The sequence below is a fragment of the Anolis sagrei genome, chromosome 4, assembly GCF_037176765.1.
Source record: "Anolis sagrei isolate rAnoSag1 chromosome 4, rAnoSag1.mat, whole genome shotgun sequence".
NCBI lineage: Eukaryota > Metazoa > Chordata > Lepidosauria > Squamata > Dactyloidae > Anolis > Anolis sagrei.
Window position 1 is genome coordinate 30,748,256 of NC_090024.1, and position 72,089 is coordinate 30,820,344.

The 72,089-nt window shown below is 41.9% G+C and overlaps 1 protein-coding gene across 1 annotated transcript; it reads left to right on the forward strand.

Annotated features, from left to right (window-relative positions):
• The first annotated feature begins 7,881 nt into the window (after positions 1-7,881).
• Positions 7,882-35,892, forward strand: YWHAZ (tyrosine 3-monooxygenase/tryptophan 5-monooxygenase activation protein zeta). The gene is made up of 6 exons (XM_060775679.2): positions 7,882-8,007; positions 13,796-14,099; positions 29,105-29,228; positions 34,196-34,359; positions 34,448-34,543; positions 34,852-35,892. Exons 2-6 carry the CDS (start codon positions 13,806-13,808, stop codon positions 34,909-34,911), a joined length of 738 nt encoding a protein of 245 aa, XP_060631662.2. The 5' UTR covers positions 7,882-8,007; positions 13,796-13,805; the 3' UTR covers positions 34,912-35,892.
• Positions 35,893-72,089: the final 36,197 nt, after the last annotated feature.

A 72,089-nucleotide genomic window follows, 5' to 3' on the forward strand; every position in this document is an offset into this window, starting at 1 on the left:
AACAACAACACAGTGGTGCAGCAGAGGGGTTTTTTTTCTTGTATGTGTCAGGAGCAACTTGAGAAACTGCAAGTCGCTTCTGGTGTGAGAGAGTTGACCATCTGCAAGGACGTTGCCCAGGGGGCACCTGGATGTTTTGATGTTTTACCATCCTTGTGGGAAGCTTCTCTCATGTCCCTGATGTGCAGCAGCTTAAACCACTAAGCTGCAGAACTTGCTGACCAAAAGGTCAGTTGTTCAAATCCATGGGATGGTGTGAGCTCCCGCTGTTAGCCCCAGCTTCTGCCAACTTAGCAGTTTGAAAACATGGAAATGTAAGTAGATCAATAAATACTGCTTTGGCGGGATGATAACGGTGCTCCATGCAGTCATGCTGGACACATGACCTAGGAGGCATCTATGGACAACACCGGATCTTCAGCTTAGAAATTGATATGAGCATCACCCTACAGAGTCGGAATTGACTAGACTTAATGTTGAGGGAAAACCTTTACTTTTACCAAACTGCATTAATTTTAGTGTGTAGACATACCCAAGTTACTTTTTGCATCATTAAACAGAACACATTGACTTGTTATTCTGAATCAAAACCTATGGTTTAATAACATATTGGGTACACTTTACAAATTAAATTCACGCTTTCTAGCATCAGTTTCAGGTAACCTTTTGCTTGCCTTGTTGAGAAAACGAAACAACCAAATAACAAGAACTTATCTGAACAAATATATTTGAATTCCCCATAACAAAGAACAACTAAGCATTTTGGAGGAAAACGAAACAAATAACAAGAATGAATCTGGAAGGCCTTAAGGTAAACAATCATTTTTATGCTCTCTAGTGCAGAATAATTGTTCAAGAAATGCAGCCTAAGGCTGTGGCTCCAAAGCTGCTTTCCTCACTCTTTGGCAGCAAATTCCTCTGAATCACTTGGTTTTCATTCTCAGCAAATATGTTAAGATTTAAATCTACTACATAAACACAAATGTGGTCAAAAAAGGCTTGCTCCTTAGAATTACAGATGGGTAATAAAAAAGTATTACAACAAATGACAATAGTCCTTCCCACAGGACAAATATATCTTACCAGCTTTTTGCAATACAATGACCTTGACATTTTTTGATGGTTGGGTTACATGTACTGGCAGTCCCTGAGTTACAAACATCTGACTTACAAACAGCTCATAGTTATGAACAGGGCTGAGACAATAGGAAGCGAGAAAAATCTAACCCTTTGGAAGGGAAATTCATTCCTCAAAGAGTTGAGGAAAAGGCGTCTCCACTGAAGCTTCATCTCCAATCCTTGTTTCCACAATAAGCCAAATTTTTCAAAATCTGATTTTCACAGGGACAGAAAATGAGGTGAAATCTTCTGATCAGGGGCACAGACAGCAAAACACATGCAATGGAGGTATTAACCCTTCCAAAGCTTATCTATCCAAACACATAATAAAAGTGAAAATGTGTGTGTGTGTGGTTGGGATGCCCACTTACACAGACAAGCTCCTGCCTCCACAAACATATAGCTCCCACTACTCAGGAGACACCAAAGGCCCTCCCTTCAGTGACATTGCAGGTTATTGTGAGCACCACGAACATGTACAAGAGTCCTCCACAAACACAATACTGCCCACCACGCAAGTGAAGGCTTCATACGGGGACAACTTCATCCTAATTTATGTGTTTCCTCCAGACATCCCAATGTTTCTTACTCTCTCCATTGATGTGGAATTTGCATGACACTGCCCACTACCTCTCCCTTAAACCTTTTCTATTATTTTCTATGTCACACAGAAAACAGAGGAATTGACCAACAACTTAACATACTAGAGAGGTTTTGGGAGAATTCACCATTATGTAAAGGAGTTGTAGGTACTGGGATATAGTTCAATTGCAATCTAAGAGCACTCTGAATTCTACCAACGATGGACCTGGAACTAACTTGGCACACAGAACCCGCATGCCAACAAAAAAATACTGGAGGTCTTTGGAGGGATTTATGAGTTATAGTTCACCTTCATCCAGAGTGCATTATGAACCTAAACAATAGTGTATCTGGGCCAAACTTGGCATGCATACCAAATCTGCCCAAATTTGAATACTGGTGGCTTTTGAGAATTGGCCTGGACACTTTGGAGTTGTAGGTATTGGGATTTATAGTTCACCTGCAATCAAAGAGCACTCTGAACTCCATCAAAGATGGAATTGGACCAAACTTGGTACACAGAGCCCCCATTACCAGCAAAAAATACTAGAGGTCTTTGGGGAAAATTCATTTTGAATTGGAGGAGTTGTAGTTCACCTACATTCAGAGAGCACTGTGAACCCAAACACCGATGGCTCTGGACCAAACTTGGCAACATACGTGATATGCCAAAACATGATTACTGGAGTGGTTTGGGAGGAACTGACCTTCCTTTTCAGGTGTTGTAATTCACTCACAGCAAGAGAAACTGTGACCTCCACCGCTGATGGACCTGGACCACAATTGGTCAAGCCTTATAAAGACTGTTTAATAAGGGAAATTTCTCTAAAGGCTCCTTTTCGGGGGCCCTGGCTTCCCGCTGGATCCAAGCCATACATCCCCTCTTAAAGGCACTTCATTTCAGGTCCAGCGGCGACAGAACACCCACTAACGATAAAATTGGGCCAAACTTCCCACACAGAACTTCCACGACCAACAGAAAATAGTGTGTTTTCTAATGGTCTTTAGCAACCCCACAGACACCGCCTCACAACCCACCCAGGGGTCCCGACCCCCAGGTTGAGAAACGCTGATGACGCTTAGCGGCTGAGGGGGGAAAGGAAGGGGCCTGAGGCTGTTAGGAATGGTGGGAGTTGGAGTCCAAAACACCTGGAGGGCCCAAGTTGGCCCAGGCCTGGTGTAGCTGCGCCCCTGAAGGCCACGTCTCTATCCCATCCTCCTCCTCCTCCTCCTCCTCCTCCCTCACAGTGGCCTTGAATGACTGAGCTTTGGCTCAAGGCCTCTGCAGGCCGGAGACCGGAAAGGAGGAGGAGGAGGAGGCGTCTCGAGTTGGAAGCAGGCCGTTTCTCTGACTTTGTGTGAAGGGAGGGAGAAGGGAAGGGAGGCTGGGGATGCTCTTGTCTCCTTTGGTGGGCCTGTATTATCCTTTTGCCCGCCTTCTGCACAAAAAGAGGGCGAGAAGGAGAAAGCAGAGGAGGTGTCCATCTCCTTCGCAGCCTGAACTGGGAAGGAAGGAGAGAGGGAGGGAAGAGAAAAGAAGAGAGAGAGAGAGAGAGAGGAGCGGCGGGTGCGTGCGGCGCATGCGCGAGCCAACGCGCTCTGCAGTGAGTGGGAGGGGTGAAGGGGAGTGGAGGAAGTTGGGGAGGGAGGGAGGAAAGGAGAGGCGGTGCGCGCGCTCCCGATGAGGGAGCGCGCGCACGAGAGCGCGAGAGTTGGGAAAGGGAAAGGAAAGGGGGGGGGGGGGGGAGAGAGGATTTATTTATTTATTTATTTATTTATCGTGTCATCAGCAACCATACCATTGTATTACATTTCTAACAGAACAAAACAAACACACCGATTAAAAAAAACCAAAAAAAACCCATAGATTTTGCAAACTTGGTAGTTGGTTAAATGTGCTTTGACCAGTATCTGGCCACTTGGAGTGCTTCTGCTGTTGCTGCAAGAAGGTCCTCCATTGTGCATGTAGCAGGGCTCAGGTTGCATTGCAGCAGGTGGTCAGTGGTTTGCTCCTCTCCGCACTCGCATGTCGAGGATTCCACTTTGTAGCCCCATTTCTTGAGGTTGGCTCTGCATCTCGTGGTGCCAGAGTGCAGTCTGTTCAGCGCCTTCCAAGTCGCCCAGTTTTCTGTGTGCCCAGGAGGGAGTCTCTCATCTGAGGTGCTGGGTTTGGGCCTGCCACTTTTGGACTCTCGCTTGCTGAGGTGTTCCAGCGAGTGTCTCTGTAGATCTTAGAAAACTATTTCTAGATTTAAGTCGTTGACGTGCTGGCTGATACCCAAACAGGGGATGAGCTGGAGATGTCTCTGCCTTGGTCCTTTCACTATTGGCTGCTACTTCCCGGCGGATGTCAGGTGGTGCAATACAGGCTAAGCAGTGTAATTTCTCCAGTGGTGTAGGGCGCAGACACCCCGTGATAATGCGGCATGTCTACTGCATGGACTATTGCAACGCCCTGTATTTATTTATTTACGACATTTATATGCCGCCCTTCTCACCCCGAAGGGGACTCAGAGCGCCTTACAAGGTATATATACATACAATATATTATTAACATAGTACAATATCAGTTTTAAATATTGCTATATTGCACTATATCAATTATACTGTAATATTATTAGTAATATTACATGTAATATAAATATATAATTATAATATCATATTATTAGTAGTAGTATTATATTGCATTACATTACATTACAATATTATAAATATTATATGTATATACAATGTATATAATACATATGTTGGCCTTCCAATGTCTACGACCCAAAAGTTTCGTATTGTTCAGAATGCGGCAGCCAGGCTACTCACAAGAACGCCCATGAAATGCCATATAACACCAGTGCTGCTACATTTACATTGGCTTCCAACTGAGTACCGTGGCCTGTATAAAATGCTAGTTCTGACCTTTAAAACTCTTTACGGCCAGGGTCCATCGTACCTTAGGGACCGCCTCTCCTTCTCTCATCATCAGAGGTCGCAACGACCAGCCCAACATGACTTACTCCATATACCGGATCCTAGAGAAGTGCACTTGGAAAGGACCAGGCGCAGGGCTTTTTCTATTTCTGCCCCTGCCTTGTGGAATTCCTTGCCGCCCTACATGAGAGCCATGCGTGACTTAGGGCCTTTTACTCTCGCACTTAAGACCTGGGTTTTTACTAGAGCATTCGATCTCTGTTGATTTTTAATTTTTGTATATATGTATTTTATCTTTTATAATTTAGCTGTAAATCGCCTAGAGCATTCTCGGATGGAGGGCAATTAATAAGTTATTCAAAGATGATGATGATGATGATTAAGAACCACATCCACTGTTTTAGTGTGGTCAGATGTGTTCCACACTGGGCATGCATACTCAGCAGCAGAGTAGCGCAGCGCAAGGGCAGATGTCTTCACTGTATCTGGTTGTGATCCCCAAGTTGTGCCAGTCAGCTTTCGTATGATATTGTTTCTGGCACCCACTTTTTGCTTGATGTTCAGGCAGTGCTTCTTGTAGGTCAGAGAATGGTCCAGAGTGACTCCCAGATATTTGGGTGTGCTGCAATGCTCCAGTGGGATTCCTTCCCAGGTGATCTTCAGAGCTCAGGATGCTTCTCTATTCTTGAGATGAAAGGCACATGTCTGTGTTTTAGATGGGTTAGGGATCAGCTGGTTTTCCCTGTAGTAGGCAGTAAGAGCACCTAGAGCTTCGGAGAGCTTCTTTTCAACCATCTCAAAGCTCTCTGCTTGAGCAGTAATAGCACGATCATCAGCATAGATGAAACTCTCCGTCCCTTCTGGCAGTGGCTGGTCATTTGTGTAGATGTTGAACATGGATGGAGCAAGCACACTCCCCTGAGGCAGGCCGTTCTTCTGTTTCCGCCATCTGCTTCTCTGGCCCTGAACTCAACAAAAAAGCTCCTGTTTTGTAGCAGGTTTCCTATGAGGCGGGTGAGGTGGTAGTCCTTTGTGATATTATACATTTTTCTCAGGAGGAGGCGGTGGTTCACACTATCATAAGCTGCTGACAGGTCTATGAAGACAGCTCCTGTGATCTGCTGCCTTTCAAAGCCATCTTCTATGTGCTGAGTCAGGTTCAACACTTGCAATGTGCAGCTTTTGCCTTTTCCGAAGCCAGCTTGCTGTGGGATCAGTCAGGGGTCTATATTTTCCCAGGTATTTGGGTGTGTTGCAATGCTCCAGTGGGATTCCTTCCCAGGTAATCCTCAGAACTCGGGATGCTTGTCTGTTCTTAAGGTGAAAGGCATGCGTACTCAGCAGCAGAGTAGCATAGCGCAAGGGCAGATGTCTTCACTGTGTCTGGTTGTGATCCCCAGGTTGTGCCAGTCAGCTTTCGTATGATATTGTTTCTGGCACCCACTTTTTGCTTGATGTTCAGGCAGTGCTTCTTGTAGGTCAGAGCATGGTCCAAAGTGACTCCCAGGTACTTGGGTGTGCTGCAATGCTCCAGTGGGATTCCTTCCCAGGTAATCCTCAGAGCTCAGGATGCTTGTCTGTTCTTAAGGTGAAAGGCATGCGTACTCAGCAGCAGTGTAGCATAGCGCAAGGGCAGATGTCTTCACTGTGTCTGGTTGTGATCCCCAGGTTGTGCCAGTCAGCTTTCGTATGATGTTGTTTCTAGCGCCCACTTTTTGCTTGATGTTCAGGCAGTGCTTCTTGTAGGTCAGAGCACGGTCCAAAGTGACTCCCAGGTACTTGGGTGTGTTGCAATGCTCCAGTGGGAATCCTTCCCAGGTAATCCTCAGAGCTCGGGATGCTTGTCTGTTCTTAAGATGAAAAGCACACGTCTGTGTTTCAGATGGGTTAGGGATCAGTTCGTTTTCCCTGTAATAGGCAGTAAGAGCACCTAGAGCAGTGGTTCTCAACCTTCCTGATGCAGTGACCCCTTAATACAGTTCCTCATGTTGTGGTGACCCTCAACCATAACAAAACTGTCATTTTGCTACCATTATGAATCATCATAAATATCTGATATGCAGGATGTATTTTCATTCACTGGTCAAAATTTGGCACAAATACCTGATATGCTCAAATTTGAATACGGGTGGGGTTGGAGGGGTTGATTTTGTCATTTGGGGGTTGTAGTTGCTGGTATTTATAGTTCACCTACAATCAAAGAGCATTCTGAACTCCATCGATAGTGGAACTGAACGGAACTTGTCACGCAGAACTCCCATGACCAACAGAAAATACTGGAAGGGTTTGGTGGGCATTGCCTTGAGTTTGGGAGTTGTAGTTCAAATACATCCAGAGAGCACTGTGGACTCAAACAGTGATGAATCTGAACCAAACTTGGCACAAATACTCAATATGCCCAAATGTGGAGTTTGGGGGGGGAAATAGACCTTGTCATTTGGGTGTTGTAGTTGCTGGGATTTATAGTTCATCTACAATCAGAGTATTCTTGACCCCACCAACGATAGAATTGGGCCAAAACTTCCCACACAGAACCCTTATGATCAACAGAAAATACTGTGTTTTCTGATGGTCTTTGGCGACCCCTCTAACACTCCCTCACGACCCCCCCCAGGGGTCCCGACCCCCAGGTTGAGAAATGCTGACCTAGAGCTTTGGAGAGCTTCTTTTCAACCATCTCAAAGCTCAGTTCTTGTGGGTTTTTTCGGGCTATAGAGCCATGTTCGAGAGGCATTTCTCCTGACGTTTCGCCTGCATCTATGGCAAGCATCCTCAGAGGTGAGGTCACCTCTGAGGATGCTTGCCATAGATGCAGGCGAAACGTCAGGAGAAATGCCTCTAGAACATGGCCATATAGCCCGAAAAAACCCACAAGAACTGAGTGATTCCCAGCCATGAAAGCCTTCGACAATACATCTCAAAGCTCTCTGCTTGAGTGGTAAATGGCACGATCATCAGCATAGGGGAAAAGGAGAGAGAGAGAGAGAAGTGTCCTAGTGAGGCGAGCGCGCGCGCTCGTTCTCGCGGCGGTTGGTGCAGTCCATCGCTTTGGAAAGCGGAAAAAGAGGTGAGGCGCGCGCGAGAGGCAGAGAAAGAGAGTGTGTGTATGTGCGCGCGCGCGAATGGAGGGAGGGGAAGTGTAGGCGCCTTCCAGGGCGCGCGCGCTCTCGCTCCCTCTACCGCCCGCTCGCCGTTGCCATGGCGCCGCTTGACGTCACGGGCTCTGTGTTGCCCGTGCGTTGCGACGCGGTGATTGGCGGAGACCCCGTGCGTGTGTGTGAGAGAGAGCGAGAGAGAGCGAGAGAGGCTGCTGCGAACGAGGGAGGCACAGTCCGCGCCGGTCACCCGCCTAAAGGGACTCTCTCGTAGTGTCGACCCCGCAAGGTAACGAACGGCCTCTCGAGGAGGGTGGGCTCTTCCCATCTCGGTCCCTCCCTCCCTCCGCTTCCTTTGTCTATCGTTTCCTTTCTTTCTTTCCGGGGGGGAGGGAAGGCAGTGGCGGGAAGAGCCCGCAAAACAGGAGAAGTGGGGGGGGGGGGGGGGGAGCGTCGGAAGAGGGAAGAGCCGCGGCCTTGTCTTCTCAGGGCGTCGGCGGCGCCATTCATTCCCTCTCTTGCTGGGGCGCAGGTGCCTCCCTCGTCCTTTCCCTCCCTCAGATCGAGAGGAAGGGAGGAACATGGTTCTGTTTGGAGGGAGGGGGTTTTAAGTGGGCGAGGCGGGGGCGCCATTTTTTCCCTTTCCCTGAGGCAGGTGAAGCCCTCAGGGCGGTGTCCCTTATTTTCGCCAGGAAGAAAGATGGAGGGAAGGGAGGGAGGGGGACTCTCCTCCTTCCTTCCTTCCCTCCCTCCTTCCCTCTCTTTCTTTTCTTTCTTTCTCTCTCTCTTCAGGCATGATGGAAGAAGGGGAAGTGCCCACACCGACCTCCTCTCCTCTTCCCTTCAGTTTGGAGGGAGGGATTTGGAGGAGAGGCAGGCGAGGTGGGGCGCCATGTTGGGGAGCACACTGCCTCCTCCATTCTATTCTCCATTCTCCATCCCTTTCTTTGCTCCCCCTCCCTCCCTCCTTGCCTGCCTCCCTTCCTTCCGCCGCCTCCACTCCTTCATCTCGGGCGCTTTTTTGAAAGGGTGTGGCCGCCGCAGGAGGAGGAGGAAGGGATCGCCAAGAGGCCGCCTCCTTCCTCTCTCTCTCCCCCCCTCTCTCTCCCCCTCCCTTCTTTCCTTCCTTCCTTGGCGAAAACCGGGAGAAATAGGTGGGTCTGTGGATCCTTCCACACAGCCATGTAACCCAGAATATCAAGGTAGAATATACCACAATATCTGCTTTGAACTGGGTTATGTAGCAGTGTGGGCTCAGATAACCCACAGCCCTTCCACACAACCTTATAACCCAGAATAAAATAAAAAAGAGAGGAGGGTGGGTAGTGTTTGAGGCTGCTGGTGATGATTGGTAAAACCTGATGTCTCCTGGACACAGTGATGGCTTAAAAGTACAATTTTGTGACTGGAGATCTGGATTAAGCCATTTTAGATTCTGTTCCACACTGAGAAATTCAACCCACCTAGGGCCCTTCCACACAGCCATATAAACCTGAATATCAAGGGAGAAAATCCCACAATATCTGCTTATCTGAGCCCACACTGCCATATAACCCAGTTCAAAGCAGATATTGTGGGATTTTTCTCCCTTGAGATTCTGGGTTATACGGCAGTGTGGGCTCAGATAACCCAGGGTCCTTTCACGCAGCCATATAACCTCGAATCTCAAGGCAGAATATCCCACAATACCTGCTTTGAACTGGGTTATATGGCAGTGTTGGCTCAGATAACCCAGGGCCCCTCCACACAACCTTATAACCCAGAATAAAATAAAAAAGGGAGGAGGGTGGGTAGTGTTTCAGACTGCTGGTGATGGTTGGTAAAACCTGATGTCTCTTGGACACATTGATGGCCTAAAAGTACAATTTCGTGACTGGAGATCTGGATTAAGCCAGTTTAGGTTCTGTTCCCCACTGAGAAATTCAACCCACTCAGAGCCCTTCCACACAGCCATATAAACCAGAATATCAAGGCAGAATATCCAACAATATCTGCTTTGAACTGGGTTATGCAGCAGTGTGGGCTCAGATAACTCAGGACCCTTCAACACAGCCATATAACACAGAATATCAAGGAAGAATATCCCACAATATCTGCTTTGAACTGGGTTATGTAGCAGTGTGGGCTCAGATAGTCCAGAGCCCTTCCACACAGCCATATAAACCTGAATATCAAGGCAGAATATCCCACAATTTCTGCTTTGAACTGGGTTATGTAGCGGTGTGGGCTCAGATAATCCAGGGTCCTTCCACACAGCTATATAACACAGAATATCAAGGAAGAATCTCCCACAATATCTGCTTTGAACTGGGTTATGTAGCAGTGTGGGCTCAAATTACCCAGGGCCCTTCCACACAACCTTATAACCCAGAATAAAATAAAAAAGAGGAGGGTGGGTAGTGTTTGAGGCTGCTGGTGATGGTTGGTAAAACCTGATGTCTCCTGGACACATTAATGGCTTAAACTTCTCCAGTGATAGGCTGCCTCAGGCAAGAAGAAGTACAATAATAGAATCAAAGAGTTGGAAGAGACCTCATGGGCCATCCAGTCCAACCCCCTGCCAAGAAGCAGGAATATTGCATTCGAATCATCCCTGACAGATGGCCATCCAGCCAATTTTGTGACTGGAGATCTGGATTAAGCCAGTTTAGGTTCTGTTCCCCACTGAGAGATTCAACTCAACTTCCACACAGCCATATAAACCAGAATATCAAGGCAGAATATCCCACAATATCTGCTTTGAACTGGGTTATATGGCAGTGTGGGTTCAGATAACCCAGGGCCCTTCCAGAATAAAATAAAAAAGGGAGGAGGGTGGGTAGTGTTTCAGACTGCTGGTGATGGTTGGTAAAACCTGATGTCTCCTGGACACATTGATGGCTTAAACTTCCCCAGGGATAGGCTGCCTCGGGCAAGAAGAGGTACAATTTTGTGACTGGAGATCTGGATTAAGCCAGTTTAGGTTCTGTTCCCCACTGAGAAATTCAGCCCACTCAGGGCCCTTCCACACAGCCATATAAACCAGAATATCAAGGCAGAATATCCAACAATATCTGCTTTGAACTGGGTCATGGGATGGTGTGGGCTCAGATGACCCAGGGCCCTTCACACAGCCATATAACCCAGAATATCAAGGGAGAAAATCCCACAATATCTGCTTATCTGAGCCCACACTGCCATATAACCCAGTTCAAAGCAGATATTGTGGGATTTTCTCCCTTGAGATTCTGGGTTATATGGTAGTGTGGGCTCAGATAACCCAGGGTCCTTCCACACAGCCATATACCCTCAAATCTCAAGGGAGAAAATCCCACAATATCTTCTTTGAATTGGGTTATATGGCAGTGTTGGCTCAGATAACCCAGGACCCTTCCACACAGCCATATAACACAGAATATCAAGGCAGAATATCCCATAATATCTGCTTTGAACTGGATTATGTAGCAGTGTGGGCTCAGATAACCCAGGGCCCTTTCACACAGCCATATAATCCAGAATCTCAAGGCAGAAAATCCCACAATATCTGCTTTGAACTGGGTTATATGGCAGTGTGGGCGCAAATTACCCAGGGACCTTCCACACAGCCATATAACCCAAAATATCTGCTTTGAACTGGATTATGTGGTGGTATGGGCTCAGATTACCCAGGGCCCTTCCACACAGCCATATAACTCAGAATATCTGCTTTGAACTGGATTATGTGGTGGTATGGGCTCAGATTACCCAGGGCCCTTCCACACAGCCATATAACTCAGAATATCAAGGCAGAAAATCCCATCATGTCTGCTTTAATTGGGTTATGTGGGTCCACACGGCCATATATTCCAGTTCAAAACAGAAAATGTGGGATTTTATTCAGCTGTGTGGAAGGGGCTCGAGAAGCCGCAAGGCGCATTCGTTATCATCATTTTCACCGCCTAGACTTCCCCTTTTTGCTCCTTTCTTCTGGGCGGAGATGCTGCTCCTGGCTTGGCTTGCTGCATCTCCTTCCCGTCGCGGGGCGGAGGTGAAAGGGAGGGAAGGGGGATTAACGCGCACAGAAGTGGGCTGGGCTCTGACACGAATCCGCCATGACAAAGAGCCCAGCAGCAGCAGGCAAGGCAGCTTCCATGTCTTCTCCTTCTGGGAGGGGCCCGTCTGCACTCGCTACTGGATGCAGTTGAGACTGCGGAGGCCAGGGGATGAAGCCCCCACAAAAAAGTATAGCAAAAAAAGCCCTTGGGTTTGTGTTTTCATCCCCTCAAACTGGTTCCAGGATTTCCTGTGGGAAATCAGTGAAACCAGTTTGGAATTGTATCATCTGGCCGGTGTGTATCAACTGGCTGGTGTGGATGGCCCTGTCGTCCTCTTGCTGACATCAGGATTGGCTCCGGTTTGGCACTCGTAACCCCTCACCGTCAGGTTTTGTCACTGTGCCAGATGCGGCAACACGCCCCAAAGCCACCATGAGTGCACCAGGCAAGAGCGCTGCTTTATACAGCAGAGCCAAAGCTACCTGCCATACAGGAAATTAGAATCCTAGAAAAGATCCCAAATGCCATCCAGTCAGTCCACGCAAGAAAATACAATCAAAGCAATCCTGACCGAAGGCTATCCAGCCTCTGCTTAAAGCTCCCCAGAAATGGAGACTCCTCCCCAGAGATGGAGACTCCACCACACTCACAGACAGCATATTCCACTGTCAAATAGCTCTTACTGTAATCTTTTCCTTGAATTTGAATCCGTGTCCATATTTCTGCAGCAGCAGGAAAAAAACTTGCATTTTCCTCAATGTCACATCATTTCCAATATTTAAACATGGCTGCCATGTCCCCTCTCAACTTTCTCTTCTCTGAGCTAAACATATCCCGCTCCCTCAGCTGCTCTTCAGAAGGCTTGGCTTCTAAACCTTTGATTGTTTTGGTCACTTTTCTCTGAATACGTTACAGTTTGTCAATATCCTTCTTGAATTGTGGTGCCCAAAGCTGGACACGGTACTCGATACGGTAATCCAAGTGAATTATTCAGTCATTTCAGACACGGCTCACCTCCTTTCAGTCACAAAGCAGACACATTTCTCAGAGGCTTGTATGTGTCTTCTCTGGTAAAATAAAGTGACACTATATCACAAAATGTTTTTTAGTTCTATCTCCATGAATTCAGGATGCATCTATGCTGTAAAAGTCATTCAGTTGGCACTGCTTTAACTGTCATGGCTCAATGCTCTGGAATCATGGGAGTTGTTTTACAGGGTATTTAATCTTCTCTGCTATAGACTGTTGATGCCTCACCAAACTACACATCCCAAGATTCTGTAGAATTGAGCCATGGCAATTTAAAGGGTGTCAACTGCATTAATTCTATAGTGTAAGTGCACCCTAAATCTATGGCCCTGGGATTAAAATAAGATAAAAGAAGACGAGGCCAAAATTGTACTTTAATATGTTGTGGCCAAAGTAACATGGTTGTGGACTGTAGAACACTGAATCATCAGGGTCTTAAAGATTGCATCCTGATCCATACCAATTCTACTGAAATCAGTGAAATTATACCACAAATTCAATCCGTTCTGACTAATTTATGTAGCGATGAATCAATCCAGATAGATTTAATACCAAATTTTACAGTGAAAAGAGATAGCATCATAAACTTGATACACTTATGAAAAATAAAATTACTTTTACAACCCTTTGAGAGCTAAAATTCTTGGGATTGCAAAATTTACAAAGCAGCTTGGAGTTTGTCTCCCAAATAGCACAGTAGTGAGACTAGCCGCTTGACATGAAGCACCAAGACAGCCTTGGGAATAATGACTGGGGCTTCTGGAGGCATAACTTGCATTCTTCCAGTCAGGCCGGAAGGTTGCAGAAGTATCCGAATGTTCTTCTCAACACTTGCATAATTTAATAAAACACCCATATCTTAGCAAAAGCATAGCAATCGTGCGAATACCTGGGAACAAGAATCACTGAAAAGTTGCATTTGTATGCAGGACTGGAATCTTAACAGTATGCCCTTTCACTTAAGTGACAGCCATAGTTTTACAAGCTTTTGTGTGATGGATGTCTGAATAATACTTTGATATTTTTATTCTCCAGAGAAATCAGCATGGATAAAAACGAGCTGGTGCAGAAAGCCAAACTGGCTGAGCAGGCTGAGAGATATGATGACATGGCAGCCTGCATGAAGTCTGTGACTGAGCAAGGAGCAGAATTGTCCAATGAGGAGAGGAATCTTCTCTCTGTCGCTTACAAAAATGTTGTAGGAGCACGTAGGTCTTCTTGGAGGGTTGTCTCAAGTATTGAACAAAAGACAGAAGGTGCTGAGAAAAAGCAGCAAATGGCCCGAGAATACAGAGAGAAAATTGAGACTGAACTAAGGGATATCTGCAATGATGTGCTGGTGAGAATGACATCTAACTATTTATCTCTCTCTCTTTTTGAAAAAACAGTTAAAATCCAGGGACAGTCTCTGTACTTATTAAATATGAGACTATATATTCAAATATACATTCAAATCTCTGGACTTGCTTTTTATGGAAAATATATAGTCAGCCTTCCACATTTGTAGGTTTTACTTTTGCAGATTTGATTCACAGATTTTTTAAAAAAATGTTGTCTCTAGGAATTGTTTGGTCCTCCAGTGCGATTCTGTGGTCAGCTTCCAGTGAACATAGAGTCATACTGAGGGACCTTGAAATTCTTAGAAATTCTTAGGTTAAAAAATAGCAATTAAAAATGCTTTTCACGTTCAAGAGGGTGTTATGTCCCTTAACTCTAGCAGGTGTGGAGGGCTGACTGTAGTGAGTGACTTTCATCTCCCTCAAATGTGACACAAGGGTGAGACAGTATTCATATCCTGTTACCCCACACCAACCACATTGAGGTATTGATTCTGATGTATTTTCAATAGCTTTTTAAAATTATGGCACTGGGTCTTGTAGAATGCTAATTAGGCCAAACAACTGTGTTTTGAGACATTATAGTGATGGTTTGTGCAATTCTTAGATAATTTCTGTATCTGAAAAATAAAAATGGAAGTGGAGGATGGGGAGGCTTTGAGGGAACTAGAGATTGAAAAAAGGGGCTAATGGCCAGAGGTGTATCTTGTGCCCATCCATGTTGTAACAGGAAACCTCCATTATAGTGACAGTTTTTCCTATGGACACCTTATTTTTACATACATTGCACATTTTGTAATTTGATAACAGCTAGAAAAAGTAAATAATTTCAGCCTTTGATTTTATTTGTCTTTTCAAGTCTATATGATCTAGAGCATGTTCTCTGTGTGGTTCCTTCAAGGTTGTAATTTTCACTATAGAAATCAGGCCCCTCCCTGGACAAGATGATGTAATCTTAGCAATGACTCACCCATGCAGAACGCTGCAAGTCGCTGGAGGAAGTGGCAGCAGTACTGGGGCCTTCCTTAAATTTAATAGTTTTAAAATGTAACATTTTAAAAATAAGCAATCTGCAGCTGACCGATGAATTGAGAGTATTTTTAACATATAAATTATGTAAATTTGAATAATAATTCAAGTTACAGTTACTGATGTACCATCATATTGTTAATGTGTGTTTTGCTAATAGGCAGGGGGAAATCAAATTTGATAAATTAGCCAGTTCTTGTTCAACTGAATCAATATTTTCATGCTTTGAATCAAGCCATATCAGCATAAAGTCTGCATACATTTTGAAACCAGCTGCACAAATATCTGATTGGGTGTGTTCAGTTCAGCAAAGTTGAGCCCAAATTTTAAGCATACTGGTTTGAAGATCATTCGTTTGTCTTGGATACTCTCCATATAAAAGCCATAGAAGAAAATGGGAGTGGGGGACAGTTTTTTTAGTATTTGCTGTTAAGTGGGTGGCTTTTACTTATTTAGCGACGTACTGTAATGATGACTGGTGGATTATTATGCAAATTTCTATATAAGATCTGTTAAAGTGTTAACTAACAAATAAATTAAAAAATCACTTACAAAGTCACAAAATTGACTGAATAATGATATATGAGATTTACTGAGTGTTTTTTCAGTTTGTCAGATCAGGCCAGTGCCATATATCCAGGATTATCTTGCACTGTTATTCTAGTATTAAATTAGTTCTGTGGTGCATTCAGCCAGTTTTTTTTCTCTCCCAGAGTGTTTCATATAAGGCAGCTCACTAATGAAGTTCTACTAACTGTCAATATTCAATACTGAGTACACGTAATTTCTTTTATTCAATTTATTCATGTACAAAACCCTTATCTTCTTCATTTCAGTTTCCATTTGATGTTTGTTGATCTTAGATTTAAAACAAAAAATGGAATAGTATTAGTAGTAGTAATTATTGTTTATGATACCCTTTCCACTAAACTGTGAAACACCAAACATGTACAATCAAATATAACTGTGACCTTAATTCACCAAATCAGAGAGGAAGATTTTCAGCCTCTTCTGAATTTCTCCTTATGCTGGAGGTCCAAAGAAAGACTGTTCCACAAATATGAATTCAGGTCTTGAAAGTCCTGCTTACACAAGTATAGCATGCCAATGATAAAGTCTAAAGATTAATTTGGAAACATGGGGAAAAGTGGTCATTTCAGATACTTTGAGTCAATGTTCTTTTCTATTAAAGAAACAGTTCTTGTCTGTGAAACTGGAAAATAGTTTCTAAGCAAATATTTTCTTTCCCTAGATCTGTAGTAGCATAGTATAGCTGGACAAAAATCTCTATATAATTACAATATTGATTGACTACTACTTATCCTGCATATTAGGAGCCTTTTGATGGAGATTAGCTAGTCCATTATTTAAAGAAGGGGAGACAATAATTCCAAGAATTAGTGGTTTGAGTGGTGCACTATGACTCCAGTGGTCAAGTTTTGAATCTCCACTTAATCATGGAAAGCCTCTGGATGACCTTGGGCAAGTCACAGCCTCAGAGGATGGCAAGGGCAAACAACCTTTTACCAAATCTTGCCAAGAAAATCCCATTATAGATTTGCTTTAGGCTTGACATGAATTGGAAACAACATGCAAACACACAATGACAACAGACCATGGCTCCATTCCAGTAGTGTGTGCAGATGAATTAGTGTAAATGATCCTGTTATAATGAAGGACAAAGTTGCAATGGAAACTTAAGTCTAGATGTAGCCTTTGCGATTTTTTCTAGTTCCTGAATTCTTGAATTTAAAGTGTGACGCTTTAAAATAAAGGCATACTCTCAAAGTCCATTAATTTCAGGAGGGGAAACCTGGGAAATTCATTATTACACACACACATCCACACTTATTTTCACCAGACTTTGAGTTCACTCAAACCATACAGCTTTTAATCACTGAGGGTGATACAGAGAGACTCACTGGGCCAGGCTGGTGTGCCAAATATATTATCCTTCTGTGGCCCCCTGAAAAAAGGGAATTATTTTCATATCCTGCAAGGGAACACATTTAGGGTAGGATGAGAGAATCCTCATCCCTGGAGCTTGTTCTTGAGGGCAGCATATTATTTTCACCCATAAAAATGAATAATGTGGAGGTGAACATGGATACTCAGAAGACATCACATCATAGCCTGTCCATAGTGAGTTTTGTTTGATACACACACACACAATCAAAGAAGTCCAAAGATGTTTTAATATGTTTTTCATGTGGCCTTCCATCTAGACACTGCTGAGCTTCAAAAGCTTTAAGTAGTTGAGAAATATTGTATTTCACAAAGCTGTTCTTTGTGCCAAATTTTGCTTCCTCTGTGTACAAGGTTGTAGCATGTTTGTGTAAAAGGAAGAAATCTCCCTTATGTGTAAGAAAAAATGTTTCTGCACGTGCATGAGTATTTCCTCTAGTTGTAGCTTTTTATTTTCTTGTGGTACCACTTCAGAGGGACCTGTCATGGGTTGGAGTTACAGGGTTGCAATGCAGAGTGAGAGATGAAAAATCCCTTTTATGAGTGGCATTCAGCTCATAGAACTCTATAATTCACTTTAGTCACATGGGCATGATTCAGCAGCTCAGACACTGCAGTTGTGTAAATAATTTCAATTGAATGTCTTAGTTTTGTATGCAATCAACAGTTCAGAATATTCTATTTCCCCTAAGTGTATTTCTCCTGGAAACTGTGATAGATCACCAAGTTGTCTTCTTTAGCTTAGTTTGGAAGTGGGTAGATAGGGGTCACCCTCACAATTGAACTGAGGCCAATAGGGCTCAGTGCAGCAGTGTACAAGATCCGTCTCCCTGTCTCACTCCAAGCTGGCCATTGTAAAAAATAAGTCTGTGTTCTCTTTCCACAGCTTTAAAGGTTAAGAGCAGGGGAATGGAGCAGGTGATTATCTTTGACCTCCTTTCAAGGCAGACTGAAAGATCAGGAGCTAGCATGAACTCCTGTACATTGAACAGAAGGCTTGGGGTGCTTCCAGACAAGACATTTATTAGCCATTTTCCCTTTCTCGTGAACAGAATTTTATTGAAAAATGGGCTTCCATGTTAGCATCTGTATATAATTCTTGTTGTCTATGTATGTGTATCTTGTCAATCTTTTTCTGTTCAATATCAACTTTTCTGCCTGGAAATATCCCTGGTTCTAGGTAGCATTCATAAACTTCTGCTAAAGGGATTGAACAGAGGCCTAAATGGCTACAGATTTTGTCTTGGTTGCCAAGGCTATGTGTTCATCCAGGCTCTGATATCCCTCAGCACAACTGTAAAATTTAGATTTTCTTTTTTAAATTCCTAAAGATGTTGGGGTGGATAAAATAAGTTGGTTATATTACTAAATCCAAATAAGATGTGGATATATTTTAAATTGATTAAGTCACTTTCAGTTATGTGATTCCTAACAAACTTGCATCCTAATGAGTGCTAGTTGTTGAAACACCCAATCAGTTTGCAGTTAAATAATATTTGCAGTGAGATCTAAAATGTTTCATCAGTTAGCTCACATTTTTTCTCCTTTTATGTTGTTATATCTGATCAGACATTAAAACCTCTTGTGAAATGCTGTATTTGCATAAAAGGAAAGGCATTAAAATATTCCTTGAAGAATATAGATTTGAGAATTTCAGTTAATAAGAAGAGGTTCTCTGTCCCTGCCATAGGCTTCACAGGCCTATTGTAAGAACCAAAGCCAGAATGCAGCACAGAAAGTTGAGATACTCATTCAATGGAATGATGAATTTTAGTATGTGCAGTTGTTGGGTGGTGAAGGGACTAAATACCCCAAAGTCACTCAGTGGTTCTCAACCTGGGGTCCCCAGATGTTTTTGGCCTTCAACTCCCAGAAATCCTAACAGCTGGTAAACTGGCTGGGATTTCTGGGAGTTGTAGACCAAAAACATCTGGGGACCCCAGGTTGAGAACCACTGCACCAGATCATGACTGATCTTAGATGCTAAGCAGGATTAGCCCTGGATTGTACTTGGATAAGAGGCCACCAATAAAATCCAGGTGCTGGAAGCTGTTGTATGGAGGAAGGAACTAGTAAACTCGTATTTGGATATTCCTAAGAAAACCCTATGAAATAAAGATAGAAAGTAAGTGTCCATACTGTGATTCAGAAATTAAATATTTGCAACACACTTGAGAAAGTGCAGTCCTCATGAGGCTTTATTTATTTTTATTATACTTTTATGAAGCACAGTAGACTTAAATTCAGTATTGTGTTGAAGAGTAAAATATATTGTTTAAAATGTTAACCTTAATGTGTTTTTATTAAATTTGGAAATTTTAAGTCAGTTTCATAATTACTTCAATGATTAAAGAATTTTTAAACTGCCCTGCACTAGAACATATTCCAAAAACTAATAAAAATAGAGGAAAATAAAATGAAGACTAATTAAATTAATCAGCCAACTGGGGTTTTTCCTCCCAAGTTGTTTTTAGAAAAGAATTAATTTCATTACAGTTTTGAGAGCAGCGATATATTCTGGAGTTAGGAAGCTTGCATTCCCATAGAGAATTAATAGGGCTGCAAAGCTGTTCATCATGCTTCCTCTTCTGATGTCTTTCTTTCTGGCATTGACTACAGCACTAATGTATATGGCATTGAACAGTTGCCTACTTGTAAGGCTGCTCTGGATCCCCTTTGGGGTGAGAAGGGTGGAGTATAAAAATGTGGTAAATACATAAATAAATGTAATTTCTAAAATTAAAAACAAAACATATTAATCCATAAGAAAGATTTCGGGCTCCAAAGTAATGTAATGCTTTTTTTTTTTAAGGAGCAATCCAGTCTGCACAAAATAGTGTGCAAGCTTTCAGGATCTCAAGGTTTCTCAGGCAAAATGCATATGGGAAAAGAAAGAAAACAGGGCTGACCAATATTGTGTGGTTGAAATCTTAGAGTTGGCCGTGGGGAAAAATGTTGACATTAGACTGGGCTTTCGTAGGTGTCATGTAGGTTACAGGTCACACTTAGTATAGTTTAAATGGTCAAACATATGATGGATAATTCTCCTGTTTTTTAAAAATACAAAATTTAGCAGTTACTCATATTTTTCTCCAGTCCTGGACAAGACACCATCCTAAATGTAACCTGAAAATGGATGACACATATAAAAACAAAATTCATTTAAAGTTGTTCACCATGTATCACTTAAGATGGAATCATATGATTCTGTCTTAACATTCCCTTTCCTTCTTTTCATCTGCTTGCTTTATGAAGAAGTTTGGAGATCTGTTGTGAGAGCCGTTCAGCAGTGAAACTCTCTGCCCCAGAGTGTGGTGGAGGCTCCTTCTTTGGAAGCTTTTAAACAGAGGCTGGATGGCCATCTGTCAGGGGTTATTTGAATGCGATGTTCCTGCTTCTTGGCAGGGGGTTGGACTGGATGGCCCATGAGGTCTCTTCCAACTCTTAGATTCTATGATCTTAGAAATTGGCCTTGCATTTTCTACATAAGTGAATAGCCTCAATGTAGAGTTTGGAATTTTGCTGAATTTTAATTCCATCTTGGTAATCCACCATTGGACACAATTGAATTTTTTGAAATGTAAGCACCCCCAGTTTCATATATAGCCTTACTAAGCAGTTCAAAAATCTGTTTGTAATGCTCACAGGAGGGAGCAGTTAAAATTTAGCAGAAAGTATCTGCTCACATAGTCTTTTCTAAGATGGGAGCAAAGACTGGCCATTTTATGTTATTTGACAGTCCACTTAAAATTTCCAGACCTAGTTCAGGTTTATTACATCATAAAGCTTGGCACAAGACTTTTATTCTTTGACAGTCTTTTAGTCTGAAGGGGAAGAGGGTGAGTTCATGTTATTGTATGCAGAATAATTTTAATATAGACATACTTTCTTCTCTCTCCACTCCCAATTCAGTTTATTCTCTATAAAATATGATTACAATTTATATAACAGCCACGGAGTTGAAGAATTCAACATATTGCTGAGGAAAACACTTTAGTGATACAGAAATTACAGCTAATCATGTTATCTAGATAAGATTTGGCTTTATTGCCAAATTTGTGCAATAACATTACTTAGAGCTTGAAAATGCTCAATATATCCAAGATGCCCACCACACTATCTGTGCAATCACCTCCCCAGATTCATGCTTGGGGTAGAGTGAATTTATTTCTTTATTTAAAATATTTAGATATCTCCTCTCATGTATAGGGATTCCAAAGTAAAGTACAGTGGTTAAAAAAATTAGGTACATGAATAAAATCTTCTAAAAATAAACTGAACTAAAATTTATCCTTAAAAATAATTGAAAACAATAGGTAAAACACCCAAAGTAGACATTTGTGGTTTTAAGAACCAAAGACCATAAGAAGTAACAGTTTTAGCTTGCCTGCCAAAAGCACAAACACATTGGAGCGACACCGAATTCTTTTGGACGGGAATTCCACATTCTAGGGGCTGTTACAAAGAGAGTCTTGTGCTATTGCTGAGTGAGGGGATATGAAACAGGGCCTTCAAGGAGGGGCCTTTCGGATATCCTGGTCTTTAGCTTTATAGGGCTTTGCAGGTCAAATCCAGCAACTTTAATTGAGCTTAGAAACAAATTGGAAGTATTTATAGTTTTTGTAAGATTAGTGCTATATGGTCTATAAAATGTACACCCAACAGCAGTTAGTTTCTGCATTTTGTGGTAATTATAGCTTCTGAACACTTTTCATGGGCAATTCCAAATAGAGTGCATTAAAAGGGTCAGAGGCCCATTCCAAAATTAAAAAGACTGTTCTTTTTGTGGTTATAGGGAGGAATTGTTTTAAGATTTTTCTGTACAGTGGGTGTACTGTATCCATAGGCATACAATCTGTGAATCTACAGTGGCAAATACACCAATTTCCCACTTATGCCTTCAAAGTGTTGGATTTAGTTCGCAAGGCAAAAGTGGCTAATGGGCAACAGCCACTTCTGCTTCTCTCCTATGTCATTTGAGGCTTGATAACACATGTTTTTGGTATCTGGGGGTGGGAAGGTTCCTGGATATTGAGGTCCCATTGTACTTGGATAATGGGGAATGTGGTACTTCTCCAATTCTTGATTTCTTTGCTTATAGCTAGGCCTCTTTCCTACAAAATAATTCAGATCAATTGGGACACTATTGGTTTTTCTGTATATAAATAATTGAAAATATTTCAACTTTGTTTTGTTTTAAATATTGTAATAAATTATCACAGTTCAGGCATGTAGCGGGGGGGGGGGGGGGCTTGAGGGACTTCAGCCCCCCCCCCCTGAAATTCTCATGGTGGTTCGCAAAAAGGCCTTACTGGTGCATTATTTAAACTGTTATGTTTATTCATATCATGATCTGATCACCATACTCGATATATCCCATATGCATGGGGGTATTGAGGTAACAATACAAAAGGTTTGCTAGGGTAGACCCTCTTTCACTCAGACTCAGCCCCCTCAAAACTCAGCCCCCCCCCCGAAAAAAAATTACACCCCCCCCCCAAAACGAAATCCTGGCTATGGGCCTGTCACAGTTGCTTGGGTGTTGGAAATTTGCCTTTGAAGAACAAGTTGCTGTATTTTGTTCTTGGTTGTATAGCATATGATCTTTTTGTAACAAGTGAAACATCTCACTTTATCATCAATACTGTAGTGCAAGAGTAATATAATTAATAAAGTCCATAGGTAATTTCAATTGTTACATTGGCAGAATCCATGCAGTAGAAAATGAATATTACAAAAACAACTTCTTCTTTCCGCCTAACTGATCAGTTTGCATCTAAAATCAAAAGCTCTAGATTTGTAAAGTAATTAAGTTGCTGAACTGCTGTATTTATAGAGTTTAGAATCAAAGCACTGAAAGTCAAGACCATAACATGGTTCCCTAAATTTACAACATTTAATCCCCTTTATTATTGGGAAACACTTTCTTTAGTTTTTCTGTGTATTCTTTCTTTTAGAATCTGGGCTAGTTTTTGAAGATACACTGGGGTGTCGTGAATGAAAAACACTAGTGGCAGCAGCAGGCCCAAATCTTAATGAGAAGGTATTTGGGGTGTAGTTGGTCATGAATGAACTGAACTAACAGCTTACTTTAACTGGAACACCACAAAAGGTTAGAGAGTAAAGTGCAAGACTGGACAAATATAAATCCTAGCTGTTCAAGAATTCCAAGAATGCTAGCAAATTGGGCGGAGGTTAGAAGGTGACTTCCTACAGCCCTCCATTATGCTATAGAATCTATAGTATAGAAGATGATGTACCACTTTTTCAAAGGCAGAATGACTCACTTTTCTAACTGAGGCCCACATGAGCTGACATATAATACTTAAACAAAATGGATGACAGCATCTGTTTCTCTCTCTAGCATTACTGAGTTTTTGCTTATCAAGATAAAAGTACATTTTCTTTCTACACTAACATCAAAATAAAATTTTATTTTGCATTCAAATGCATTTTAGCATGTTATAGTGAGGAATGCCTCATTGGTTTTGAATAATATAAAATTCAGAAATTTCTTAGCTTTGTGTTTCATATTTCTTGGTTACACAGTACTATAGAGAAAGCTTTTGAACTGCTGTTACAAATAAAATGGATAGAATTCAACAAACAAACAAGTTCATAATTTCATGTTCTTGGAAAAGATATCTACCTTGACCCATGATATTATAAGTGGGGCAAAATGTTACACACATTTTGCCCCACATGGCAAGTGGGATTCCAAATACTCAAGCCAAGACAAATTATAAATTCCTCCTATATATCATTTTTCTCTCTAATCTTTCTTCCTGACTATTCTTGTGTATTGACAAGGTGGATTGGCTCAGTATGAATAGATAACTGAGAAAGTAGTAAGCACAGATAGGTTTGGCACTGACACACCTCTTTCTGTCCTGCAAATGCAGTTGTTGCTATTTCATACCTTATTTATTCTGTACTCCAAACATACAGTTCTCACCTTAAGTTTAACTCTTTAAGGAATAGGCCTAAAGCCAGAAGTGGGTGTTGCATTTCTGTTGGCAACAATAGAGTGCTGTCCATTAGTAGTTGGTGCTGATACACCTGTCCAGAATCTCATTAGACTGTATTACAGCTTCATAATTTCTGATTCTATAACTAAAGGATGGATAATGTGTGATTCTTCAGGTGTAGCTCGATTTCAGTTCTCATCAGCCAATGGGACTTAAAATACAAGCAGCTGGAAGGTCATACATTTCCCACCTGTGCCTGGAATTTGAAAAAGGCATATGGAGCTGCTGTTGTTGATATAGGCAACACATACTAGTGGCCAGAAGCAAGTTAGGTGTATGTACTCTCTTTTTCACCCATCCTCCTTTTGTTTTGGATTATCTTGTACTACTACAAACCCAAAGGTATTATTCATTACATTCTTTAAAAAAAAAACCTGCCTCTTAATAGATTAGATATCAGAAGTCAATGTAATCAAAAGCAGATAGGTCTGTTACTTTCAAAAATGTTTTTTTTTTCCTGCTTCCCTTTTGGAAAAAAAGTTGAGAGTTTTTATAAGCTGACCAGTCTTCATTCTGCCTTGTTATTTTTTTTATTATTTTTTTGACAAATCTTATACTCTAAGATTACTAATCTGGAAGTTGACTTTTTAAACTATGCTGCAGAAGACCAGGAACAAAGGAAAGGATTACATCATGGGGCGGCTATAAGTTGATAGACAGCCTTAAGGCACATATGTACACATAGAGAGAGTATCCTTCCTAATATCCTACTTAATTGTATACCAAATACAGAGAACGGGTTGAATGCTTCAGTTCTCCTTTACTGGTGTTCATTCATTGATTCCTTGTAATTTCTGTGTAAGTGGAAAGAAACATTATTTTTAAGCCCCCCTGTTGACATGTATCCTACAGAATCTGCTGCTGAAAAAATACCCACCGTGATCCAAGGTTGGCTCCACCACAGATCTGCTTCCTAGGACAATGACACTGCTGTAGAAATCTTCTATGATGCCGTGTTTCTTCTCTCCCTCCTCTTTCTCTTCATCTGTTTTTCCAGCTCATACCTTCCTTTCCTACTCCGGCACTTCAGCATGTCTACCACCTCCCTGCCTCCCCACTCTCCTCCCCATTCCATTTGTCAGCCATGTTCTTTCCTGTTTGTTGCTGGGATCAGAATTTGCATACTGTGCGACTTCCGATATGTGACATTCATTCGATAGCCAAAGGTGCAGAAGGGAATGCACACATGGGGTACTTGGAGAGGAACCCTGGTGGCAACAGCAGATAGTGGCTGCTAGGTTGCAACTGCCTCCTCAGATTTTTCTGTATGATGATGAGGATGTGAGACACCCCTGTCCCTCCCCTGGCTGCCCTCTGAGTTCAACTCTAGTGGATGCAAGTGTCCCTGACACTTTGTGGTAACCTGGCTGTGCCTATCTCCACCAGCACCTCCTTTTGTGATCCACAAATGTGGATCACAAAAGGAGGAAAAGAAAAGAGGAAAAAGGAAAGCTGGGCAGTGGGTCTCCCTTTTACTCCCAAGAGACTTTTCTTGTTACAATTTTTCTGTGCCCACCCCTTGGTTGGCATTTCCAAAGTGGCCTCATTTCTCTCTTGGATATGTGGGAAGGCCAGTGGAAAATCAGCCCAGCAAAGAATTCCTACATAAAAAGAGGGAAGGGGGAGTTAGTGCCTGAGGCTGCTGGTGATGGCTAGTAAAACTGATGTCTCGTGGACATATTGATGGCTTAAACTACCCCAGTAATAACTGCCTCAGACAAGAAAGAAGTACAGTTTAGTGGTTGGAGATCTGGATTAAGCCACCTTAGGGTCTATGTCCTACTGAGAAATTCAATTCACTCAGGGCCCTTCCACACAGCCATATAACCCAGGCAGGCAAGAAATCCTACAATATCTGCTTTGAACTGGGTTATCTGAGTCTACACTGCTATATATTCCAGTTCAAAGCAGAAAATGTGGGATTTTATTGAGCTGTGTGGAAGGGGCCTCAATGAGCTTGCATGCCATCAACAGTCTTAATGCTATGCAGTCTTTCTTCCAAGTGAGCAAGAACTCTGCCCAGATCCAAATCAGGAAGGAGATGGTAGGTGGATGAAAAGTGGAAGCATCAGATTAAGGAGGGTGGGAAGGTGGAGGGAGCCTGGAATTAAGGCAGAGACTGTTGCGGTGTCAAAGTGGAAACGGTTTGGGTCCAGGAATAGAACAGGAAAGGAGACTAAGGGGAGGAAAAGGAGTGTGAGAAGAACGACAATTTAGCAGGAGATTTTTGTAGAGGTGTTCTAGGAGATACAACAAGGAAGACTTACAGAGTAGCAGCCTGGCAGCTATAGCCTCACAAATCATTGTTACTGTTTCATTATCTGGGCAGAGACCAATAGGGGGCACTAGAGAGAAAAGGATAATCCATTTTATGGGGTGGGGAGGGGGGGAGTTGAAGATAGAAAACTATTTCCTGCTTTTTTGCTGGTTATTCCCACTCCCCCTACCCATGTCATAAACTAGGGTTTGTTCCAAAACAGCAACATGGGTGGGGAGGAAAATGGGGAATTAGTTTTACTCCTTCAACTCAGCTCTCTCGTAAAATGGACTATCCTCTGTCTAGCGCCCCCTTTTGCCCTCTGCCTCGATAATGGAACAGTACCCAATAATCAAATCTGCAAGAGAATAGCACACAAAAGTTGAAGGCCAGCTGTACAGTTTTTTCCACATAGCTTTGATTACTGACATTTGGATTTGTTATCAACAATTTAGCAGAATGTATCATAACAGTGTACATTTAAAGCAGCTAGTCTTGCTTTGCATTTGCTACATTTGTATGCCATCTTTCTCACAAAGTGGCTTACAGAACAATCTGTTATATCAGGGATGGGGGATATATGGTCCTCCAAACGTTCAATTGGATTGCCTAAGAGTTAAATCAGCATAGCCAATAATATCAGATAATGTGGGTTGGTTGCAGTTCATCAAGATAGGTGAGACATATATTCCCATATATTGTAGCATTTCATCTAGCTACAATGGAGTAAGATCTAAGTTTGAATAACTTGATTTGAGAGAAGTTGTACTCCAGTGGAATTAGGGTTCCTTAAACTGTGGTTAATTAGTGACTTGAAGGTTTGGTAGTTTGTGGGTATTACTAGCACAGTTTCATATGTAAAAACAGCTTGATACTTGACTGTTTTCATTGGCAGAAGTTTTCCTCTCAGCTTTGAATCAATTAGTAATTCGAACAAATAATAAACTAGTATAAAGGCAATTTAGCTTTGGATGCTAAAAAGCTGGGGATATCAGAACTAGTTTTGATTCTTGGTAGACACCAAGACAACTTTCTGTATTTAAAACATCTGCATAACCCAATACACTGTCACTGAGAAATGTTTTAATGCTAATAATGTTGTGCTTAATCTAATATGTTCTAAAGAAATTCTTTAAATGTTAAGCCACTTAATAGTTGCTTTTTCCTGAGTTACTCCCACTCGTGGGTAGAGTTAAATTATCCAGTCACATAGTCAGTGTTTGGAAAATTGGAATCCAGTAAGGGGAAACAAGGTCCATGATCAGTATATACGTCACACAAATTATGTGGTTGGGGCAGTGATTATGGACCCATAAGTTCATGTTGATAATAATTGTTCCAGCCATCTGAAGGCCACTCATTACTTGACGAGCAACATGTAAAATGTTTTCAAGTAATTTCTTTTTTATATGGTTTTCTTTACTTAACTTAAACATAGTAATTCCTGACAGCTACCTGGGAATAATATGTGGACATAGGTTAAAAGGGTGAGATCAAGGATGCACATATAACCACACAATTGATGCTTCATTCTACTCAGCCCACACCCTGTGAACATTGTTTCTACTTCATTATTTTAGTTATTGTAAACTGCTCTGAGATTTGCAGCGGAAGACTCGCCAAAAATTTAAAATATTTTTAGAGAATGTACAGACATTTTGTAAAACTGGTAAGAACATTAATAAAGTCTATTAATAAGAAGAGAGCAACTACTAAAATAAAAGTAGTAGCCGTAAGGAGAATCCGTTTTGAAGATACCTTTGAGTTTTAAGAAACTAGAATCACCAAATGCCTTGTGTAAGGTTATTTTCAATGGCAGGGCAGTGCCTTACATCACAGCCCGGAGCTTATTGGTGCAGACATGTTCTAGCACCAGCCCAACACTGAACTACTGAACTCTGTAGTAAGCTCTTGTTTTCCAGGGCTTTAAAAAGCAGATGGAACCACATTCGGGGGATTTGATCCTCTTCTGTACATAACTGCTGACACCACAGCAGCTAGACCAGCAGCATAGGATCAGGCTGCTATACTGGAATGAGTATAGTTGTCTTTACCCTCATAACATAAAATCAAATGTAAATGTACTAATTTATTTTGTCTGTAGAGTGGGGAGTAGGTGGACTAACAAAGTACCTGTGTCATCTAGCATGTTAATTGTTACTGCCGTCTTAAGGAAAATAAGAATTGTCTCTGGATGACCAAGGAGGGAAACCTCACAGTATTTTTATGTATCTTGTTCTTTAATTTTAAGGCAATAATGCTTTATATAGATATGTATGGTCATAGAACCTTGTGTGATGTAGAAATTGTTGCAATTCTTGTATACTTGCATTGTAAGTCTTTACTCTTATAGTAGATTTATTTGTTTCAGAGTAGAAAAATATTTTTGTGGGGCATAAAGGACTTTAAAGGATTACATCCATCCATCTATCCCTTTATTTAAATCTTACTTTTCTTCTAAACTGACAATAAAATAAGGCATAGTTCAAAATATACAAGAACAATATTGAAACAGTATTAAATAACTACAGAATATAAACCAATTGCAACCTTACTTCAAAGCAAGATTAAAAACAGTAACACAAAAGTCATTCCTGTTAAATTCTGTTTCTAAGAGCTTGCTGGAAAATCAAGTTCTTAATTTATTACAAGTTAACATATGTGTGAAATTCCAAGTATTGTCAATGTCTCTAATAGCTTGCTGACTTTTCTTTGTTCTTGATTTCAGTGTCTGTTGGAAAAGTACTTGATTATTAATGCCTCGCAAGCAGAAAGCAAAGTTTTCTATTTGAAAATGAAAGGGGACTACTACCGTTATTTGGCTGAAGTTGCTGCTGGTGATGACAAGAAAGGTACAGTGTATTGGTTTCTTAATATCTATCATATTGCAAGTGAACTTATGTGGATCTCAATATTTTTATGGATTAGTACAGAAAACATGGTTTGAGCTATACCAGTAGTGTTGCTGAATATTTGTTTTAAGGACACTGATTTAAAATATTTGATTTCCATATCGACACATGAGGAAATCTGGTGCACTGTTGTCACAAGTGGTCTTAAGTAAATCAACTAATATTCGGGGCAGAGCTTTCAAACTGTGTCATGATACATTAATGCTCCGACTGCACTGTGGAGGTGTGTTGCACAAATGTAACAAGAAACCTCTGAATATGTGAAATAACCAATAAATCATATTTTTAAGGTTTTCATGAGATACCTTGTGTCACCATGCATTTCATTATTATTTATTTATGTGTCCGTATCTCTTATAAGGGGTTGGTTTAAACCTCCGATTTGTAGTAAAACTGAATTACTGTGTTGCAAAATGGTTCAGGTCTAAAAAATGAGTCAGCAACATGAAATGTTTGGAAATCTCTGATTTAAGGAATGGTGTCTCAGAATATGTTTAAGACATGTTTGAAACACAGAATATGTTTAAGACTAATGTATGATCATATTTGTGACTTAATGTGAAAGAACTTCATACTCTTTGTCCAAGCATATCATTTGTATACTCCAACAAGCGTTCTCTAAAGTTAACACTAATTTTGAAGAGTGCTATAATAGCAAATTTGTAACTCTTAGTATTTTTCCACAAGTACTAAGATTTTCAATTTTGCTATTGGAGGAATAAGGAGAAATACATACTCGTTTTTGGAGAGGTTCACAGGAAATAACAGAGCAGTCCTACTTAAGACATTGTTTCCTCTTCCATGCTATCTTCATTTCTATTTCTCTGCATGGCTGCTTTAGGGAATATTATTGCATCACTTCTATGCCTCCTAATCTTGACTTTCAAACTTTTTTGTGATCAACTACATTGATCCTCTTTTCACTTCCTGACTCTTCATCAAAAAGAATAGTGAAGGCCTAGGTGTATATTTGGAAATTGGGCAAGTAGTACTTTTGGGGAGTCCATTGAGAAGAGGAGGTGGATATAAATAAATAAATTATTATTATTATTTTGTACTGGGTACCAATACTATTTTGTTTAATGTTTTGTGTTTTATGCTTTTAAACTGAATATTGTTTTTTAAGTGTTGTAAACCGCAATGAGTCGCCGACTTAGGCTGAGATATTAGCGGTATACAAGCGCATTAATAAATTAATTAATTAATTAATTAATATATTTTCAAATTAAATTTGATGTTTTGTTAGGGAGGGTGGACTAATGGAATTAATTCATAATATTTAATTGCAATAGTCATGTATTTGGATTTATCACTGCAATGTAAACCGAAGGTTTAAATATTGAGATACTAAGTTTGACACTTTTAAAGTACAGTCAGCCCTCCACATTCACTGGTTTGACATCTGCAGATTTCATAATTGGCAAGTTTAATATCTGCTCCCTTGTAGCCATTTTCTCCCACTTTTCATGATGGAAGCAGCTCTACACTTGAAGTATTCCTTAGTCCTTAAAGATAGGAATATAGACTGAGTCACAGCCATCTATATCTTGGCTGTGTCTGTATTCCTATCTGTGAACTAAAATATGTGGAGAGTATGTGCTTGACAACCAGGCGGCACTGTCACTGCCATCTCTTTGAAGGTTGAGGTGCATATTCACACAACAGCCTTGGGTTTCAGGAATTAAAACCATGAAGAATTGCCACTGCTGCCAACTTTGTCTTGAAACCAGAAGTGGCCTCAGTTTTCAGTAGGGGTTGTCGACCGCAGTGATTTTTTTTGTGCTCCCTCCCCAAGTAGGCTGAGTTAATTTGTGAGTTTATACATATGAGGTTGACACCCTGACACTTTAGTTTGAATTGATGGCAGCTAATTTTAACAACTCATGATTTTGTGTTTTAATTGTATTATTTTATTTTATTTTTGTATGTTGATGGTGGTTTTATTGTTTTATGTGATATATTTTATACTCATGTATCGTTTCCATTGTATACTGCACTGCAGTGTCTTGTAAGCTGCCCCAAGTCCCTTTTGAGAGATGGTGGCAGGATATAAATAAAGATTATTACTGTTATTATTGTCATTTGTCTATTGATAAGATGGTCTGGGGATTTGGGAAGAAGGCCTATGGTGGAGGGGCTGGCAACCAGGCCCAGATCTTTGTTCTTCCCCTTTGCCTCCATGGCTTCCCATTTTTGTGTGGGTCCTGCACCCCTGAATCTCACAAATATGGGAGAAATCACAACTGTACTTTTTTAGATTCAGTGCCTGATTCAGCTCTGGCCAGTTCAGAGTCCATCAGAATTAACTTGGGTCACAGACGCTGATCAAAATTTGTAAGTGCATTGGTTATCATTGGAAATTTAAAAGCTGTTAATTTCTTTTGTTTGTGAAAAATAGGTAAAATTAATTAAAAGAGTAGTAGCCCTAATTAAAAGAGTAGTAGCCTCCTGAGGGTTATTTTATTTATTGTACATGCCTATTTAGTTATGCATACCAAATGTGTGTACAGAAGTTTGTATCATGTACCTGGAAATCTTTTGGGGACTGCTGATAATGTTTGTATTTCTTGTAATAGTTGATAGAGATTTGCATGTGTAGTTGCCTGTTCTGAGAGAATTAAAACGACTAGGTTTTAGACTAGCCATTTGAAAGATACCCTTAAAAGAGTGTGCTTATGCTTCTAGATTCCTTGTGGAGCATTGCTCTGAAAATGGTATGAGGTGGCCTAAGTAAGAAACCTGTGAAGATTCAGAAGAATAAGAACAGAAACTAGAGAGTGTTGATATCTGAAAAACAGTTTCAGATATCAGTTAGTCTTAACAGTTAGTCTTAATGTGTAATTATGTAGTGTTATTGGAAGAATAGCTACCTTGAAGTGGCTCTTTGTCCCACTCCTCAAATCTGTAATGACAATCCTGCCTCATTCCATGCTGTATTCTATAGTTGGGCATCGGCATCAGTCTTCTCGGTTGGATTTTTGAAATCCAACATCCATCCAAAAACATAATTCCTTGATGGTTTCCTACTACTTTTTTGAGTTGAGGGCAAAAAGAGGGAAAAGGTTTAAGAAGTGATGGCAGAGAGCATAAGTGAGATCAACAGAGGCAGACCAGGCAGATGGTGGAAGCAGGCAGTACAAAGGCAGGTGGGCAGTTTCCCAAGGCTACATGTCTGTCATGCCAGGAGGCCACAATCTCCTTGATGGTAGGAATCCATGTTTGGGCTGCAAACTGAAAGTTATCTGCTCATAATAGCAAGGTGTCTGCACCAAGAAAGCACCCAGTGGGCAGATAGGAGGAGGTGGTGACAGCAGTAGCTGTTAAGCTGCTGGACAGAATAAAAAGACATGTGATGTTTTGTTTATTTATTGGATGCTGGTGAAGGTTGGAGGTTGATGGTGAAATAGAGGCCTGCTGCAAAGGCAGTAGCAAAAGTCAGAGATTAAAAGCTCCCATCCCATTACCACTCTCTTGCTCAAATAGGAGGAAGAAAAGCAGCTTTCCTTCTTTTCTTAAAGTATGTCAGTAACTTCCAAAATATCTCCCACTTTTTTCACTAGCATATCTCTTTGCCCACTCTAGGATGCTGCCCACAACCAGCAATATCACAGCTAGGGCAAAGGTGCTGGGAAGGCTGCTACCTGTGGAAAATGGTAGATAATAGTGTTTGATTTTCTGTCAGGAGTGGCGAGAAACCAACAGCAGGGGCAAGGCCAATTCTAGTATCTCTCAATATCAGAAGTGAACTTTTAACCACTTCTTCTGTAGTTTGGATTTTTGTTGTTTGCTTTTGGCATGTTGGGCAGTTTGCAGCCCCAGTTGTTCTGAGAGTTAGAAAAAATAACCACCATACATTTGAAACATTAAAACCATTTAAAAAGAGCTGCAGTCATGGATCGAATGATAACCTAACTACGCATAAATGTCTGCACTCCTTTCTCTCCCTCTTCTCACGTGGCTAGACATGTCTACATTGTCACAAGATACTTGTTCCAAACCCTTAACCTTCTGCAGATCACTTGAGCAGATTCATTTATCAGAAAGGCTAGGCTATGCACCGCATTCTAGTTGTGACTGAACAGTTGCCAATGTAGTGAGATCATTTTTGTTCTCCTTGTTCCTCAAATGCATCTTCCTCTTAATCGATGGTAGTTTAGTGTTTCACTTGTTTGCAGCAATGGATAGTTGTATGAGCCTGCTTCAGTGGTATAATTGTCAGGTGTTTTTCTTTTCTGTTCTTGTGGAAATATTTTTCAGAGTTTAATGTTGCAATTTTTCAGCATTATATATAATCAATAAAAATTACCTAGTTTGTAAAAAAATAGAATCAGGTCCTCTATCTTCAAATGCATTTCCTTTTATTCTAATCATTTGAAAGTATGTCTGTTGTGAAGATCTATCCACAGAAGATGTTAGTACTGCCTAGACTTTGTGAGGAAAAACAGGTCAATCTAAGCTTCTTGCTCCTTCAGCCAGTTGAAAAACTAGTGGGCTTTCTAGCTACTCATGAAAATTCAATAGAATTCTCAGACTTTTCAAAGGTCCGGTATAGCTCTCATCCTGTTTGTATGAATCATCTGATCTGTTAGAAAGCAATTTTGTCTTGTCTTTATAGAGATATAAAAGCCAATCAAATTTCTAATTATATTTATTACAAAATGACATAATTTCACGTCAGTAATCTTTTAAATCAGCGTTCTTTTGCTTAGCAGAATTTTGTGATATAGCAAATGTTTTTTTCTATTCATTAGTGTACTTCTGATTACTATTACTTGTACCTTTTAAAATAAAACTTCCTGAAACTATGTAGAGTTCATGACCTTTATATTCAGGATTTCATTTTGTACTTGTTTTCAGCATCCTCCAAACACAGCTTCTAACTACATGTTTGCTCTTTAATTTTTAAGGGATAGTGGAACAGTCGCAGCAGGCATATCAGGAAGCCTTTGAAATCAGCAAAAAAGAGATGCAGCCAACACATCCCATCAGATTAGGACTGGCTCTAAACTTCTCTGTGTTCTATTACGAGATCCTGAATTCTCCAGAGAAAGCCTGTTCTCTTGCAAAGACTGTGAGTTAATGTCTTGGTTATTACACTGAATGTAGAGTGTTAAAATAAGTTTACCTGTACAAATCTCCCCCTTTTTTCTTTACCATAGGCTTTTGATGAAGCCATTGCTGAACTTGATACATTAAGCGAAGAGTCATACAAAGACAGCACACTAATAATGCAGTTACTGAGAGACAATTTGACAGTAAGTACTTGAACAGATTTTAGTAAACAATAAGTTTGTTGGAAGAAGAAGATAACAATCCTGAGTGTAGTTTCAAGAAGCACTGTAATGCTGTTTTCAGATAGGCAGCATTTAAATTTTAAAAATGAAGTCAATTGTGTAATGAAATATGTAGCATGAGTTTGCTTCACTTCCTTGTGTAGCTCCTGAAAGTGTTCAAGAGGCAAGGAAGGGCTTTCTTGGAGATCATGATGATTACTTGTGCATACTAATTCAGACATCTAGATGTTTAATCAGTAACACATGCTGTTTGTGTTTTTCTTAAACAGTTGTGGACATCAGATACCCAAGGAGACGAAGCTGAAGCAGGAGAAGGAGGGGAGAATTAATCAGCCTTCCAATTTTTGTCTGCCTCATTCTAAAATTTACACAGTAGACCATTTGTCATCCATGCTGTCCCACAAATAGTTTTTGTTTACGATTTATGACAGGTTTATGTTACTTCTATTTGGATTTCTATATTTCCCATGTGGTTTTATGTTTAATATTAGGGGAATAGAGCCAGTTAACATTTGGGGAATTTTTGTTCATCCAAGGTGGCCAATATCGGGATGTGGAATTTTTATAAAAGTTTTACACATTTGGCATAGTAATCTTGGTACTTTGTGGCTTCCCACAAAAGCCAATGTTAAACAGCTTCCTATGTTGAGCAAAGAAAAAAACTGCTTGCATATTGGTCTGTCACAGTGGTTAAAAAGGGATGATTGGTTGCAACCACACAGGTGTAGTGAACATGGGTACTTCAAAGGTGGAACACACAGCAAGGAAAATTCCTGTCCCATGGATATTACATGTCAATCATGTGAATCTGTGGAACCTTCAGTCCAAGTATACATCTTTGATAGCAGCTGGAAAGTGTTTCTATGGTGGTTTGCTAACCCAGTGAACTTTCTCTAGGGAAGGGCATAAATGGTTCACATTCCATTACTTGTAAAGTTACCTGCTGTTGCTTTCATTATTTTTGCTACACGATTTGTTTGTATTTAAATGGTTTAGGCAACCTAAGAACAAATGTACAAGTAAAGATGCAGTAAAAATGAGATGCTTGATATCCATAATTACACTGTATATCGAGCACAGCAGTAAAACAAACCCATGTATTTAACTTTTTTAGGGTTTTGCTTTTGTGATTTTTTTTGATACTTTGCCTAACATGCATGTGCTGTAAAAATAGTTAACAGGGAAATAACTTGAGATGATGGCTAGCTTTGTTTAATGTCTCCTGAAAATTTTCATGAACAATCTAAGCATAACTGTTAAGAACATGTGTATTAAGTTGATGTAAGTGGAATAAAAGTTTTATGAATGGACTTTTCAACTACTTTCTCTGTAGCTTTCCTGTACATCTGTACACCTTTTTCAGGATACCTTGCTGTTTTGGAGCAAGCAATGTCAGCTGTTTTTCTCTGCATCCAGGTACCATTCCTAATACGTTAAATCTGATGTTCTGCCTCAATTTAGATCCATTGAAATGAGTGGAACTCAAATTATTTATGATTAGTCCCATTTCTTTCTGTGGTTTTTCTCTTAACCAAGACTAACATTGTATTTAGCCCTGCCTGATTTTGTGTGTATCCTGAAGCTCTAGAGAGAGAAAAAGCTTAATATAATGTCCTGCATTTTTGATAAACCACTGCTTCCTGCTCCAGGAATTCTGGTTTTTCTTCTCCTTTTCTTTTGTTCATTGTTTTTAGGCATATAGCTCTAATCTGAAAATGACATAATGCCTAGCAGTTTGTGTACCTTTCAGTGAGGAAAGGTATTGAAATTGCCATGGTGAACAGCTCTGTAAGCAAGAAAGGGTCAGGAATGAACACGAGAATATTAAAGTGAGCAACAGTCAGACAAACACTCCTTGTACTTTTCTATCTGTTATGCATTTTCTAGACAATTGCTAGTTTGTATCGTTCTTGAAATATTTCCTTATCAATTAGTACAATTTGCATGCATGGAAACCCCATATACTAATTCCTTGGGAATCTGTCAAGGAACATGAAAACATAATAATTATTTATTTGTTATCTGCCTTTCCTCACAGTTGGTGCACAACATGGTTAAAACACAGATATGATATTATTAAAATGCATATATTAAAACACAGAGAAGAAAGATTGAAATCAATATTAATAAAATGTAAAGTTAAAATTCACAGTTTAAAATGGACTGGGTAGGCCTCCCTTACCTTTGAAAGGAGCAGGAGGGATAATCCAGCCTCAAACAGGCAGCTCTGTTTCTGTTTGTTTAAAAAGAAAAAAACTAGAGTCATTTGGGGCCGATTTTCCATTTCTCTGAAGACAAGACAGTTTAAAAACTACAAAATGGAGGTCTCTGGACTGCATTCTTATGCCCTTCCTCCTCCCTCCTTCCAAGTTATGGAAGTTACGTCAATTTACAAAACCTGGAATTGAGTTATTTGGAGAAAGGGAAGAGGGGCAATCTGAATTCCAGAGACCTTCATTTCAGGGTTTTTTTTAACCTGCCTTAACTTGGAAGAAGGAGGAAGGGCACAAGAATGCAGCTCCAGAGACCTCAATTTTATTGGGATTTTTTCACTGCCTTGCCTTCGGAGACGGAAGTAAGAAATGGAGAATCAGCCTCAAATGGGAGTGCAACTATTATGCGAGGAAAACAAAAATGCCATTTTTTGCACCCAAAATTGAGGGTGCAACTATTATGCAATGAAATATGGTAATTCATTCCATATTTAAAGCAGTAATAATGAGCTTCAAACAGAGCGAAATAGATTTCTTCTGCCATGAATAAATCAGCAAGGAAAATTGATTTCTTCCTTTCTCCCATGTTTTAAGGACCATAACTGTTCGGGGAGCATAGCGATATTGACAGTGCAAAATACACTTTTTCTCCAGGAAGTCTCTCTTCCGTATCTCAGCAGGTGATCCATTATCTTCCTAGATGAAAGTTAATATCCTATTTTGGCAGTGTCCATTATTGCCTCCAAAGTCAGACAGCTTGGGGAGTAGTGCTAATCAAGACCAAAATCTGAGCACAAGGTTCTATTTCCCACACAGTAGGCTTGCCTCCCAGAGGGAAATAAAGGTTATCTTCTGTGACTTCTCATTTCCCATTCCAAAGTGTCAGGTCGGAAGGTGAGAGATTACATGTGCAAAGTGTTGCTATTTGTCGGATTGCCAGTTGTAACTACCTTTTGAAAAAAACAAATAGATAAATTATTATGGAAAACAAGAGCCAAGCAAAACTTACTTGTACTTAAGAGTGATACTGTATTGTTGTATTACAGAAAATAGATAAACAGTGGAAAATGTGTAACACTGAATTTGTGAGGCTTGTCAATTCTATTTTCAAATGTTGGCATATAGCTGATGGCATGCTGAACATGCCATCATCTTTGGGAATGTTTTAGAAAAATTGTCATAGAAGATGCTCTGGATTTCACTGCTTACCTTACTTAGGAGGTGACTCTTCTTGTTGCCTGTATTTGTTTTTATTGTACATTTGAGTCATTTGCAGTAGCCATTTTGGCTCTCCATCCTTCAGTTACAGTCTTGAAGAAGGACTCATTCCTCTTGCAGGTCTTTTTGTATCAGGAGTCATGGGCAGCCAGGGAAGAGACAGAGATAAAGAAGAGCGGTACAATAGATAAAAAAACAAAAACAGCATCCTCAGCTGTCTATCCATGTATGTGTAAGACTGAAAGTATCACCAAAAGGAATTCTAACAGATACTCAGAATTGAGGGAAACAAATTGGATCCTCCTTCATAGCAAACTAACCCTTCCAGGAGATTTAGAGAGAAAATTTGTCAAAACACTTTTCTGTAGCTTGAGGTAGTAACAGCCCTGTCTCATCTTGATTCGCAGCCTACAGGGAAGATCTGAATTACAAGCATTGAAATTTTTAAAAAGAGTATATAGAATTACCTGCCCAAAATGTAATATCCTGAAGAGTGACAGAGCTGGGGAAAATACTTGCTCTGACAAATATTCTTTGTGGTCTCTGAACCACACAGCTGGGTAATCTGAGTCTTCGCAGAGCCTCTCCAGAACCTTCTAGAATCACTAGGCAGAAAATGTTTTTGGTGGTAACCCTGCCCACTCTCCTATTAAAGGCCGTTGCCGCCAAACCTCAGTTTCATTTCGTCCATGTTGCAGCCACTTTGTTAGGAACCTTTTTACTGTAGAGGTGAGAGATAGTTGCTTATTCTTTAAAAATTTCTTTTCCTGTCTCTAAATATTAGTGAGTGTCCTCCACTACCAGATTTAAATGATGTGAGGAATGTAACACGAAAATGCCAGATATAGATGGACAGACTAAGTGTCTTGTATATTTGAGAGAAGAGCACAGGGTGCAGACATGTATTCTGTGTCAGGCGGACACCCAGCAGGCAGTTGCAGAGGCACTTCTTTCTGGCCCAACAGAGCATGACTACTCGAAATCTGCAGATTCTCCATTTTGGAGGAAGAATTGACTCAAGTCGGAGAAGACATCATACCAAGGTTATGGGTACTAACCACATGACAATTGACAGTTCACTGAACAATTATTTTTCTCTATTGTTTTTGAATAGCCTGGCCTCTTACTTGGTCAGAGATAACCTCAGGCGCAGCTGGGTATGCAGAACTATCCAGCACGGATATCTCATAGAGTTTGATTCAGTACCTCCCAAAGGTTGAATCTGAAGAAGTCCCCCATAGCCAACATTCCACAGCAAAATCAAATCCCTTTTTATGGAAAGGAGCAATAGATGCCATCTCTTGGAACCTCTTTCATTTCTCCTGGGACTTCACCGTACCAAAAAAAGATGGCAGTCTGAGATCTATCCTAGACTTAAGAGATGTGAATAATTATATTACTGCACCATTGTTTTGAATGGTCACCATCTATATCCTCCCTCTGCTATGACAAGGAGATTAGTTCATGACCTTAGATCTGAAAGACACTTATTTTCATGTGTCAATAGCCAAACATCACAATTTCCTTTTTTGCATAGGAAACAAGGCTTGATTCCAAGGGCTTCCTTTCAAACTATACATGGCACCAAGAACTTTTAAAAAATGCATGGCTCCAGTAACGGCTTGGCTAAGGACTCTTTGAGTGTCTCCATGTACCCCTATCTAGACAATTGGCTAATCATGCCCCCCTCGAGGGCATTTCTTGTCGAACATATAGAAGTACTATATCTACTAGGACAACTTGGTCTGATTTTGAACATTGAAAAGTCAAACCTTACTCCAACTCAATAGTTCAGATTCATAGGAGCAATACTTGATTCCAACTTAGAATTCGCATACCTACCCAAAGACAGATTTCGGTCTGCGATGAGCCATCCTCAAATGTCAGAGTCTTCACAAAGTACCAGCAAAAGACATTGAAATCCTTCTTGGTCATATTTCTTCCACGATGGGTGTCACCGTTTACTTGCCTCCATCTGAGGCCTCTACAGAGCAGGTTACTCCGGACCATCCTGTCACAAATTCTCCAAACGCTGAATTGGTGATTGGACCCTCACAACATCAGTACCATGTCGTACAGGACACCAACACCCTCATGATTGCTGACTACAGACACATCTGCAGTCAGTTGAGGAGCGCATTGCATGAATCTCACAGTAAAACAGAAATGGTCTCAAAACAAATCTGTACACCACATCAACTATCTGGAATTCATGGTAATTTTCAAGGCCCTGAAAGCATTCAAGAAATTGCTCCTACATCAGACTGTGAGGAAACAGGTCAAAGTCCCTTCTGTATCTCACACTCACCATGTGGCAATAGTGCATAACCTTCAGTGCACCTGTCAGGTCAGGAAAATATGCTAGTGGAGTCGCTGAGCATACTATCAATGTCCTGCCACAAATGGCACCTTCAAAAACCATAGCATCCAGCCTGTTCAAGGACTAGTGTTTTCCGACTGAATCTGTTTGCCACAGAGACACCATACTTGACTGCTATGCACTATTGAGTCACCATGCCCCATACCGCATCCAGGCCCATTCGAATAGAGTCGGTGACTTCAGCTGCCTTCTTGAGGGGTATGCCCTTGGAAGACATTTCTAAAACCGCTACATGGTCGAACCTGTCAACCTCTATCTTGCATTATCGGTTGGACTCTAGGTCCTTGTCTCAATCATATTGGATGCTTGGTTTTACCTTCTTGTGTATCGTAATGCAGTTGTGGTATTCTTTTACATGCCTTTTTCCTGAAAGAATGATGTTACTCTGTAAACTCTGATCAAACCTATGATTTTATTATTGTGTAAAAAGAGAAATCTGTATGGATCACTAGGCAGAGCTTATTTTACTTCTGCAGGACTTCTTTTTTTCAGTTGTGTCATCTGGAGTCATCCATGGCTCTTGTAACCTCATCGTTTCTGTAACGTTGCTTGTTAAAGTTTTGTACCTCCTGCATGGAACATAAAACAATTGGGTTAATTACAATAATTTTAACTATTCACACTTATGAAAAAAATACCAGGCGAAAGTTTAGATTCTTACATTTTTGGTGTGGGCAATACCCACGCGTCTGATATTGCGTCGTATGTTCGGATCTAACAAATTAGATCCAACTTACGATGGACAATCGAAATCAATTGAAATAGCCGCTTTGTACAATTTTTGCCACTATTTTAGAGGTGGCTGCCTTCCCATCACGCATGACCCATAATAATAATAATAATAATAATAATAAATAATAATAAATAATAATAATAAATAATAATAATAAATAATATTAATATTTTACTGACACAAAAACACAGTATGTCACAGCAAATGAGATATATATGCTGGATTATTATTGTTTTTTTTTATTATTATTATTATTTCTTGCCCGTCCCTCCTTGTGGTGAGTTATAGAATAATTAAAACACATAAACATTGTAAAAATATCGCAATATACATATTAAATCGTATTTCTATTGTGGGTTTGTTCATTGCTTCGGGATATTCAAGACCTCTTCCAGGCATTTATTGAGAGGAGACACACTATCCCTAGTTGAAGCTGTTTTTGAAGGCATGGAGAATAACACTAGATAGAAGGCAGCATGGAGGATGCAAAATGGTTGCCAGATTGGTAGTACAAAACCATAGGAAGTTAAACAAAATAAAATGGTTGCTAATGACAACCGCCTCCATTCAGCATCTCTGTTCATAATTTCAAGAACCAGTTATGTATTATTAGTTATAGTCCAAGTAATGGCATCAAAAGTGGCCAGAAGAGAGAATGTTTTCACTCTTTGATTCAGGAAAATAGGTTCCTTTGTTGATCAGGCTAGGTATTGTGGGTTTGTTCATTGCTAAAGGGTATTCAAGACCTTTTTCCTTTCCTCCCTATCTTCTCTGTCCCCTTCCCGTTCCAGATGGTGATAAATATGGAAGATTATTTCTATTAGTATCCATTAGTACTACAGGAACTTTGTTATTCTTGTTATTCAGATATAAGACCCAGCGATACAGCTCCAAGTATCTCAGAACCCAGACAAATACCAGAGTGATGGCAATCTCCAACATCCTAATTACATGTTACATTGAGTGAAAACCATTTTCAGAAAGGCCTTCAGGTGTTTTCATAATACCCCATACTGTACCATCTCCCAAAGTGATAAAAGTGTTGAGATGTCCCCAGTCCTTCAATCTCACTGCTGCTTTCTCAGACAAAATTCCCATTGAGCCTGGTAATTGAAGAGGCTCTGGTCAAGTCTGGCAAGTGAAGATAAAAGGGATGCAGATCAGTTATAGTAACCTGTTTGCAATTTCATGTTTCCCAGTTGAAGCATAAAATTGCTCATTATATCCTGTGGTTTTGGTTGTTGTCTTGGGAACAGCACAGGGAGGACTTTCTCCCCCAAGGATGACAAATGTGGATCTATCACCTGACAAAATTAGCTTGAGCACATTTTAGAGTGAGTCTCATACATGTGTCTCAGTTGCAAGAAATTATTATTTATATCAACTGATTTACAATGCACCATTCCTACTCCCTTGAAAAGGATGTTCTACCCTACAACTAGTTTTGCCACACAAAAACTTTATTTTGGAGTACCACAGGAAATCAGAGATTGTACTAGTAGTGTATTATCAACAACCTGTGAAAGAAATTGTCTCCACATATGGCAGCTTTAGATGGGAGTCACAGCCAGACATTCAAATCTCTTGCTCTGGATGAAACAAGGAATCCAGTCCAATACCTGATTATAACTGAATACATGAGTTTTCCAGGTCTGCTCTGGTAAGGTTTAATTCCAGTGTGCCCTAATTTAAACGAATGTCACCATAACCACACCTGTTCTCAATGTCTACTCACTGTCTGATCTGAGTGAAGAAAAATCTGCTTTCCATTTATCACTTGAACAACCATCTTTATTGGGCAGGGTACATCTTTCACGTACACAGGAATCTCTAGTTGTGCTGTCACGCCCAAGCTGCTTTAAATGTCTTTTAACACTCATGTGTCTTAACTTTCTATCAGCTTGGTGGATGCTGGTGTGTTTTCCTGTTTGAGCAAGGAACCCCACAGCATCAATGTCCATGCTATTGCTTTAAAGAAATGGTAACGATTTATTACTTGGTTTTGGGCCTATCTCCACCCTGGCACTATCTTGATATCCCCCCAACAAAGTCCATACTTAAAGTTTGAAGGTAACTGGTTGTTCTTTAAGTCACTGCTAGTGGATGCTTCTGGAGACAAAGGACAGGTGCAAGTTTCCCTTGCTCACTTTGATAAAGGTGCCTCTAGGGTGCCCAATGCCCAAGGTGATCAGACCGGAGGCTGAGAGAGCGGATCTCTCCTGTTGAGGCCTGGCACCTTGCTGAAGGCATTGGAAACTCCACAGGCTGTCACTGACCAGCGGTAGATCAATATAATCGAATGAGTTCCCAGAATAGTAGTTAGTATTGGCTTGAAATGGCCTGTCCAAGCCTGGATCTTTCTGGGACCAACTATAGACACGTCTTGCTTCCAAGATTCCCAGGTGGTAATAATTGTGATGGCTCCCTTTCCCCAGGCAAAGGGGTGGACCAACTTAGTGCTCCAAACCAGAAAGGGTTTCCTTAAGCGCCACTCTCGTAAAACTAACAGAAAAATGGCAATTCTCAAGCTGTGGGTGAGACATCCTAACAAAATGAGCTAGACTTACACAGTTCCATCACACCAGTCATCCACATTTCTATTTTGGCAGGCAATGCCATGGTACTTGTTTTTCCACTTGCAAGATGCAGAGGACAAATGTTTCAGTTTGGAGCCCCAAAATCAGGATGGCCACAAGTTGCCATTTGTATCTGAAGATCTTAGGCATTAGAAAGAGATGAACAATGTTTGCAACACTGAGGCTATACATACCTTTGGTAATAACTACAAAGACATGCATGGTGACATATGGATCTTAGTACTTAGGAGCAGCAAATTCAGAGGGTACCAACATTTGTTGTTTATTCGTTCAGTTGCTTCCGACTCTTTGTGACCTCAGGGACCACCAGCCCACGCCAAAGCTTCCTGTCGGCCATCACCACCCCCAGCTCCTTCAGAGTCAAGCCAGTCACTTCAAGGATGCCATCCATCCATCTTGCCCTTGGTTAGCCCTTCTTCCTTTTTCCTTCCATTTTCCCCAGCATCATTGTCTTCTCCAAGCTTTCCTGTCTTCTCATGATGTGGCCAAAGTCCTTCATTTTTGCCTCTACTATCCTTCCCTCCAATGATCAGTTAGGCTTTATTTCCTGAAGTATAGACTGGTTGGATCTTCTCACGGTCCAAGGACCTCTCAGATTTTCCTCCAGCGCCACAGTTCAAAAGCGTCTTCCTTTGCTCAGCCTTCCTTATGGTCCAGCTCTCACATCCATAGGTTACTACAGGGAATACCATTGCTTTAACTATGTGGATCTTTGTTGCTAGTGTGATGTCTCTACTCTTCACTATTTTCACTATTTTCCCCAATTCTCTGTTTTCACACCTGGCACATTATATATATAAATATATATATTCTTTTCAATACCCATAAATCACACTACTTTCTATCCCTTTCTATGCTTTTACCCTCCCCACTACCCTATACCCTCTTTCCTACCCTACCCATCAGTTATTATATGTTTTTATGGAAACATTAATAAAGATTATTTTAAAGACTATTTTATCGAGATTGGTCATTGCTCTCCTCCCAAGAAATAAGCTTCTGATTTCCTGGCTGCAGTCTGCATCTGCAGTAATCTTTGCACCTAGAAATACAAATTCTGTCACTGCCTCCACATTTCCCCCCTCTATTTGTTATCAATCAGTCCGGGTGCCAGCATAGTGTACTAGTTTGATTGTTGAACTAGGACACTGGGAAAGCAGGGTTTCAATCCCTGCTCAACCATGGAAACCTACTAGTCATAATGTGAGACCAATAAGATCTGGATCCTTGAAGCCGGGTAACTCTAATTCCTGCTCTTGTTGCTCAGTTACTAAGCATGTAACTGGAGCCACACCAGATCTGGATTTATATGGCGTAAAACGGTTCAGCATTTCTGGGAAAAGTAATCCTAAGCTTGTCTATGAGTTCAACAGGGACAAATGCAAGATACTTCACTTAGGCAGAAAAAAAATGAAGTGCAAAGATGCAGAATGGGGAACGATGCCTGGCCCAAAAGATCTTGGTGTCCTTGTGGGCAAGTTAAACATGAGCCAACAATGTAATGCAGTCTCTTCCAACTCTATGATTCTAAGAAGGTTCAGAGTCCCAGGGTCAATGTTGTCACCAAGAAGGCCCTTGTCCTGTATTCCCATCAAATGTATGTTTGAGGTTGGTAGGACAGCGAAAAGTCGTCCTGATCCCCAAATTTCAGAACAAAGGCTACAAAGGTAGTAATAAATCTCAAACATTATTATTATCATCATTATCATCCCATTTTTATCTCAAATGAGATGCTTGATATCCCACTTTTATATCCCCCAGTTATTGAGTGACTTTCAGATCATCTACGCTGCAGAATTATAGCAGTTTGACACCAGTTTAACTGCCTTGGCTCCATCTTAAGCAATTCTGGGATTTGTAGTTTGCTGGGGCACCAGGGCTCTCTAATAGAGAAAGGTAAATATCTCACGAAACTACAGACTCCAGAATTGCATAGCACTGGGCTATGGCTTTTATTATGATGTCACACTGCTATAATTCTGGAGTGTGGATACAGCATACGAAAGCTTATGCCACCAGTTTTGTTCTCTCACTTAATCTCTGAGGTGCTACCAAATCTCTTTGCATACTGATATTCCAGACTAGCACAGCTATGTCTTTGCATTCAACCACCCTGGATGCTTGCTTCCCTCCCCGTCCTCGATTCATTCATGAATGTAGCAAATGAGTCATCTGCAAAGAGGATTTCTTTTACAAGCAATATGAAAGAGGAAGGGCTGTATTTTTCCATTTCTGAATTGTCTCTACATAACCATGGTAAAACAGGCAGAGGATTAGGATTTGCCAAGGAAAATGTGTGTTTGTGTTGTGTCGTGTGCCTTCAAGTTGCCTATCAACCAAATGAATTCCATACCATTTTCTTAGGGAAGGAATAGTCAGAGGTGGTTTTGTCATTTTCTTCTCCTATGTCACCAAATAACAGTTGACAGTTTCCAATCAAAGTAGAGATTTAAATGCATGTTAGTCTCTTTAATGACACCAAGCTACAAGTGGAAGTTGTATGGACTCCTAATATGATTGAACTCCAACATAGCTGATGGTGAAGAGTGCTGGGAATTGCAGTTTCATAACATCTGGAAGAGGAACTCCCGGTGGTGCAGTGGGTTAAACTGCTGAACTTGCTGACCGAAAAGTCACTGGTTCAAATCTAGGGAGTGGGGTGAGCTCCTGCTGTTAGCTCCAGCTTCTGCCAACCTAGCAGTTTGAAAACATTCAAATGTGAGTAGATCAATACGTACCGCTCCAGTGGGAAGGCAACAGTGCTCCATGCAGACATGCCGGCCACATGACCTTGGAGGTATCTGCGGACAACGCCAGCTCTTCGACTTAGAAATGGAGATGAGCACCAACACCCAGATTCAGACATGACTGGACTTAATGTCAGGGGAAAATCTAACATCTGGAAGGCAACAAAATCCCCATTGAAAACCTATTATCTGTGTTTGGAGTTTAAGATACAAATATCAAAATTCCAGCTTGCTTTCCTATCCTTCACCATACCTATACCATTCTGTTCACCCATATTGTTTTCCCAGACTATCTGGAGAATAGAGGTTGTTCTGTATTTAGAATCGGTGCAGCTTTTTAGTCTAGGGATTACTAACTACAGAAAGTCTCCGGTGTTACATGGTTTAGAAATCCAAATAAACGCTCACTTCTATATTCATACCAGAAATAGTAGCTGGTGTTCAGTGCCTTCCAGCAATTAAACGTTACATAATTGTTCCCCCATAGCTCTGAGCATGCTGTGGTATTTCCATCAAGCCTCACAGACATTTCTATTAGGTAATTCGACAAGCCTTGTCCAATCCTCGCATCTGCTTTGGAAACTATGAGCCATAAGTGAAGCTGGATTCAGGAGTAGGGAAGTGGGAGGAGGAAGGCAAGAGAGAGGCTCATGCGTGGTTTAGACTACTTTGAATCCCACAGCATTCAGGGGGCTGTGATTCATTAACCTTCTGACTGTACTTCCACATTTCACAGTTCATTTATATAAATAGACTTCCATACAGCTGCCTATTCATATAGCTGCCCAAACCATGTTTTGTGATGGCTGGAGATACAGATTTGGAGAATTCTGGACTAGGGAAACTCGGCACAGTTTGCCTGAGGGACCTTCCAGACTTGCCCTATATCCAGGGGCGGCTCAAGCATTACGCGAAGTAAGCCGTTGCGGAACACTTTATTTTGCCCTGGGGCGCCGCGAGCGAGGGACGCGGGAAGCTAGCAGAGGCCAGAGAGCCTGCTGCTCCTCCTCCTCCCATCCTCCTCCTCTGCCTCCACTAGCAGCAGCAGCAGCAGCAGCAGCAGCAGGGTCCCTCTTCCTCCCCGCCCCCGCCGAGCGGCGCAGCCTGCTGCTCTTGCCCTGGCTGCTCTTGCCCTGCCCCTGTGGATGGCCCCTCTCACTGCCGGCGCCCCCTGTCACTCCAGGCTTGAGAGGGAGACAGGGGCGGGGACAGCTCAGCTGGCCACCACCCCCGCCAGTCTCCCTGGTAATGGGGCCTTCCGTTCCTCCTCCCCGCCCCCCCATCCTCCGTCCCTTTCTCTTCCTCCTCCTCCTCAGGCCGCGCCACTCAAAGATGCCGAGGGCGAGGGGGGAGGAAGAGAAGGAGGAGCGGCAGGCTCGGTTATCAGGGAGACCGGTGGGGTGGTGGCCAGCTGAGCTGTCCCTGCCCCCGGCTCCCTCTCAAGCGTGGAGTGACTGGGCAGCGGCGGCAGGAGGGCCCATCCATGGGGGCGGGGCAAGAGCAGCCGAGGGCGACCTCTCCCACCGACATTCTCACTCCACTCCCAGTCACCCACTCCCCGTGAGTATATGGCAGTGTAGAAGGAGGTTTAGGGCCCTTCTGCACACCTACATAATCCAGAATATCAATGGCAGGGGTTTTGGGGGGGGGGGGGCCGTGCAAAAACCCCAGAGTTGAGTTTTTTTTCTTATTTTCTTTTTCATATTATCTGCTTTGAACTGGATTGTCACAGGGCCCTTCCAGGCAGACCTTATATTTCAGGATCTGATCCCAGGTTGTCAGTTTATCCCAGATTATCTGGCAGTGCAGACTCATATAATCCAGTTCAAAGCAGAAAATCTGGGATCAGATCCTAGGATATAGGACCTGTCAGGGACCTTCCACACAAACATATAACCCAGAATATCAAGGCAGAAATCCCAAAATATCTGCTTTGAACTGGATTATCTGAGTCCACACTCAGATAATGTGGGTTTTTCTGCCTTGATATTCTGAGATATGGGGCTATGTGGAAGGGCCCTGAGTCTACAGTGCCATATAATTCGGTTCAAAGCAGAGAATCTGGATACAGCTGTGTAGAAAGGGTTTTGGACCTACACTGCCCTATAACCCAGGATCTAAACCCAGATTATTTTCTTATCCCACATTAATAAATAAAGCTTATTATTATTATTATTATTATTATTATCATCTGGCAGTGTTTAAACCAGTTTAAAGCAAATAATGTCAGTTCAGATCCCAGGGTATAAGGCAGTGTAGAAAGGGTTTTCAGCCCCTTCTATGCTGCCATATAAAATACAGATAGAATCATAGAATCAAAGAGTTGGAAGAGACCTCCTGGGCCATCATCCAGTCCAACCCCATCCTGCCAAGAAGCAGGAATATTGCATTCAAATCACCCCTGACAGATGGCCATCCAGCCTCTGTTTCAAAGCTTCCAAAGAAGGAGCCTCCACCACACTCCCTCCGGAGCAGAGAGTTCCACTGCTGAACGGCTCTCACAGTCAGGAAGTTCTTCCTCATGTTCAGATGGAATCTCCTCTCTTGTAGTTTGAAGCCATTGTTCCATTGCGTCCTAGTCTCCAGGGAAGCAGAAAACAAGCTTGCTCCCTCCTCCCTGTGGCTTCCTCTCACATATTTATACATGGCTCTCATCATATCTCCTCTCAGCCTTCTCTTCTTCAGGCTAAATATGCCCAGCTCCTTAAGCCGTTCCTCATAGGGCTTGTTCTCCAGACCCCTGATCATTTTAGTCACCCTCCTCTGGACACATTCCAGCTTAGAGTCAATATCTCTCTTGAATTGTGGTGCCCAGAATTGGACACAATATTCCAGGTGTGGTCTAACCAAAGCAGAACAGAGAATGGGGAGCATAACTTCCCTAGATCTAGACACTAGGCTCCTCTTGATGCAGCCCAAAATCCCATTGGCTTTTTTTGCTGCCACATCACATTGTTGGCTCAAGTTTAACTTCCTCCCCACGAGGACTCCAAGATCTTTTTCACACGTACTGTTCTCGAGCCAGGCATTGCCCCCCATTTTGTATCTTTGCATTTCGTTTTTCCTGCCTAAGTGGAGTATCTTGCATTTGTCACTGTTAAACTTCATTTTATTAATTTTGGCCCTTCATCTCTCTAATCTGTCAAGATCGTTTTGAATCCTGCTCCTGTCCTCTGGAGTCTTGGCTCTTCCTCCTAATTTGGTGTCGTCTGCAAACTTGATGATCCTGCCTTCTAACCCTTCATCTGAGTCATTAATAGAGATCCTGAACAGGACTGGGCCCAGGATGGAACCCTGCTGATGGCCCTCCGCTCGTCACTTCTTTCCAGGATGAAGAGGAGGAAGCCTTGGGGAGAATCACCCTCTGGGTTCGTCCTTTTAACCAATTCCAGATCCACCTCACTGTAGTTTTTCCTAGCCCACATTGGACTAGTTTCCTTGCCAGAAGGTCATGGGGGACCTTGTCGAAGGCCTTCCTGAAATCCATGCTCTGCTTTGAACTGGATTATATGGCAGTGTGAACTCAGATAACCCAGTTCAAAGAAGATAATGTGGATTATCTGCCTTGCTATTCTGGGTTACATGGCAATGTTGAAGGGCCCTTTGATACTTGATGAATTGCACTTTGTTATGTTTGCCTTAGGGTACCCATAAATTGGAAATGACTTGAGGGCACACAACAACAACAACAATTTAAAACACTTTAATCTGATCAGAGGATAACCTTGTTAGTCAGATAATGTAACAGAGCTGCTTATTTGTGCTCCAGCTGCATTTACTTAGATGATTGTTAGTTAGGAAATTCTGCCTCAAATGGATATTTTTGTACTGCATGGCCATCCAGCCATAGATATAGATCTATATGATTCTCTCTCTCACACACACATATGGAAGATGTAATATCATAGATTTGAAAGGGATCCCTAAAGAAGAACAATGATATGTTGCATGTTCCAGAGTAGGCAAACCAGACAATCTCCATATCAACACTGACAAAGAAACAAGAAATACTGTTTACACACAAGCAGAAAGGCATTACATAGATTAGAAACCAACTTTCTCATTACTTTCTTTTCAAGATCACCAGATCACAGCAACGTGTGGCAGGGGACAGCTAGTGTGTGTGTGTGTGTGTGTGTGTATGGATGGCATAGGCCAACTTTGGCCCTCCATGTGTTTTGGACTTCAACTCCCACAAATCCAAACAGCCAGTAGGAAGTCCAAAATACCCGGAGGGCCAAAATTTGTCCATGCCCATATGTGTGTGTGTGTGTGTGTGTGTGTGTGTGTGTATCGCAGTGATTGGTTTGGGGGGGGGGTGGCGCCAAAATATTCTTTGCTTACCATTGAAAATTACCTAGGGCCGCCTCTGCCTATATCCCAATATCTGATCCCAGGCTTTCTGTTTATCCCAGATTATCTAGCAGTACGGACTCACATAATCCAGTTTAAAGCAGAATGCCTGGGATCAGATCCTGAATATAGGGCCTGTCTGGAAGGGTCTTTTGAAGCCATTTCCACACAGCCGTATACTTGAATGAAAAGTAAGGCCTCACCTTCGCAACTTCTCAACAGATGGCAGTACTGTTCTATGGTAGGTACTGGCTTGTTCAGTAGACTGTCCTGTACAGTTCCATTTTGGTGGGAAGCCTTAGCATTGAACGGTTGTGTTATTAAAGTGCGAAGTACAGAATCCTGCGCAGATGATTGGTCAATGCGACTTAAGCAACATGCCATCATTGAATTCTTGACAGCAGAAGGTGTCACCCCAAAGGAGATTCATCAGAGAATGCAAGCTGTTTATGGTGATTGTGTTGATGTGAGTACTGTGCATCGTTGCATGAGTAAATTTAAAGATGTTGAGGTGGGAACATCTGACTTGTGTGACAAACAAAGAGTTGGACGTCCTGTGACAGCAACCATCGAATTTCATAAGCAAACGTCTGACAGATTGATTCAGGACGATCGTTGTATCACTCAGAGAGAAATTTCAAGCATAATCGACATTTCACAAGAACATGTAGGTCACATTATTCCTTTGCTTGGCCATCGGAAGATCTGTGCACAATGGGTTGCGGAAACAGAATGTCGACTTCTTCCGTGACAGCTTCAGAAAACTTGTTCTTCATTGGCAGAAATGTATGCAATTGTCTGGTGATTATGTGGAAAAGTGAATAGTGATAGTTAAAAAGCACATTCTAAGGATTATTTCTGCATTTGATTTATTAAAATATTCCCATCCAAACTCAAGTAATAAAGGTGAAGGCATTACTTTTCATTCAACCCTCGTAAAATCTACATTGGACTGGATAATATGGCAGTTTTGACTTAGATAACCCACACTGGAAGGTAGATAACGCACAATATTTGCTTTGAACTGGAACACTGGTTTTTTTTTTGTTGTGTCAGGAGTGATTTGAGAAACTCCAAGTCATTTCTGGTGTGAGAGAATTGGCCGTCTGCAAGGATGTTGCCCAGGGGATGCCCGGATGTTTTTATGCGTAACCATCCTTGTGGGAGGCTTCTCTCATGTCCCCGCATGAAGAGCTGGAGCTGATAGAGGGAGCTCATCCGCGTTCTCCCCAGATTCGAACCTGCGACCTGTCGGGCTTCAGTCTTGCCGGCACAGGGGTTTAACCCACTGCACTACCTGGGACTCCTGGTTAGGCGGGAATGTAATCACACTCCATGCAGTCATGCTGGCCACATGACCTTGGAGGCATCTACAGACAATGCTGACTCTTCAGCATCGAAATGGAGATGAGCACCACCTCCCAGAGTCCTTGTTTTTAATTCATTCAGTCATTTCTGACTCTTCGTGACCTCATGGACCAGCCCACGCCAGAGCTCCCTGTCAGCCATCACCTCCCCCAGCTCTTTCAGAGTCAAGCCAGTGACTTCAAGGATGCCATCCATCCATCTTGCCCTTGGTCGACCCCTCTTCCTTTTTCCTTCCATTTCCCCCAGAGTCTTTACCTTTACCTTAATGTATACAAGAGCCTTCTTTGTGATAGTCCACTACTTTCTCCGTGAACTCTTCATGAGTTCTATATGATTTCTTCACTATTCGTTTTTGGGAAGGCAATTAAAGCCGAACACACACAAAAGGCGATGATGTCCTAGCTCCAAGGGGAACTTTGTAGTACTACTACAACTTCTCAATGCTTACAAATGGGTGTGTGCAGCCATCTAAAAGGTGAGTCATCTCATTATGTACCCAAGCCAAGCCAAGTCCACTCGGCCAAGATAACTATGCAAACTTGAACTCTAGTTCTCTCTAATAAGACCCATATAGAGTAGCCTTATTGAACTGATAAGATCCATGTGTTGACTCACCATTCAACAATTGATTCAGTGGGTCCTCTCTAGTTAGGATAAACTAATGGAATCCAGGTCGTAGAGTGCAGAATTAATGCTGTCTGACACCACTTGAGCTGTCATGGCTCAATGCTATGGAGTCCTGGGATTTATAATTACACAAAGTCTGTAGCCTTCACTGCCAAATAGTGCTAGTTCCTCACCAAAATGCAACTCCCATGATTCCATAGCATTTACCATAGTTATAAAATTGGAGCCCCTGGTGGCGCAGTGGGTTAAACCCCTGTGCTGGCAGGACTGAAGACTGACAGGTTGCAGGTTTGAATCCAGGGAGAGTGCGGATAAGCTCCCTCTATCAGCTCCAGTTCCTCATGCGGGGACATGAGAGAAGCCTCCCACAAGGATTATAAAACATCGAAACATCTGGGCATCCCCTGGGCAACGTCCTTGCAGACGGCCAGTTCTTTCACACCAGAAGCAACTTGCAGTTTCTCAAGTTGCTCCTGACATGACAAAAAAAAGAAGTTATAAAGTAGTATTGAACTGCATTAATTTACAGTGTAGACACACTCTGAGTCTTGTAGCACTTCTAAAACCAATTTATTGTGCTGTAAGCCTTTATCAGCTACATATAGTCCATGGATGCTTCAACTGCAATAGCTGTGTATGCATTATTCTATCCCTACCAGCCCAGGAAAGAAAAATGCCTTCTTCATTCTATATGTCCTTTTGAATGTTTCCTACCCCAAATCCAACTCTAAATTGCAGCTGTTAGAAAGGAATCTCGTGGTTCTACTCAAGCCTTGCCCCATGCAGTGCCTGAACTATTAGCATTTCCATTTCTGTACACTGGCGTGCGTGTTGCCATCTGCAGCTACCCCACTCCCAAATTTACAAAGCACTGTACAGTCTTCGGCACATGGCTCCCATTAAAGAAAATCAACAGGAGCCAGAAAAGTAAAATTCCAGGCTTCTCCACCCCTTGTTGCCTAACAGAAGCCCACAGGGAAATGACAGGAAATTCTTACCCCACCAAAAAAAAAAAAAACACCCATATTTTGCCCAAACAGCCTCATTCTTTTCCTTCCATATCTTATACATTTTTTTCAGAAGGTATATCCTGCATGCATGTCATCTTCTGACATAACTAACAAAAGATTTACAGCTGACAATAGCTTTAACAAAGATAATGGAAAGGTTCATTTTCTTTGGGCTACAATGCCCAGAATCCTCTTGCCATTATTGTCCAGCCATGCCAGTTGGGGATTCTGAGAGTTGTAATCCAGAAAAAGGAATCTTTCCAAGTGACGTGAAAGTTGCTACCACAAAACACAGCTATGGATGCAGATTTAAATAGCTTTAAAAGGTACTGAATAAATTCTTGGGGGTTCAGTCCCTCAGTAGCTACTAGTCAAGATGAGTTTGATCCATTTCTAGTGTCAGAGGGAGAAGGCAGAACAAAAGATGAAGGGTGGGATTCTATTCCTGGTGGACTTCCCATAATTAATAAATGGTCCATTGTGTCATCAGGATATTGGACTAGAGAGGCCTTGGGTCTGATCCACCAGGACTTTTATTATATTCTTCTGAGTCCATTCAGTCTATACTAGGCATAGGCAAACTATTGTCTAAGGCTTTCATGGCTGGAATCACTGGGTTGTAGGTTTTTCAAGCTATATGGCCATATTCTAGAAGCATTCTCTCCTGACATTTAGCCTGCATCTATGGCAAGCATCCTCAGACAGGTAGTCTTGAGGAACTGATAGTGTGACTCTGTGAAAGATCCTATGACGTAAAACCCTATCATAACTTTCAATGACAGTAGACACATTAAGCCAATGGTCTTTGACATTGGTGTTAGTGTTGATTTAGTTGAAGGACCATCATTTGGGTTTAGGCTTATGTCCCTAGGTTGGTGCTCTTCTGTGAGGTAGCAGCATACATGTCAGTGGTGGCAACAGAGCATCACTCTATGCGACAAGATGAAAACTTTCAGAAAAGCTTTTGTTCCTATTTTTAAACTGTGTTCTCAGAATGCTGTCAAGAATGATGGGAGCCGCATTTTCATTTTGAAAGAGAACCAGCCAGTACTGGTCTGTAGAAACGTGGAAATGCCTTTAATTATAAATTCTGGCAAAGCTACTAAGAGCAATTGCTTTGTGTGTATTGATTGGTACTTTGTGTGTATTGATTGCAAGCATTATCCACAATGCTTGCAACCAAACATGTCCCATATTTTATTCAAATTTTGAAATAATTGCATCTACCCACTGTAACATTACACACAGAGAAACTATTGGTTTTGCATATCACCTGATGCTTCAAACAGTGCTGCACATTTTCAATTTCATACTATAGATGTGGAAAGGAGATCTTCAAGGGAAAACGGGTAGATGCTATAACTCAGTACAAAGTGAAACTGAGTATCTTCCATACAGAGGCGGCCCTAGGTAATTTTCAACAGTAAGCAAACAGTATTTTGGCACACCCCCCCCCAACCAATCATGTTCACATTTGGGCACATTGAGTATTTGTGCCAAGTTTGGTCCAGAGCCATAATTGTTTGAGTACACAGTGCTCTCTAGGTGTAGATAAACTACAACTCCAAAATTCAAGGTCAATGCCCATCAAACCCTTCCAGTATTTTCTGTTCGTCGTGGGAGTTCTGTGTGCCACATTTGGTTCATTTCCATCATTGGTGGAGTTCAGAATGCTCTTTGATTTTAGGTGAACTATACATCCCAGTAACTACAACTCGCATATGTCAAGGTCTATTTCCCCCAAGAGCACCCCTGGGCAAAATTAACTATACTGTGAATGCTTACTTTGCGTAATGGGTTGAGCCACCCCAGCTTCCATATTAGGCTAGCCACCTCGCATGGAATTGATGCCCTCCTGGGACTTAAAAAATGCAGATTGTCAAGCAGGCCTGGCTCACCCATAAAACAGAATGAGGCATCCACGACAGTTGACAAAACACCTGAGCAATGGAGTCATGTTATCATCATGAGCACCCTCTGGGATCAGACACACTACTACAATTTTTTGAGGTCTCACTTTCCAGGGCAGGCGAAACCTCAAGTGAAAGATGGTGGAACATGTGGATCACTTCATCTCGACAGTGTAGGCTAATGGTGCTCAACCCTTGGTCCTCCAGAAATCCCAGGAATTGTGGGAGTCCAAAATAACTGGAGAACCAAGGGTAGGGAACCACTGGTGTAGGCAAAGGGAGGGGGCATGAAGTCCCCTCAAGGTTTTTTGGTGACCTATAAGCTCTCTAGATGTTTGAGGTTATCCCTTTTCTGTCCAGAAAAAAAATAGGTGAAGAAAATGCCCCCCTCCCAGATACAATGTAATTTTCCACCCATGATCTAGCACAATGTTTCTCAACCTTTCTAATGCTGTGACCCCTTAATACAGTTCCTCATGTTGTAGTGACCCCCAACCATACAATTATTTTCGTTGCTACTTCACAACTGTAATTTTGCTACTGTTATGAATTGTAATATAAATATCTGATATGCAGGGTGTATTTTCATTCACTGGACCAAATTTAGCACAAATACCTAATACGCCCCAGTTTGAATACTGGTGTGGCTGTGGGTGGGGTTGGGGGTTGATTTTGTCATTTAGGAGTTGTAGTTGCTGGGATTTATAATCAACCTACAATCAAAGAGCCTTCTGTACTCCACCAACAATAGAATCGAACCAAACTTGGCACACAGAACTCCCATGACCAACAGAAAATATTGGAAGGGTTTGATGGGCATTGACCTTGAATTTTGGAGTTGTAGTTTATCTACATCTAGAGAGCACTGTGGACTCAAACAATTATGGCTCTGGACCAAACTTGGCACAAATACTCAATGTGCCCAAATGTGAACATTGGAGGAGTTTGGGAGAAATAGACCTTGACATTTGTAGTTGCTGGGATTTATAGTTCACCTACAATCAAAAAGCATTCTGAAACCCACCAACGATAGAATTGGGCCAGAATTTTCACACTTTGTTTTCCGATGGTCTTTGGCGACCCCTCTGACACCCCCTCGTGTCCCCTTAAGTGGTCCTGACCCCCAGGTTGAGAAACACTGATCTAGCAGGTCACAGTATTTGGCTTTGAGGAATATGTTGTTATATTTATTTATACCCTGTTTTATCTCCCCAAAGGGGACCCAAAGAGGCTTGACATAAAAGCATTAGTATACAAGTTTAAAATATATAAATATGTCAAAATTAAAATAGAATTAAACACAACCAGCACTAAAAAAAAATCACAGTTAAAATTCATCAAAACATTTAAAATCCACAGCACCCCTGACTAGATCTTAAGCACTTTAATCTTTAAAAGCCTGTCTGAACAAAAAGGTTTTAGCCTGCTACCAGAAGGGCAGCAGGGAGGGGGTGTTCTAGTTTCCCTGGGCAGGGAATTCCAGAGTCAAGGGGCAGCCTCCAAGAAGGAAGGTCCACTCTCTCCTTCCCACCAACCGAGGTTGAGATGGAAGTGGGATCAAGAGAAGGGCCTCTCCTGAAGATCTCAGAGGTGACAGGAAAACCTGCAGAAGTAAGCAGCTTTATCTTCATTAGAAAATAGCTCTTGTAAACCTATTACATCTGCACAAAATGTTTTAATGAGAAAACACCTTGTGACACTCAGATTGAGATGTCTGCAAATCTACTAATCATGGATGTGAACACTGTACCATAAATACTGGAGATACAAAGAGTCAGTGCCACAAGTCAATGCCTGTCAATGCCACGAGTCATTTTAATCCCACTTCATCCTTCTCTAGTGGGTGTGAACCCAGTTCAGATATACTGGCTTGTACAAAGTTTGTACAAAGTTTATACAAAGGGATTTAGTTAACCAAATAGCCTGGATGTGAACTGTCTAGGGTTTTAGAGGTCACAACCAACACTTTCAATTGTACCTGGAAACAGACTGGCAGCCAGCAGAGTGGCTGCAACAAGGGAGTTCCCCGCTCCCTGTAGCCAGTCACAGGGAGCAACCTGGCTGCAGCTTTTGGGACCAGCTGAAGTTTCCAAACACTCTTCAGAAGCAGCCCCATGTGGAGTGTGTTAGTAATCCAGATGGAATGTAATTAAGGTGTGTACCACCATGGCCAGATCTGGCTTCTCAAAGGAACAGGCACATTTGGTGCACAAGTTTTAATTGTGCAAAGGCCCTCCTGGTCACCGATGACACCTGGATCTCCAGGTTCAGAACTGAGTCCAGGAGGACCCCTAAAGTGTCCCCTGTGTCTTCAGGAGGAGCGTAACCCCATCCAGCACAGGCTGGATCCCTATTCCCTGATCTTCCTTCCAACTGACCAGGAGCCCCTCTGCCTTGTCTGGATTAAGTTTCACTTTGTTTGCTCCCATCCAGTCCATTACTGATGACAGTCACTAAAGTCAGGACAGCTTTGATCGGCCATGTGTTATTTTGACAGAAGTTAGATGTGTATCAATTCTTGCAGACAGGCCCGTAGCCAGGATTTCGTTTCGGGGAGGGGGGGGCTACACAATTTTCAGGGGGGCTTCAGGGGGGGGCTGAGTTTCGGGGGGGGGGCTGAGTCTGAGTGAAAGAGGGTCTAGCCTAGCAAACCTTTTGTATCATTACCCCAATACCCCAATGCATATGGGATATATTGATTATGGTGATCAGATCATGATATGAATAAACATAACAGTTTAAATAATGCACCAGTAAGGCCTTCTCGTGGACCACCATGAGAATTTCGGGGGGGGGGGGGCTGAAGCAGGGATTTCTGCTTCTTGGTAAATACCTTAGTTTAATTCCCAAAGTGCTGTTAATTTCTTCTCATTTTATCTTGGATAGGACCTTGGATTACCACACTGTCTCGAAAAATTGAAGGAGGAACAGGTTTAATGCTCACACCAATCTTGTGAAGTGGTTTGAGCCAAGCACTACGCAGAGGTATACCTAAAGGGAAAATGAGCAAAATGAAGCCATTGCGCTCCAGAAAATAGGAATTTTGATCCCCTTAATGAAAAATGCCTTTAGTCCCCAAATGTCTATCTGCAGAAAAGGAAACGCTGCGTATCATTCTCACCTATTTGATGTGTTTTCATTCTCTTGATAACTTTCCCTGCTTTTTATCGTCTTTTTTATAGCTAAACTCCATTGCAATGTTGTTGCAGTTGTTGCTGCTGCTGCTACAATGTTAGAAATTTGTGGACTGCAGGAAAAATTGACTGAAGAGGAAAGGAATTACTATGGGGCCACCCTGAATGTCGATATGCAATCAGGTGCTTTATGAAGAACATACTGTGTCGAGTGGTGATAGTTCTAAAGCAAAGAATAACAGGGTCCCATTTGTCTAATTGTATCTTCCTATACAGACCATCCTGGACACTGCAGTCTACGGAGGAGGCCCTCCTCTCGATCCCACCCTGTCTCAAGCGCGGCTGGTGGAGATGAGAGAGGGGGCCTTTTCCATGATAGTTTCCCCTTCTCTGGAACTCCCTTCTGAAAGAAATAAAAGCAGCTCCCACCATCCTTTCAAAAAGCTACTAAAATGCACCTCTGCACTTTGACATACGGGGAGTGGGTAAGATTAGAGCACTTTAGCAACACCCTCGGAAAGCAGGCTGACCTATCTGTACTGCATGGCCTTTATGGTACAGTTAAGAACAACTATTACAGCCAATACTTCACCAATTTTTAATAGTGCTAACTATGTTGTATGTCTTATTGATGACTATCCTTTTAAATTGTATTTTTATTGATTAGCTATTTTATGTCTTTATTTTGATATTTAATTTTATTTCATTAGTATAATGCTGTTATTATTTTTTTATTATGTTCTATTGCTGTAATGTTTTGTTATATCTCGGACAGTGAATGTTTTCCTCTGTATGTCTAAACTGCCCTGAGTTCCCCTGGGGCGATAGGGTGATCTAAAAATCAAGATTATTATTATTATTATTATTAGTAGTAGTAGTAGTAGTAGTGGTGGTGGTGGTGGTGGTGGTGGTAGTTTGTAGGGCTACACTGCAATACTAAACAGGCCCAAAAGAAATCTGTTTGAACCAGAAATGGCAGCATATTTTATCATATTGCTACCTATTAAGCCTCAGCAGAAACATTATAATTTTTTACAATTAGGAAAACTAAGAAATTGTCAAACTATAAAAAAATAGCCATACTGGAAACACCCAAAAGTTACATGGGGATCCGGTGAGAGCTGAATTTTGATGTACTGTCTTCTAGGTCTAGGTCAACCCAAACAAATACCCTGAAAGGAAACTGGTGCTGTCCAATGCTTTGTATTGTTTTCCTTTGAAATATAAAAATATCATATTAGTTAAGACTCTCTTGAGTTAAAAGGGATATGATCAAAGAAGGAGGTGTGCAGTTTGATGAGAGGCCACCAGACCATTGCTGTTCCTCAGATTTCCCCATTCAGCTCTATAATTTAGAGATCTGGTCCTCCATATGTTGTTGAAGTGTATCCCTCAGCATCCCTCACAATTGGCTATGATGGTTAAGGTTAATGGGAGGTGCATTCCAGCAAGACATGCCCCAATCTTAATAGAGTAAGACCAGAATTTATCTTATCATATAATCATAGAGTTGGAAGAGACCTCATGGGCCATCCAATCCAACCCCCTGCCAAGAAGCATTCAAAAGCACCTCTGACAGATGGTCATCCAGCCTCTGTTTAAAAGCCTTCGAAGAAGGAGCCTCTGCCACACACAAGGGTAGAGAGTTCCACTGACGAACAGCTCTCACAGTCAGGAAGTTCTTTCTCATGATCAGGTGGAGTCTCCTTTCCTGTAGTTTCAAGCTACCTCCTAGTCTTCAAGACAGCAGAAAACAAGCTTGCTCCTTCCTCCCTATGACTTCCCCTCACATATTTATGCAAGCCATCATGTCTCCTCTCAGCGTTCTTGTCTGCAGGCTAAACATGCCCAGCTCTTTAAGCTGCTCCTCATGGGGCTTGTTCTCCAGACCCTTGATCATTTTAGTTGCCCTCCTCTGGACATCTTCCAGCTTGTCAACATCTCCCTTCAATTGCAGTGCCCAGAACTGGACATAGTCTTCCAGGTGTGGTCTGACCAAGACAGAATAGAGGGGTAGAATGATTTCCTTGGATTTTGCAGAAAAGAGGGGGAAAATTACAGTTAGCATTAAAGACAATTGGGAAACAATGATAATACAGTAGATTGGTATGTGGGGAGGGGACAGAGCGGGAAGTGCTAGCTTTGCATAGCTGAACAGTGATGGTATTATCTCATCAGCATAGCACAGGCTGAGGCAGAATTATAAATAGCAACAGTAATGGCTGGGAGTTGCAACTTGGCAATGCTGCTGCTGGCCACTTTGCTCTGGCTGTGGTTCAAGGAACTGCAAAAAGGGCTGTAGCAGCCGGCGACGGAAAATACCCACCAGCTCATTGATTCTCTTCTCCTGAAGCCGGAGCAGAATGCTGGCCAAAGAACATCACAGCTAAAAGAAACAACCTGACAATGGGGTGGTTAATATTAATTGATACTGATAATGATGTTTCACAATAACACAACAATTTTTACAGTGTCATAATTTATTGCTTTTTCAAATTGTGTCATTAGAAGAATATCATAAATGACCACAGGCTAGCTGAGCATGCAGATCAATAAGATCTATGCAGAAGGCAGCTCTATGGAATATGCATTTCATAGATCTGCACGCTGTGACAGAGTGTTCTGATCTGTTGACATCAGACATCCATTTTGTGAACTCTTTTCTACTGTGGAAGAAAAACCCTGAAACCATTCTGGACTTTGGCTTCAACTGTCAGGGAGAAGACAAACTCTCAAATACACACTCTCAAATGTCCATCTTAATTTCTATCATTTTTCACTACAAGCTGCTTTGGAAGAAGAGCCAGCCAAATAGATTTTGCTACCCAAATAAAAGACAAGATGCAGCCTGTCTTCCCCTTTCACAGAGGGAAACAGGGCAGATTCCATGGCACACATGTACTGCTCCGCTGTCCAAAATCTTGACTCAGATTCTTCATTCACTCCACCAAATTGCAGGACCATCCCAGTTTGGAAGTCAATGATAGCTATTGTTGTTGCATGCCTTCAAATAATTTCTGACTTAGGGCCTTTCCACACAGCCTTATAACCCAGAACAGGGGTCCTCAAACTAAGGCCCGGGGGCCGGATGCGGCCCTCCAAGGTAATTTACCCGGCCCTCGCTCAGGGTCAACCTAAGTCTGAAATGACTTGAAAGAACACAACAACAACAATCCTATCTCATCAGCCAAAAGCAGGCACACACTTCCCATTGAAATACTAATAATACTAATAATGTTTTTCAAGTGTTTTTTGCACTACAATAAGATATGTGCAGTGTGCATAGGAATTCATGTTTTTTTCAATTATAATCCGGCCCTCCAACAGTTTGAGGGATTGTGATCTGGCCTTCTGTTTAAAAAGTTTGAGGACCCCTGACCCAAAATATCAAGGCAGAAAATCCCACAATATCTGCTTTGAACTGAATTATCTGAAGCCACAGTGCCATATATTCCAGTTCTAAACAGAAAATGTGGGATTTTATTCAGCTGTGTGGAAGGGGCCTTACTGTGATTCCAAGGCAGAGTTTATAGGGTTTTCTAGGCATAGGGATGAATGTCTTTGCTTCCCTCTGAGGCTGAGAGAGTGTAACATTCGCAAGATCATCCTGTGCATCTTCATGCCTGAGCAGGGATTCAAACCCTGATCTCCAGAGTCATTAACCAATGACAAACCAGAGATATTTATAATGAATCAGAAGAAATGTATAACGACAAGCCCATGCAGTTAAATACATGAAGATGAAATTAATATGTAACTTTGTATCTTCTTAAAATCACCTTCACCCTGATTATGAGAAGCAAAACAATTCAATTATACAATAAAGATTGGAGAAGGAAAATATGGAAAGAAGTCCAAAACACCAGGAGGGCCAAAGTTTGCCCATGCCTGGTATAGATGAACCCTTGGCCAGGAAAATGGCAATCTTATGTTCCTGGGCCAAGCTTATTTGTCAGGTAGACCAATTTAAAGCTTGTAAGAGCTTTGAATGGTGTCCAGAAACAGACCAGCAGCTGCAACAAGGAAGATGCCTGCTCCCTGTAGTCATCCCCCAGTTAACAGTGCTCTTTAGAGCAGTTGAAGCTTATCAACACTTCAAAGGCAATTCCACGTAGAAGGCAGGCCCATAGCCAGGATTTTGATTTGGGAGGGGGGGCTGAGTTTGATTCGGGGGGGGGGGTGTCTCATGATCTACCCTAGCAAACCTTTTGTATCATTATCCCAATACCCCCACGCATATGGGATATATTGAGCATGGTGATCAGATCATGATATGAATAAACATAACTGTTTAAATAATGTACCAGTAAGGTCTTCTCGTGGACCATCCTGAAAATTTGGGGGGGGGCTGAAGCCCCTCACACCCCCCCCCCCCCCCCCCCCGGTTACGAGCCTGGTAGAAGGCATTATAGTAAACCAAATGTGGTGAAACTAACATAACTAGGAATGAACACAACTGGCACACATGCCTTAACTGCACAAATGTACTCCTGGCAGCCACTAATACTTTGGCTTCCAGACTCCGGATTGAAACCCAGGACTACACCCAAGATGCAAATCTCCATTTTCAGGAGGAGTGTAACTCCATCCAGATCAGGCTGAATCCCCCACCCCATTGTCTTCTCTAGATTCAGTTTCAGTTTGTTTCCCTTCATCCTGCCTTCTACAGATAGCAGGCATTGGTTAAGTACGTAAACAGCTCCCTTGGAATTAGCTGGAAAGGAGAGAGAGAGTTGGATATCACAGCATAATGAGTGTGAAGCTCAAAACTCCAGACAACCTCTCCCATTAGCATTACAGTAATCCAAATGTGATGTAACTAATGCCACTGTGGCCAGACCTGACATCTCTAGGAATGGGCACAGCTGGCACACAAGCCTTGACTGTAGAAGTGAACTCCTGGCAGCTACCAGTTCCTTGGCGTCCAGGCTCAGGACTGAATCCAGGACTACACCCAAGCTGCAAATCTCAGTTTTCAGAGGGAGTGTTACTCCCTCTGAATCGCTGAATCCCTTTTCCCTGATCTGCCTTTCAACTGATCTCGGAGCACCACTGTCTTCTCTGGATTAAGTTTCAATTTGTTTGTCCACATCCAGTCTACTACTGATAACAAACATTAACCAAAAAAATAAAAAATAAAAAAAACCTTCCTTGGAATTAGATGGAAAGGAGAGACAGTGTCAAAGCAACCTCATCATAATGAATTTTAACACTCCAGACAACCTCTCCCACCAGCTTTATGTATATGTTGAACAGCATGGAGGACAAAACTGAGCCCTGTGACATTTATTTATTTATTTATTTATTTATTTATTTATTTATTTACTGTATTTGTATACTGCCTTTCTCAGCCAATCGGCAACTCAAGATAGTTTCCAACAAATCAGTATACATAAAACATAATATAGATAAAAAAAAACATTAAACAGTATAAGACATCACAAAAGCAGTAAAAACAACATCATCAGCGTCTCATTATTCTCAAGCATTGTCCAATTCCATTGTCAGGTCATTCGATTTCCTATATTAGCTACTCTGTATTTGTAAACGCTTGCTCAAATAGCCACGTTTTAACTTGCCTCCGAAACATCAAAAGGGAGGGAGCAGATCTGATCTCCCTAGGGAGGGCGTTCCATAGCCAAGGGGCCACCACTGAGAAGGCCCTGTCTCTCGTCCCCGCCAAATGTGCTTGTGACAAAGGTGGGACCGAGAGCAGGGCCTCCCCAGATGATCTTAAAGTCCTCAGTGGTTCGTAAGGGGAGATACGTTCAGACAGGTAAGTTGGACCAGAACCGTTTAGGGCTTTTTAGGCCAAAGCCAGCACTTTGAATTGGACCCGATAGCAAACTGGTAGCCAGTGGAGCTGGTGCAACAAGGGGGTTGTATGCTCCCTGAGCGCCGCTCCTGTTAACAACCTGGCTGCCGTTCGTTGGACTAGTTGAAGCTTCCGGACCATCTTCAAAGGCACCCCACATAGAGAGCGTTGCAGTAGTCTATACGGGATGTAACCAGAGAGTTATATGCTCCCTGAGCACCACTCCTGTTAACAACCTGGCTGCCATTCGTTGGAATAGTTGAAGCTTCCGGACCGTCTTCAAAGGCAACCCCACATAGAGAGCGTTGCAGTAGTCTATACAGGATGTAACCAGAGTGTGGACATCACAAGCCAATGGCCAGGCTGTCAAACCGGCCTCCTTCATACTGCCTTCTGGGGGCCCATCCAGACAGGACCTTTATTGCCGTATCTACTACAATAAAGGAGGAGCTGTCCAGACAACTTTCTGGACAGTCCCAAATTAATTCGCTTCACACCAGGAAAACCCTGGTTTGTAGTGAATTAATTTAATAGTGGATTTGTTCCGCGCCTTCTTGGAAGTTGCGGGACAAATCCACTATTTCCAGTTCTAGTCTGTAGAATACTACAGTCCAGACAGTATTCCCACAGTTTACCGGGCTAAATCAGCCCAATAAAATGTGGGAATACCCAACGATTCATAACAGTAGCAAAATTACAGTTATGAAGTAACAACGAAAATAATTTTATGATTGGGGGTCACCAAAACATGGGGAACTGTATTAAGGGGTCGCAGCATTAGGAAGATTGAGAAACACTGTTCTATACAATCTTTAGTTTGAAATGTAGGTATTAACTTTGGCAGACATTCAAGAAAAGCATGGCCTAAGAAAGAGCGTATTTTCGTATCTGTCTGAGAAACGCAGAACCAGAAAGCGCCAGGCCTTTGAAAAAGGGAACATCAACAGGAGCAGTGGATAGTGGCGGTGGAGGATTGTCAATAAAACAGGGAAAGTATACCACATGCGTTAACAATGAAGGTTATTCAGGAGACATATTGCTACCCTCAGCAGCTCAATGTCAAGAGCCAAACATAAGTGAAATATGACACCTTACATTTATACGGAACTGCTTAATTCCAAGGATTACCCGGTGAATTATGCAGACCTTCCAGATGCCCCTGTGGGACTGGCAGCAAGAGAGCAGTCTGAGAATTCCAGGAATGACAATATTTTATTTTGCTGCATTTTCTTCTTTGTGTTCAGCAGCTTGGAATTAAAGAGCTGCTCTCTGGTGGCAGAGAGTCAGAAGTGCAACATCAGGGATTGGAGAACATTCTGCCTGCGTTGAGCCAGAAATTTCTGTCTTCAAAGACAACACAAAGCTTCTCATAATCTAGGGACTTTGTTGGAAGATAAACAGTGCCATGACTCTTCTATTGTTGCATTACGCTTCCCTGATTATTAAATCACATCTTTTCATAGAAAGAAAAAAATCATTAATGATTCCAATATCAATGTTGATCAAATCTTTTTTTTTCTGGTGCAATCCTTTCATTCTGCTGCAGTTTTAGTATGCCAGCTGCCATGTGGCATAAGCACGTGCGGTTCTCCTCTTCATGGTGAACAGGAACACTGTTGTTGTATAGTACTCTGTTTCCAGATGTTATTTTAAAAGGTAAAGATTTCTCTTGACATTAAGTCTCGTTGTGTCTGACTCAAGGGGATGGTCCCAATTTAAGGTGCAGGTGCTTACCTACAAAGCCCTCAACGGTTTGGGACCATCCTACCTGCGTGACCGCATCTCCGTCTATGAACCCACACGTTCACTTCGCTCATCAGGAGAGGCCCTGCTCGTGATTCCGCCTGCGTCACAAGGTGCTTGGTGGGGACTCGAGACAGGGCCTTTTCTGTGCCCCCCCCCCCCGACTCTGGAACACCTTCCCAAAAGATCTTAGACAGGCCCCTACATTGGCAGTCTTCAGAAAGAACTTGAAGACCTGGCTGTTCCGATGTGCCTTCCCAGATTAGGAATCTCCAATACCAAGTACCAGAAGCACTTTAGTAGAACTAAGATTGCTGCACACCACACACTGCACTTACTTTATAATCCTACATACCTCCTGCCACATCAGCACCTTTAATCTTGTACCCATTACTCTGGCCCGGCCCAATTTTATAGTGTCTTGATGTATTGTTTATTGCTTGTTGTTTATACTGCTTAACTGTTTTTAATTTGCTTTTGGTGTTGTAATGTTGTGTTGTGTTTTGAGGCCTTGGCCTATGTAAGCCGCATCGAGTCCTTCGGGAGATGCTAGCGGGGTACAAATAAAGTTATAATAATAATAATAATCTCCATTTCTAAGCCAAAAATCCAGCGGTGTCTGTAGATGCCTCCAAGGTCATGAGGCCAGCATGACTGCATGGAGTGCTGTTACCTTCCCGCTGGAGTGGTACCTATTGATCAACTCACATTTGTATGTTTTTGAACTGCTAGGTTGACAGGAGCTGGGGCTAACAGTGGGAGCTCACCCCACCCCCCAGATTTGAACTGCTGACCTTTCAGTCAGCAAGGACTTCTCAGGATTTTATTTTTCTATTTTTTTATTTCCCATAATTGCACAGTTGCATTGGCATGGAATGCTGCAATTACACAACTAAGGCATCATTCTTAATGCACAAAACATCAAAACTACACAATTTGATGCACAAAGCATCAAAAGTGCACAATTGCATTATGTTAAAAAATTAAAACACACACGTGAACATAGGTAGGAAGGCAGAGTCAAGCAAATACTGATTGCAGGAACCTGTATTGTCAAAACATCATTATAATGTTTCCATTTGCTTAAACACTGCAATTGCTACAAGAAAATAGGCTAGTTTGATAAGGCCCTAGGTGTGGCCCTAGGTGTGGCTGATATAGCATATTTTTAAAGATATTTTAAAAATCAAAATCACAAAAGCGTTTTTTTTTTGTTGTGTCAGGAGTGACTTGAGAAACTGCAAGTCGCTTCTGATGTGAGAGAATTGGCCGTCTGCAAGGACATTGCCTAGGGGATGCCTGGATGTTTTGATGTTTTATTATCCTTGTTGGAGGCTTCTCTCATGTCCCTGCATGAGGAGCTGGAGCTGATAGAGGGAGCTCATCTGCATTATCCCCGGATTTGAACCTGCGACCTGTTGGTCTTCAGTCCTGCCGGCACAAAGGTTTAACACACTGTGCCAATGGGGGCTCCATCACAAAAGCTAAAGAGAGAGAAATGGAGATGAATTCCAACTGATAACCTTTCAGATAGGAGTGCAGGGTTAAGGAAATACAGACAGCAACTCAATGTTTGTGTTCCCCAAGCTCCTAGGCACCTCTAAAGCGCCACAGTTAAATTTGGCACTACCTCACTTCCGAATAGCACCAAGTCATGCCAAATTGTTGTTGTTCATTCGTTCAGTTGTCTCCGACTCTTTGTGACCTCCTGGACCAGCCCACGCCAGAGCTCCCTGTCGGCCGTCACCACCCCCAGCTCCTTCAAGGTCAGTCCAGTCACTTCAAGGATGCCATCCATCCATCTTGCCCTTGGTCGGCCCCTCTTCCTTTTGCCTTCCACTTTCCCCAGCATAATTGTCTTCTCTAGGCTTTGCTGTCTCCTCATGATGTGGCCAAAGTACTTCAACTTTGTCTCTAGTATCCTTCCCTCCAATGAGCAGTCGGGCTTTATTTCCTGGAGGATGGACTGGTTGGATCTTCTCGCAGTCCAAGGCACTCTCAGCACTTTCCTCCAACACCACAGCTCAAAAGCATCTATCTTCCTTCGCTCAGCCTTCCCTAAGGTCCAGCTCTCACATCCATAGGTTACTACAGGGAATACATGCCAAATTACCCCAAATAATTGGGTGTGTTTAGCCTGCAGAAGAGAAGGCTGAAAGGAGACATGATGGCCATGTATAAATACCGTATATGACTGTATGTCATAGGGAGGAGAGAGCAGGCTTGTTTTATGCTGCCCTGAGGACTAGGACTCGAAACAATAGCTTCAAATTACAGGAAAGGAGATTCCACCTGAACATTAGGAAGAACTTCCTAACTGTCAGAGCTGTTCAGCAGTGAAACTCTCTGCCTTGGATTGTGGAGGAGGATCCTTCTTTGGAGGCTTTTAAACAGAGGCTGGCCATGTGTCGGGGTGCTTTGAATGCGATTTTCCTGCTTCTTGGCAGTGGGTTGGACTGGATGGCCCACGAGGTCTTTTCCAACTCTAAGATTCAACGATTCTATGAATATGGCAGTTTTGCTTCCTTTACTCACGATTCCTTCAGTAACTACCCTCAACCAGAATGGACACCACCAGATCATTCTGTTTCTGGAAGAATTCACTCCTGTCCCATTTCAGGTATGCAAGAGGGAAATGGCTCCTTATTTAATTTTCCACACCCAGAATGAATGGGAACGTGCACCTTTGCATCCAAATACAACCTTCCTAGATTTTTCTACATATATAATTGCACCTGGCACCCTGAAGTTATTATTATTGTTATTGTTAATGTTATAATTGTTACTTTTGCTGCACCAAGCAATTTGGTGCGGCAATAGCAACCTTAGTAGAAACTAGAGGAAGCATAAAATTGGATGTGTGCCTGTGCATGTGATCATGCTCTGATTTATTGCAATGGTGCTGTGGCTTTTTTCTATTTTGAGATAAACAGTTTGGCAGCTGATGCAAGCAGCAACAGCATTACTCACCTGAAGCCTAGCTGATCACTATGTTCTCCCACTTTCCCTCACATGGAACGATGCTATTCGTCCATTACTACACTAAAAGATGGTAAAGATGAGCGAATGCATGATTTCACTAACTCAGAAATTCTAAGTAGAATCAGCACTGCAGTGCAATAGCTGTAGTTGCAGAAATGATGCACTAGTTTAGTAATGTTTCAAGACTGATGAAATACTGTTGCAAGGTTAAGAATGAGACATACATCAAATTGCTGTATTGTTGTTTCCTTGTAGCAATGCTTCCCAGCACTCCATACCACTCCCCAAAAGCCAACTCAGTCACAACTAATCTGGCATTATTTTATTAAAGTCTCAGGTAGAGTCTTCCCAAAGTCTCCAGCACAATAGCCTTATTTGCACTAACAGCTGAAATTCATTACCTGGAATTGCAAAGACTTGAACTTGTGCTCTATGAACAACAATAGTTGGAGAACAAAAAATATTGCTGGATAATAATAGGATTTCCCCAAGAAGAGTTGAGGAAGATGTGGCGTTCCAGATGTTGATGGCCTGCAACTCCCAGGATTTAGCACCACTATCTATGCTGCCTAGGGCTGATGGAAGTTGAAGATCAGCAACACCTAGAAGTCTGTACCCCTGCTGTAAAGCATGTATCCATTTCCTCCTTTACTGTGAAATCTTGTTCTATATTTGGGTTTCCTGGTGTACTTCCGGCTTCTAATTACATAACAGGGCTTTGTGTAACACCTACACAGAACTGGAGCTTGTAAATGTTACTTTTTAGACTACGGTTCCCAGAACATCATGACTCTGGAGACTGAGGGACTTCCAGACAGCAACAAATCACGGGTTTTTAACAGGGGCAAAAAATCCCAGGATTTCAAAAGAGGTCCACATACAGACCTGTTGGTCCCAGGATTTCTGCCTCCGTTGTCCAGACTTGATGCTTTGTTGTGAGATTTACAGGCTCCCAAGATGACCACCATGAGACTTCAGCTGGAAACTTTGGCATTTAAAAAAATTCTCAAGATGTGGATATGCGGAGAATCACTGCAGCGAATCACTGCAAAAGTTCTGTTCTTTGTCCTGGCCAGAGAAATTGTGCTCTCCAGACGTTTCATGAAGTATCTCCCACACAAACAAACTTTTCATGTTCTACTCAACTGTCACCTTCTTTTTTGAAGCCAACCAATCAGGAACAAACATCTAAAACCTGGGAACAAACCTAGATTTTAAAAATCCTATGATTTCCAATTGCAGGGACATACAGACATTTGAAGATGTGGATATGCTGCTCACAACCATCATATTCCTGCACCTGGAATTCTCTCAGTTTTTGCCTTTTGTAGCGATTGCTTCTGCATTGACTGGGAACAGCGTCTGGTCATCCTCCTGTTTGCTGCAGAAGCTCCTGGGATAAAAATACTGTCTGAACGGGCCATGAGAAGTTTAGGAGGTGTATTTCAAAAAGAAACATTTTTGACTCAATGTATTGTCAAAGGCTTTCACGGCCGGAATCACTGGGTTGTTGTAGGTTTTTTCGGGCTATATGGCCATGTTCTAGAGGCATTCTCTCCTGACGTTTCGCCTGCATCTATGGCAAGCATCCTCAGAGGTAGTGAGGTCTGCTGGAACTAGGAAAAGGGTTTATATATCTGTGGAATGACCAGGGTGAGACAAAGGACTCTTGTCTGCTGGGGAAATCCTATTATTATCCTTGCATTTCTCCAGAGTATACAGAAATGCATACCCAGTTTTCATGATGACCAGCAAAGAGTTAAACCGCTGAGCTGCTGAACTTGCTGACCGAAAGGTCACAGGTTTGAATCTAGGGAGTAGCCTGAGCTCCCGCTGTTAGCCCTAGCTTCTGCCAACCTAGCAGTTTGAAAATATACAAATGTGAGTAGATCAATAGGTACCGCTCTGGCGGGAAGGTAATGGTGCTCCATGCAGTCATGCCGGCCACATGTCCTTGGAGGTGTCTACGGACAACACTGGCTCTTCAGCTTAGAAATAGAAATGAGCACCACCCCACAGAGTCGGATACGACTAGACTTAATGTCAGGGGGAAAACTTTATTTTTACCTAGGGAAGTGTGACATTCAATAAGCTGTACTGTAACTTGTTTAGTTGTACTATTTAAGAAGATATGAGGAGTGATAAGGGCATCCAGGTTGAATTATGGGACAGGGCTCCTGCAGCTTTAATAATTAAAGCATCTTGGATCTATAATGTTTTGTCAGGGGGAAATGTGTCATGTCCTCTCCCTTATCCCCTAAGCCACTTTTTAGCTACTGTCCACCCAGATACACACGGAGGGCAGGGCACAACACTGGTGGGAAGTGGAGTGGGGTGCAGAGAAGCATCTAACTTGGTTCCTGTTCAAGGGAAGATAAGAGGAAGGAAGGCCTGAGGACTGAAGACAGAAGGCGGGTGTGCAATGGAAGATTGTGTTATGTATCCAAGATAATGCTTGCTAGTAAAATATTAGAAAAAAGGGGGGAAACTGGAGCTACAATAGTGTACATATTGGAGGTACAACACTGGAAGAATACCCACACAATGTCTTGCAGCTATTGTTGTATGCCTTCAAGTGATTTCTGATTTATGTTGATCTTAGGCAAGCCTGTCACAAGGTTTTCTTAGCAAATTACTTGTTCAAAAGACTTTTGCCTTTCTCTGAGACTAGCCACCT

Bases quoted from the DNA above. Each gene is read 5' to 3' on its own strand.
- YWHAZ (XM_060775679.2), top strand. From the start codon at position 13,806: ATGGATAAAAACGAGCTGGTGCAGAAAGCCAAACTGGCTGAGCAGGCT. The intron at 34,360-34,447 runs GTGAGTTAATGT...TCTTTACCATAG, and splicing joins CCTGTTCTCTTGCAAAGACT to GCTTTTGATGAAGCCATTGC. The intron at 34,544-34,851 runs GTAAGTACTTGA...TTTCTTAAACAG, and splicing joins TACTGAGAGACAATTTGACA to TTGTGGACATCAGATACCCA.